General features: G+C 41.5%; 1 protein-coding gene and 1 long non-coding RNA gene across 2 annotated transcripts; one reads left to right on the forward strand and one right to left on the reverse strand.

Annotated features, from left to right (window-relative positions):
• The first annotated feature begins 29,947 nt into the window (after positions 1 to 29,947).
• LOC135488711 (uncharacterized) lies at positions 29,948 to 37,492 on the forward strand. Its single transcript, XR_010447018.1, has 3 exons — positions 29,948 to 30,111; positions 35,743 to 36,198; positions 36,418 to 37,492. It is a non-coding gene; the product is annotated as an uncharacterized LOC135488711 (long non-coding RNA).
• A 10,419-nt stretch (positions 37,493 to 47,911) lies between these two features.
• Positions 47,912 to 50,102, reverse strand: LOC135488570 (uncharacterized). The gene is made up of 3 exons (XM_064773210.1): positions 49,300 to 50,102; positions 48,354 to 49,218; positions 47,912 to 48,175 (listed from the first exon to the last, which is right to left on the reverse strand). Exons 1-3 carry the CDS (start codon positions 50,100 to 50,102, stop codon positions 47,912 to 47,914), a joined length of 1,932 nt encoding a protein of 643 aa, XP_064629280.1.
• Between the last annotated feature and the right edge of the window lie 21,987 nt (positions 50,103 to 72,089).

Genomic DNA, 72,089 nt, shown 5'->3' on the forward strand with positions numbered 1-72,089 from the left:
GCCGGTGATACTGCAAGGTAAAGCCATCTTAAAGGAGCTGTGCAGCCAGAAGTTGGACTGGGATGCTGATGTACCAGAGAATGTCAGGATGCGATGGGAACGTTGGAGAACGGATTTGATGTCCTTGTCTCAACTCAAGATACCACGGTGTTACAAGACCAGGGAATTGGGCCCTGACACCTCAGTGGAGTTGCATAGTTTCTCAGACGCGAGTGAATCTGGGTATGGTCAGTGTTCCTACTTGAAGTATACTGATGAAAGTGGTGGAATCGAAACCTCGCTGGTAATGGCCAAGTCCCGGGTGACCCCGCAAAAGGTTGTCACTATCCCCAGGCTAGAGTTAGTTGCCGCCCTCACGTCAGCGAAGATCGCCGCCTTCACCGAAAATCAACTTCAGATGGAGATTCTGGCCAAGGTTTTCTACACAGATAGCCAAGTGGTGCTCGGGTACATTTCGAACGAGGCGAAAAGATTCCACATCTTTGTCAGCAATCGGGTTCAGCAGATTCGAGACCTGACAGAAGTTAAGACTTGGAGACACGTGGTCACAGATGCTAATCCAGCGGACCTAGCCTCACGAGGGATGAGCGCCACAGATCTACTCGCCAGCAGCCTGTGGTGGAAAGGCCCAGAGTTTCTACGGGAGACGACCAACCTGCCTGCACCAGACATTGAAGCAGCCCAGCAGTTGTCCGAGGACGACCCTGAAGTAAAGAGAACTGCGGTCACCTTAGCAACGCGTGCTATTCCACAGCCCTATCCAAGCCTGTACGAGAGATTCGGATATTTCTCAAGCTGGTTTCGACTCAAGCATGCCACTGCTTTGTGTTTACGATACATGACGATTCTCCAGGAATGTGTCAGAAAGAAAAGAGCTGGAGATGGCACTAACGTCAACCCTGGGCCACAAGGAAGCCATAAGTCGGTTAGCGTTGAAGAGATGATGGCTGCAGAAGAGTTGATTGTCAGAGTCGCCCAAGAGAAGGAATACAGCCAGGAGTTTGGCCTTCTGAAGCAACAAAAACATGTAGGAAAAGGGAGCAGTTTGTTCACGCTGGATCCTTTTCTTGACAACAAAGGAATTTTGAGGGTTGGGGGGCGAATCAAACGCGCGAACCTACCGCCATCGGTAACGCAGCCCATATTGCTTCCACGGAAATGTCATATCACTGACTTAGTCATAGATCAATATCACAAAATGGAGGGACATGCTGGGCGCGGTATCACACTAAATAGCACTAGGCAGGGTGGATATTGGATTGTGGGGGGCCGCGCCGCCGTGACACACTTTCTCTTGTCTTGTGTTACTTGTCTCATGTTGCGTGGTACACCCTGTAAACAAAAGATGGCCGACTTGCCAATAGATAGACTGGAGCAAGTTGCTCCCTTCACATACTCCGCGGTGGATTTTTTGGACACTTCTTAATCAAAGAAAAGAGATCTGAGTTGAAGCGCTGGGGGGTGTTATTCACTTGTCTGTCTTCGTGTGCCGTACACCTTGAAGTAGCGAACAGCTTAGACACCGATTCCTTCCTGAACGCATATCGCCGCTTCGTGTGCTGCAGAGGCTTAGTTCGGACTCTACGAAGTGACCAAGGGAGCAATTTCTTTGGGGGAAAAAATGTCCTAGAAAAGGCGCTCGCAGAAATGGATGACAAGAAAATTTCCACTGAACTACTCAGGGATGGTTGTGACTGGATAAACTTCAAAATGAACCCACCTCACGCCAGTCATTTTGGAGGAGCCTGGGAAAGAATGATCGGAAGTGCTAGAAATGTTCTCAACGCTCTCCTCGTGCAGCATGGCAGCCAGTTGGACGATGAGCTCCTGAGGACCCTGATGAAGGAGGTGGAGTACATTCTCAATAGTCGCCCTCTCACGTTCATCGATACCAAGTCGCCAGATGCGCTGCAGCCATTGACACCCAACCAGATACTCACCCTGAAGACGAAAACGGTCAAACCTCTCCCTGGGAAGTTCGTGAAAGAGGATTTATTCTGCCGTAGAAGATGGCGACGGGTACAATACCTAGCCAACCAATTCTGGTCACGGTGGAGAGACGAAGTCTTGCCCACTCTTCAGGAGAGAAAAAAATGGACCAAGGAACAGCCAAACATTGAGCCAGATGATATCGTCCTTCTCATGGACGAATCCCTGCCAAGGTGTCAATGGCCTCGCGCCCGCATGTTAGAAGCTCCCAAGAGCGAAGACGGTTTGGTTAGGAAGTTAAAATTGAGGGTGGGCAAAGGTCTTCTAGAAAGACCAATCCACAAGGTCATTCTGTTGGCAAATATGCCAAAGGGCAATGAATAAGCCTGTTATCAGAGACAATGAATATCTAGGCTTGCATAGTAGAGACGTTATAGATTTGATTGATATTTCGGGTTTTGGTGCCAGTTGGTCCTCTGCCTCAGTTGAGTCAATGCCATTCAGGTTTTAAAGGTTCATAAACTGTTGCATTTTGTGTTTTGGTGATTTCTCACTCTGCCAACTCCTGTAGTCTTTTCAAAGCCGTCTCCAGGGGTGTGTTGGTTGAGGCTCATCTAGTTGCTCACGGAATCTTTTGAGCCTCTTGATGAGGGTATCGCCTCCATACATTGTATTTCTTTGCCACAAGTTTTGGCATAAAGGTTTTCTTTGGTATTGAGTCTGTCTCAAATTATGGAGAGCCATAAAATGATACCAAGAAGAAAAAAAATAAAAAATAAAAATGTTAACTTAGATTCTGGAGATGAAAGCAGCTAAGGCCAGGTTTCGGCCTCTTTTCACATGTTTCATTGGTTCTGAATCTAATATTTGTAAAGAAAGTAATTGGAGAAGTTTGTGCAAAAGAAAATCAGTTATTGTTTAAACTGAGAGTATTTAAGGGTCAGGTGTAGTAGTTGAAATTAAGAGCCTTAAGGGGCAAGTACAGTTTTGATTTCAAAAGCGTTAAGGGTCAAGTGAAGTGGAAGTTGAAGTCCACTTGTATTTGAAATTTTGAGTATTTGTTTAGTTTGAGAGTTTTAGAGTTGGTAAATTGGCACAAGCAATTTAGGAGAGCCATGTGACTACCGTCGGTTAGAATTTAATCAGTAATGCATGTTTTAGTGCGTTTTTGCAGTTTGCGCTCTATTTTGCGCTCTTTTGGTGTTTGGCGGGTAATTTGAATTTGGCGCCTCCATTTTCGTGCTCCTTTTTGGCTAGTGCGTCATTCCGGTTCCGCCCAGCGTCGCTTTGAACCCAAACATTTCGGTCATTACGACCTATTTAGAATTTGTGCCAGTAAAGGGTACTTTTTCGGGAACCTTAGTTAGACCCGATGCCGGAATAAAGGTAATCAACTAAAATAACATGTATAGAAACCCTACAGTACAAGCCCAGTTCATGACAGAGCCGGTAAAGGCCAGTTTTGATGTGTTTAATTCGTGGAAACCCACGCTTGTTTTGCTCCCGCTATAGTTCCATAGTTAACACCAGGTGACGCCCTGGTGCATGTCCTTAGAATGCACTGAAATGTTTATAGAATGCTGAGATGCATATTTCTAGTAAGGATCTAGGCAGGTAAATGCCATTTAATACATGATTCTATGTTAAAGATTCGGTGTAATGTTCACATAGAATGCTGGAGTAAATCTGCAAGGTTGATACTGTATGGTTGTGCAAGAAACGTCATGAATGTGTATGTCTTGTCTGTCCTCCTGGATGTGACAAATTTTTATGTTTGTTCCTCCTCTACTCATCCTTTCTTCTTACAGTCACTGGTTCTTCCTTTCTTGTCCCCTGTTCATTATGTGAGCAAGTCTTTATGTATGTTCATTCGTTTTGTCTTTGTAGATTTACGTGATCTGTGGGATCTATGGAAATAAAAGAAGTCATGGAAAACCGAACTTCACTTCGTCCTTGACATATTATTTAGATTTGATCAAAGCCGCCACAAGTAAATATCGGCTTTATACTACTGTTTGAAGGTCAAGAGAACACGTTATACCACTAAAATTTCCAATGCAGAGCTGCCAGGTGGATGAAATATGATTGAACTAATCAGCCATGGTATGTAAATATTACAGGAGGCAACGGAAGATATCCCTAGTTCAGCATGTTGTATCAGTAGCTTTATAGAAAAAAAGTGTCAGAGAGGATGAGACTTCTCCATGGACAACTGTGGTATGTCCAGGCTGGGTTGTACAGCACAAGGATACAAAATGATGTCTGTAATTGAGAGGTATCATGATTTAACAGAGGTCAAAATTAATAGAAATTACCAGTTTGGGACTAGCACCACAGACAGGTTCAAATTGGCTATATCTTGAATAGATCGAATTGCGATGAAAATCTAATGCAATAAAGGAGCAATATCGAAGAGACAAATTAATCAAACCAATTGTCCACAGACTCGGACCCTGAAATGGCACGATGTATGCGTGCATATAAAAGTATATCAATTGGTCCCATAGAGATGATGAGGCAATGTCAATATGCCTTGTTCCTTAGTCAGCAATATGCCCCTTTTCCTACATGAAGCAATGTCTCAGCCAAAAAGGCAAAGTTAGCAGCTCCTTGGTAAGGCCATGTCAGGTTCCGCGCGCCTCTTCAGATACATCAAGTATTGAAAGCTGTGGTGAGCTGAGCACATAAAAGACTATGGTCACCTTAATTTGAAAATCCCTTCATAATCAAGGGCTACCTCTGACTAAAACAGCACAATAGACCACCAATTTGATCCAGCTCCTAACTGCGGGAAAACCCAAGTCCAGCAACCAAAAGTACCAAAAATACATTTTTGTTTACATTTGAACTGCACACATGCGTTTATTTACAATTTCATTTCCCGCGAAATCTCGAAAATCAGGTGACCTGCAATCGTGGATTAAAAAATAACATTAACCTCGGTTCAGCAGGTCAGCAGGTATACCGGCTGTTCCAATCATCCCCCTACAGCCAGCCGTTCAAAAGGTAATGTTATTCACCCCACATGGAGTGCAAGTAATTGATTAAGCCCCTGCATAACTTAACAGCAATGGCTTGGCTTCTGTGAGTGGTGAGGAGAATTGACAGTTTTTTTATGGGAGTAACATTATTGTGTTGCTTAAAACGTCTACTTTTTACTCATGTAAGAATCGTAGTACTAATAATAACTTCAACTTATTTTCCAGTTGTGATAACACAACACGCATCTTCATGATCATGATCTTTCTCAAACTAACTGAATGACCTAATCGCCTTGGACGCACAACCTAACCACATATCAATCCGCCCCGACGATCGACACATCCATTAGATTCGATAACCCTCGATAAAGTTTGATAAATAAACTAGAACTGAGATTTCACAGGAGCACCTGTGAATTCATGACTCCAGGGTTGTTTTGAGGGCGATATTGTAAGAGTTGGTCTTGAGTATGGGGACGTGAAGGTCCGTGTGAGGCACCTGGGGAGAGAAGACTAGTTGAACGATGTGATCATGGAGGTATAAATAATTATTTATACCTCCATGATGGGATCTGACACGGACACTACTATTGATCTCATTATATGAATACCATTTAATTACAAAAAAGTGAAAACAGATCATATCATATTCCTTGGCATAAATTAAAATAGGAGTGCGGGAACAAGGTTTTTTAGCAGGAGGAAAGCGAGAACATTTTGCGCCGTCGTATTCCGATTTGGCTGGTTAGTGGTGAAATCTGCTTTTAATTTTGCAAATTAACATATTCGTTTTCTAGTACTAACGTTGTCTGTAAAGATGCTTTCCCAATGCTTGACTGGTCTGGCAAGAGACATTGCCAGGAAAACGTGACGTCATTTTGGCCATTCTTCTTACCGCACGCCCTCTCTCTCCGTAAATGTTCCTGACATAGTGTGAAGTGGGAGGGCGCACAATGGGAACCACACTGCCGCGATGTTAATAGTTTCTATTTATAGAATTCAGCGGCAGAGATTTTAGGCACGGAAAAAGTGGATTAACTCGGCTAATCTCAATGGATTTTACCCAGGAATGTTTTCAAGGCGAGAGAAACATCTGATTTAAGTACTGCGCTTATTAGATTTCATGTTCAGGCCGAAGATTGGCCTAAAACGTGGACGAAAAGAGTGCATTATCGAGTGTTGGAGAGGTCACGTGATTGGACGAGAAACCTGAACAAAGTTTTCGTGCTTTTAGCTGTCAACATCAATGGCTATAATATACTCCTGCAGAATAGTAGAACTAATAGAACTAATTTCCGAAGTTTCCAATAGTTTGAACACAAATCAGAACATCACCCATCAGCTGGACTCAGATCTGCATAAATTACGATAAATAATGAGGTCGTCGCTTCAATTTCGCAAAGAAAGTTGACTCCATTCGAAGGTTGTTTTGACCAAATTCTGTTGAACTCATCGTTATGAGGGCATTTGAACACATTCTCGTTGATCTTTTCTATAAACGTGTGAAGTTTCGTACCAAAATACGTTTCCGTAAAGGCCTAAAAAAGAAAATTCGTCACTTACAAAATCATCGCTCCGGTAGAAATAAAAATGTCACCGCCATTTTCTTGACGATAGTACTCCAGGTAGGCTTACTGGACTTTGCGCAACGAAACGAAACGAGCGAAATGGGGGAGCGAATATTATGTTTTCCACCGGTACGTCAAGTTCGATACATGGTGTCAGTCACCAGTGAGTGATGACCCACATCCACCCAGGCAGCTGAGACACATGTCTTGTTGGACATGCCTACCGATTTTTCCTAAATAAATGCATAACTTCACTTCACACTTTTCGGGGTTGAAAATGTACTCGCGTAAATCACCAAAATTACATGCCAAATTTGCACATGACATGTTATTTCTCAAAGCTTGGAAGCTCAAATGTGTGAATGTAATATATGCGCGTAATGTATACTCTCAGCAAGCGAATAGTTTTGATCGTCGGTTTTTGATACGAATCATTTCCTGTATGGCCGTTACAAGCCGTTGTCTGAATATGATGTGAACCTGTTTACCGTTCAATGCTGCCCCCTGTGACGCTGTACCCGCAAATGTTCAATGAACAAAATGCTGATAATGACTTACACGGCTTGTTCGCATCGTAAACATAGTGGTACCCGGGTTAACTGTATTTGCGTTTGGCCTGATTTTACAACGATTACTCCCCATGTAACCACGATCTAGGATGGACAGGCTGTGTATTATGAATAGGAAAAGTCACCTAGGGACCGTTGCGTAGAATACTTTTTTGGCGAAATATTGCGCAAAGTCCAGTAAGCCCTCCAGGTAACCTCGGCGGGAAATTTAAAGCGGGGTCATCCGGGGTCAAACAACAGTTTTGCTCACTACCGCCAACTGGTGATATAAATCGACACTAATCTATTTTATATCAAAACTTCTGTATCATGAAGACCTTTTCAACTTTATTTCAAGCTTTTATCTGCTGGAATAGAGCGTAAAAAAATTGTTTTTTCATTTACGCATTTTGCCCCCTGGGGAGCTGAATTTGAGTCGAATCGCCCAAATTTTTTTCCGTAAGCAACATTTTCTGCGGTGTTTATAAGCAAGACTAGATTTGAAGTGCCTCGGTTGTATGATTACAAAATGCCCAACTTTGTCTACAGATGGCATGATGGAAGGATGGCAGGATGGGTGGAAGGACGGACACCAATCGAATAGCTATTTGACTAGCTCCGCTGACTTTGTCAGCTGAGCTAAAAAGGCATTTTAGTAACTGAAGGAATGTTTACCAGTCAACAAAATGCACTGTCTTGGCATCACCCTGTACAAAAATACCACAACAAACTGGAATGTGGGTAAATGGGCGAGTTCATTTTGCTAACAGGTGGATAATATACCAAGAACTTTTCTATATTTGGCGAATTCTTAAGACTATATTTATCAATTACATCTGTAAAGATATTTTCAACATAAACTATGGTATATGCTAACTCATGGCTTGTTCATAAGCACGATCATGACTTATTATTGTACTATTACCCATGCTGTACCCCTTTCACCAAAATAGACCCGACCATCGAACTTCAAAACTCAACTATTTTTAGACATTTGTTTTTCAAATGCATTTTCTGCATGAATAGACAGCAAACTAACATAAAATAGATATATATTTTAAAAGTAAAGATTTAAATGAATACTGGAAGTAACTCGTTTTGCTAAATAACGATCAAGGGAATTCGATGTTGTACGATGAACTTGGCACCCCATCTCAATCTCCGTCTGCAAGTCGGCCATTTTGAATTTGAGCAGATCAAAGTTTGAGAAATTTCAGAATAAACGCACGATTCTGTACGAAACTGAAATGAGTTATGCAAAACAGCCGGGGTATTTATGATATATGATATTATGCCTACCCGGCTATCTAGTCTTGAAGAATTCCGAAATCTGTAACTTGTCGAAAAATCGATAAAAAACATGGAAATCGCCACTGTTTCGTTAATTTTGGTCCAAATTTCATGAAATTTTCAAGCCGGGTGAATGGTCATGTGACACAACTTATGAGCCAATGAAAACCATCGTATCTAATTCGAGCACGTGTACAGAAGCGCGCTGATGTTTGAACGATGCCAATGCATTAACCCTTTGGCTGAATGGGTATTGCGATAATGTGTGAGATGTGTATTGGCGACAATGTTTACATAGCGGTTAACAGGCTTTTCGCATGGACCAATCGTTGGGCAGCAGGCTAGTAGGCAGAATGGTTTATTTCGATGTCATGTTTAGGCTTAGCTGAAACAGCTGTGATCATTCAGTTGTAGGCAAAAATAGTTGATTCTCTCTCAGACCAACTTTCGTTGATCCAAGATGGCGGTACCACTGAAGCCCTGTTGAAAGGTTACTGTAAATCAGTCAGGAGCTATACTAGTCAGTTTCACTGAGACAAGTCATACTGTAAAACAGATCAGGATATGTTATTTCCTCCGATTAGGTGCCAATGTACATTCACTGATGCTATATCATTGTCACCATTTGTAACTAATGAATTATGGCCTATTTTTTTATCGTCATTCTTACATATCGGGTCATTCACTCGATACAATAGTCCGTACCGGTACTCTCTCATGCGCAAAGAGGAGTCTTGTTGTAGGCCCTGTTTGCAAAAGGATGTGGCCGAGTCAATATGAAACTTAGCCACTTTGTCATTACACTCCAGACACAATTGATTGGCCTTGTTTCTCTAATTCCGTATTCTCATAATTGCCTCTTAACCCTTTACACCTCTGTGTCGCCATATACGGGCCCTTACTCGGAACTGGACATTTTCTCAGTTCTACTTGGAATTCATCTTTGGAACTGGACCTTTTTCTCAGTTACCCTGTGAACATTGCCGTGTGAACTTTGCCCTTGTGAGCTGAAGGGACTGAACTGAACATTGCTTCATTTTGCTACACGAACTCTCATAACTAATAATGCTTTATTTCAGCAGCTGGCTATGTAAATATTGTACATAATTTTCTCTTATAATAAACTCTTTGTTATTTTGATACAGGTGTTCAGCTGTTTTTACAGAGAGGTACCAGTGCCTTGAAAGCCGCTACGTCACAAGGTTGTCCTCTGACAAGGACATAATGTACTGGATGAAGGGCTCCCTATTCAGGGTGTCTCAAAAGACAGTAGGTTGTCCTCCAACAAGGACATGATGTACTGGATGAAGAACTCCCTATTCAGGGTGTCTCAAAAGACAATAGGTTGTCCTCTGACAAAGACATGATGTACTGGATGAAGGACTCCCTATTCAGGCTGTCACAAAAGACAATAGGTTGTCCTCCGACAAGGACATGATGTACTGGATGAAGAACGCCCTATTCAGGGTGTCTCAAAAGATAATAGGTTGTCCTCTGACAAGGACATGATGTACTGGATGAAGAACTCCCTATTCAGGGTGTCTCAAAAGACAATAGGTTGTCCTCTGACAAAAACGCATTTTTGAAGAGGTTTCTGATCAGGAGTCTGAGGAAAGCCGCCATCTTGGATCCTCAGGACTTGCAAAATTCACCCGAGATCGCTTGCATCATCGGCATGTTTGAAAACCGGATTTCACAAATTCCACAAATATTTATCACATACCATATGTATCACCACAAAGGTAACTCTCTAGACTATTTGAAACCAAGTTCAGATACTTATTTTTCACTGGTAGAGATCGACGGAAACAAATTTCTCGCTCTAAAATGACATGAGACGAGCACCAACTTTCGCTAATTTGTGCACAAAATTTCCGCAATATTATAAAAAACTATTGATAAATCTGAATTATAAAGACTCTTTTCAGTACCTAAACAAATTTCAGGTACATGGTCATGTTGATTAAAAGAGTATCAACCGATTTCACTCACCTTCATTGAAGCAGCGACTACCGCCATTTTTAAAGGCTTACTGTATTTAGTGCAATCATTACGCTTAGTGCAATGAATGGGGGAAAACCCAAATGTGGTACCTATTTCTCAGCCTATTGAGAAACACGATGAAATGCATGTAATTGGACATAGGGCACGAGATCATCTACTTCCGCTTAGGGAGTGTTCATTATTTGGTTTAATACATTTACCCACACATGATGATTTACCATGGATAAACGTTCGAGGACGGACCTGTAGCTCCGATATTTTCGATGTATACTAACACTACTAATCCAATAACACAAAACTGAAGTACGGGTACTTTTAGGTTGACGACTTTCGCGAGTGTGAGTTTGTGTTTACCTTGGTTCCATAATCGTCGTAAGATGGCAAGGTGGTAGGTAGACTTAGTTCCCCGACCAGCAAACCGGCACCCGTCCCGAACTGTACAGTACACAGGGTGGTATATCGTACGTTAACGTAATAGTGTTGATTTTTGTCTGCATTCAGTGGTGTAAGTAGATTTTGACCTGATAAACCTGATATGTGTCATCCCCGGAATGATTGGATAGGTTTGATAGGCGATTTTCTTCCGTGAAAGACACACTTTCGTGCTCTGTTCAATCAATGTCAATGAGTTCAGTCACTCGCATGGCAGCATGTCATGCATGTCGGCGTGTGTTCCAGCCCGGCGGTACAGAGGTGCTAATTTGGCCATCTTCAGGTGACTTTTGCACAGTGAGGGCGCTGGGCCATGTCCGATTCAGCACTAAATATATTCCTTACATAAGCGTGAGATGTGAGAGAACCCTTTTGGCGACTTTGTGTAACTTTATCTTGCTGCCTATATTGTCTCTTTAAGGTAATCTTTATTATCCCAAAGCAAAACAGACATGATATTCAAGCTTATAGGTCACTGCCACCACACCATGTACTACTACTAGTATATAATAGTAGATCAATAGGCGCGCCATTTATGAGATGATACGATAACTGACATCTACCCTTGTTCCATTGTATTTTTTAGTGTCAGAAAATAATGATTGCTCCCGAGGCGTAATATTGCGCTAAATACAGTAAGACATTTTTAAATGGTGCATTGGTGGCATCTCTTCTATCATCGGCCAATCAGCGGCACTGCTTGCAAAAAAGTTGAGCCACCGCCAAATTTGAAATCACCATAATTCAGTCAATGTGCCTGCAGCGCCTACTGGCGGGGAAAACTATATCAATTCTATTAAAAGTAAAAATGAAAAAATATTTTAAAATATTCAGCCACATTTGAAAACAATATTTGCTCTGTGGACCGAGGTAAAAAGGGAAAGAAATCTAAACGCGAAATGACCTCATTCTCTTAATACAGGTCGGATCGCACTGATTTTTCATTTCTGAGTTCACCTTGGGCAACTCCTAATTTAGCACTGTCAACGAAGTGCCTAGGTTGGCACATTGCGTTACATAATGGTTATCTTGTCTAATGAGCATTATTGGTTACCTCAAATTGTTTGTTGGGTACTTCAACTGGCACCCTTGGAAGCTTCTGAAATTTTGAAAACCACCATTGTAACAAACTGGACACACAATATCCATCCTGAACCCAGGCCAACATGCGGCAATAACGACCGGGATTATATGTAACGTGTGCGAGGGGAGGAGGATATGACTTACTCTGGATTTTCGAGGATGCACAAATATCAGACCTTGGTAATAATCTACCATATGGTACAAGCACATGTCGTGATGACTATTTAGCTTCCTCACAACTTCATCGATTATCAACACACTGAGAGCAAAACATGCCTCCAAGGCATTATCAATGGGCTAGATGTACAAAGGCTTTTGACATGCCAATCTACTGGCGTTGTGCATCGGTATTCCCGAAGACAAAGACTTTGGGTTTGTTGCACACCACCGATAAGTCGGGATGGATTTGGAAGACTTATTCACAGACAGATCTTATATGAACATCAAAGGGTACCCATCTTGATCAAAGTGACACCTATTCACCTATTCGCATTGCCAATAAAGATTTAAGCAAATCACATGTACATGATATAGTTGTTCTAACCAGAAGTTACAACAAAGTTCAGGTACAAAGGAAATACAACACAACAACATGGTCCAGAAGGAATCACTGTAAAAACCACACACTGCTTGAGGACAACCACACCAATGCACTTCAGAATCAACCACCGACCACAACTCTCCTCTAGCAGTGGTTGTGCTCAGCCGCATTTTACTTCCCATACAATATGCTGGCGAACACAACCACTACAATTGGAGTGGACCGACTACAAGCATTGTTGTGGATGGAGGGGGGGGGTTGTGAGGGATTGACCACATCGTGAGGCATGAGTGCTTCATCAGGGTAGAGGGCCATGATGTTGGGGAAGGGCACAGTCAGCTTTTCTTTTCTGTGACAAAATTGGGGAGGGGGTATTGTCACTTGTCCCCCCTCCTACGATCAGTGGGTCTTTTGACTAAATCCAAAGTAGTGTTGGTCCAGCTGTACATCGTCCTTTAACATGGAAGTCGATGCTGCAGCTGGACAGCCGGCCGAGCTGACTCGATAATAGTCAGCGCGGTACTGCCTAACGGGAGGAAGTTGTGTCGTGAACAACTTCCCCCGTTTAAACCAAGCTTCCGGTCCGGCTGCCGGAAGGACAGGGATGGAAGTACGTTGGTGGGCGTCTTGGGAGTCTCTGATTGTACGCTCCAATAGTTCAGAGACTGCTACCACCGACGGGGAGGGAGGAAGGAATTCAAGGGCCCGAGTGGAGCCCTGACTGATAGACCTGTGGATTGGGATCCACTTCCTGTCCCCAAAGTGAAAAGGTCGGTGCCGATAAGGCTGGCAGTTCCGGCAGGGTAGGGCACAGATCCTGCGGGAGGTACGCTCCGATCAAGAATCGGAGTGTCCTCATATCCGACAGGATACTGGCCTCCTCTGGTGACAGCTCCTCCTGATTGGGGGAGCGGTAGCCTGGCTGAGAACTCTCGTTCTCAGAAAATTCCTCTAAAATAGAGGAGTCGGATGGTGGGTATCCGATGGGATCAGGCGCACCAGAGGAACCGGAACCCTGCTCCAGATGGCTGAGTCTATCAGTAAGACCCACTACCATCTGGATGAGCTGGGACAGTTGCTGTCCCGACTCGGGTTCCGGACCCGACGTGCGGCTTCTCTCAACGACGGGCGGTTGAGGAGAGGTGGGCGCATAGGCGAACCCTCGAAGCCGTATGTACGGGCGAATGGGTCTTCCGGAAGCGGAAGATGCCCATATTCTGAACAAGAGTTCAGATGTCCCCTCTGCGTAGCTCATTCCATGGGAACGACGCCTCTGCTACGAGGAGGGGGTGGCTCCACCTAAGAGGTTGGCCAACGTAGGGAAGTGCCTGCATTTCCGGCAGGACAAAGTCCGAAACCGGAAATGCCCGTAACTCCTTCGCCGGTATGGAGCTACCGGTTGCCCTTTTAGGAGGAGGTAGGGGGGGCGGAAACGCTGTTACCGAAGACGCATGGCGTTTCGGAGGTGGCGTTTTAAAGTCCGTCCCTACTCTACTGTGTCCGTGAGGACTGGGGTTATTTCGCAGTAAAGACTGAGAAAAACCCCCAGTAGGGTCTTCGGTTACTGATATGCGGGAACCCGCGTCAGCAACCGGAACTGCAATCGGCGGACCGGAAGCAGGGTGCTCCCGCGGGTACAAAGGGCTTGTACTCGGGGGAGCGGACGACAGAGGAACCGGAAGGTTCCCTGAGGTCCGGGGTATATCAAACCCTTGGAGACTTTTTTTTTTATATATATATCTTTATTCAGACAAATAGAAAAATACAAATACATTTTTGGAAAAGGGGACATAAAAAAGCAAAACAATGCTTAAATCCTATGCCCCCTACAACTACAATTTTACAGTTTTAAATGTCGGCATAAAGAACATAGCGTAAAGAGGAAAAATTTCTGTGGAACCTTAAGAACACCTTAAGAAAAATCAAATTCGTGAAAAGCGTTTAGTTTTTACAATAAACTTCTGTACTTTTTTGAATATAAAATTATTGTCAGACAGAGACAGTGTCTCTCTACCAAAGAGGAAATCTTGAAGTGTAAATATGAAGGGGGGTGGGAATCGAAGATGTAGTTCATGAAACAATTCATATCGCTGTTGAATAAAGCGAGTACAGTCGAAGAAATAATGAAAAGAATCTTCAATCCCATTTAGCAGACAAAATTGACAACTTGGATTTTCAATCACATGATTAACATATAAATGATGGTTTAAACCACTGCAGCCGTTCCGTAAACGACTATGGAAAATACTACCCTCTCTCGTACTGCTACAATAAAACCATAAGGGTGGCTTAGTGGTAAACAAAATGTCTTGAAGTAATTTCTTAAAAACACCTACAGATTGAGCATTTCTTACATACAAAGGTAGTTCATTCCATTCTCTTGTAGTTGCAGGGAAAAATGAGTGATAATATGATTCAGTGTGACACAAGTAGGGTACAAAATCATTCTGGTTTCTGAGGTTATACCGATTATTTTCACCAACTCGCTGAGGAAGCAGATCTGACAGATACGTCGGGGTTTCCCCATGAACCATTTTATAAAACATAACATGCCTATGTAGTTTACGTCTAATTGCGAGAGGTGTATACCCTGATTCTAAATACAACTTTTGATTTGAACAGCTAACAGTGAGACCTGTAATAATTCAAAGAGCATCTATCTGAATCTTTTCTAATCTATCAACTGCAATATGGTATCGGATATACGTTCTGTTATGACATCAACCGTTAAAACATCATCAAATAATATTTCAAGTCGACTGTTAACAATTTCAGCACGAAAACGTCCCCAATCAGCCCTTTGAAACAGCCAGACATTACGTTTTGACTTAAAAACTCTCATCCGGGTCTGTATAGTGGCAATGACAGGACAATGATCACTACAGAACTGTGACAAAACTTGACAACTTGATACACGTTGATCTATGTCATTACCACAAATAAAGGGATCAAGTAAAGTTTGAGAAGTTTCTGTGATTCTTGTCGGCTCTGTGACTAATTGGACCAAACCAAAATTGAATATAATATTATTTAATTGCCTTAGATTAGGATTTAAAAGATCCTCATTCAGGTCTCCTACGAGGATTAGGTTACTTGAACCATACATTTCCACAACACTGTTTATATTATCACTTAACCTTTTCCAATACTCCACTAGATTGTCCGGATTTCTATAGATTGTCCCAAGGATACAAAACCAGTCCTTGTAACTTATTTTTACCCATAACACTTCAAGGTCGTTTGATTCAAACTGATCAAGACCTGGGTTGATCTCAATATCACCGCTAAGTTTTAACACAATAAAACAGTAGTACAGGTTAACAATGACACATGGAGGCATAGCCCCTGGTAAACAGGAGAGAAAGGTAAATACATATGCACATACTGTTGAGATAACAGACAAATACTCCTTTCCCAACCCCTTCAAGACACATCCGAAAATAACACATAGCATAAGAAATCTTGCAATTCTATAATTGTTACAGACAGAAAAATAATAGTTAACTTCTAAACTCCAAAGCAAACCAAGAAATACATACTCAGACTGACTCAAATCTGATGCGTTATGTACGCCACCACACCCTCTGTGTGCATCAATTCTACTAGTGCACACAAAAAGTAACAAAAAATAGAGTGAAAAAACTACTCTAAACACTGAAAAATGGTATCCACTACCTCTTGCACATTTAGATTTTATCTTTGCCATTAAAGATAAAAAAGGAAACAAAACATTGACCCTGACCTTGGAGACTTACTGGATGTAAGTCTCCCTTGGGACCACAGACATTGATAATGTCTGATCCCGCATCCTTCGCAGCCCCGGCCAGAACCGGAACTCGGCTGACGGAAGGGGTGGTGGCGGAAGGTCTGGTAGACCTCCGGGTTATCTGCCCGGAAATGGAACCGGAAGAGGGTTTAGGCGTCTTCGCGGCCTGTTTCCCGCCACCAGACGAAGTCCTTTGTGGTGAGACAAAGGACGCCGTCGGAGGGGTTCGCCATATAAAAAATGGTACCAATGCCAATAAAATCACTGGGAACCCCAAGTAGGCCAGAAAGGATGCAATTATTAATGGAAAAGAAAACATGCCTACTTGAATTAATCACTATTGCCATGGATCTGAGTCTTGTTCATTACAATAGAGAGGAGAATAGCCTACGTAAATCTACCCTACCAAGATCAAAATAATGGAGCCGGGTCGACTAAGCTAGCTAAGAAAGGTCTATAATTAAATAGACTGGACAATATTAATGCCAAGAATAGTTTGGCGGTCTACTCCGTAGGTGAATGAACCCAAAGATCGTCTAGACTTCGCTGGTTGAATTTGGCAAATCGAATTCACGGCAGCTTTGAAAAAACGATGTGCTTCGTAGGAGCACAAGAGTAAAGACTGAATATGGCGGCATGAGATCGGCGTGATCTAGCGGGATTGGTCAGGGCCCCGCCTGGCGGCCGAGCTGTTAACTCAGTTCTCCCTTTATAAAATTAAAGGGATACTCTTGTGTTTGAGCCCAAATGGAGTAACATGCAAAAGTGTTCCATAGGTAAGTTTGAATGACACAAAATGACAGAAGTCCAGAGGGAAACCTTGAAGGAAAATTCTGTTATTTACTTTGTTTACAATGGGAAAAATAAAAACCAACATCATGAAATCTCATTTGTACAATAAATCTAAAAATTCTTAAAATTAAAATAACATTTCAAAAACTTAAAATCCAGCGGAGCTAGCGCTCCAGAAAAATTTTTAACAACTTAAAATCTCTAAACTTAAAAAAACTTAAAATCCCAAAAAAGAAAAAAAAACTTAAAATCTCTCAACTTAAAAAAACATAACACCTCGAAAGTTTTTTTAAAAACTTAAAATCTCTAAACTTAAAAAAAACTTAAAATCCTGTAAATAGAAAATAGAAATTCCTGAAAATAGGAAATCGGAATTCTTGAAAATAGAAAATCTAAATTCCTGAAAATAGATTTCTAAAATCCTGAAAATAGAAATCGAAAATTCCGAAAAATAAAAAAAAATAAAAATATCTTCACTTAAAATCCTGAAAATAGAAAATGGAAATTCCTGAGAATAGAAATGGAAAATCTTGAAAATAGAAAAAAAAATTCCTGAAAATAGAAAATCGAAATTCCTGAAAATAGAAAATACAAATTCCTGAAAATCTACTTTCTTTTTTTACGTTTGAGTGAAATTTCAAGAAATAATAATTGAAAGAAATAATAAAATTAAAATCTTTATTATTTTTTTTTGTTTTGTTTTTTTTTGTGATGAAATAAATCACAAGGGATTATAGATTTTATTTTTTTTTAATTTTCACAATGAATAATAATAAGTAAAATTTAATAAATCCTATTTCTGAAATTAAAATACTTATTTTCGGTATTTTTTTATTTCTGGAATGAAAAATAAGAATTAAATTAAAATCCCGAAAATAAAAATAAAATAAAAATCCCGAAAATAAAATTAAAATTAAATCCAGAAAAATTAAATTAAATCAAAATACAGAAAAAATTAAAAATTAAAATCCTGAAAATAAAAAAATAAAATAAAAATCTTAAAATTTTAAAAATCAAAATCCCGAAAGTTGAAAAACTTAAAACTTACTTAAATAAATGCATGAAAAAATAGTTATGATTGAGTCAAAGTGGTTAGGTGGTCAAAATTGAAATGATCTTACAATTCATTTGGATGAGATGTTGTCTTATAGTACCCAACAAAAATTCTAGCATTTCACATCTTTAAAATTATATTAAATAAATGAGTGAGAGTAACGAAAATATAATTTATCCTAATTTGCCCGAATAAGCCTCTGTAAAATATGCCCCTCTAGATAGACCACAAGAATTTAGACTCCAACAGATTTGTGAAGTCAAGAAGTATTTGGAAAAAATCACAGTAAATTATGTTTACAATTATTATTCACCAGTAATACCTTCAGTAATTCCGAGCGCACCCCCCTACTTCGCTTAACTAAATGATGTACTATCCGCTGGCACAGGAGCGACAGCCCGGTAGGAAGGCCATTGATTATGACTTTTTTAATTTTGCTCTTTATGTTAGTGATGATCCCTTTTTTCAAAATAAAAGAAAGTAACATAACTCCGGGATTTTTAAGTTTGAAAAATAGATCAGATTGTTTACGATTGGAAAAAAACCTACTGTCGTTTTACCAGAATCAATTTAACATGGCAGTGTGGTTTGCAACAACCGGCTGTGGGGTTTTGGTAAACCAACACCTGAACCACAAAATTCCAATGATTATATCGTTTTATAGATTCCACACATATTACCAGATTTGTAAAATTATGAAAAACTTACAGATCCCTAGTCCGGGTGAAATAAATTTTAACGAAACGAATAATGGCATTTACCGGGGAAAGCTGGGAGAGTTGCTGAGCCAGTTTGGTTTAAAAGACGAGTATGATTTTTCGGTTTTTGACGGGTGGACTTCCTGGAGTGTTCCAGACTATGATCCCAACATCACAGATCCAGGTTACTACCGTATTTTCCGGATTATCCCCCGCACTGCCCTATGACCCGCACCCCCTTTGACCATTACCTTAAGCCACGCAAGACCCGCACCTGATTATGACCCGCACTGCTCCAAGACCCGCATTCTCCAAAAATAGTAAGCCAATCATTGATGTTGACATCCTAGAACCGCCATGTTTTTTTTAATTGTTAACCAAAGTGGATCAATTCCAGCATGGCCGTAACTATTTTCCCTAGCGGAGACATCACAAACTATGCGATCATGGCGGAAATATTGGTTGAAAACAATGCGAAAACGATGGACATAAATCCTTATCAAGTAACCAGTTTGGTCCCCTTTTTTTTCTTTGGGGTTGGGGCTTATCCCTCTCAGAATCCACGCAAGACCCGCACCTTTGTATTACCCGCACCCCCACTTTTTGGGCCTGTTTGAGGGCAAAAAGCCGCGGGTCATACGCCGGAAAATACGGTACATTAATGACTCAAAAACAATTTTTTTCCTGATGCAGGTTCACGAAAATAAAATGCCTCCAATGTTTACTGCAGATTGGGATGCTGGAATGGCTACCTTCAAATATCCAGATACTTTCATCAAGTGGCATGTTAATCAACATAAAACTGTTTTTGATGTTATCAAACAATGTTCTAATTGTCAGATATATCAACAATTCATGATTTTTAAGTCATCTGGTTTCTCAAACCCCGGTATAGAGAGACTGAACGATTCTGTCCGAACATATGTTTACTGCATACTAGGGGCCCAAACACTCACCAGAACCCTGATTACAGGAGCAAAAGTAACAGAATTTGATGCCCAGAAAGAATTAACCAAACTTTTAAAAGACTCAATCAACAAACATGCCGACATTCCTACCTCAATTCAAAGGTATCAAAACTCAATTGCCGAATCCCACACCAGATTGGATTATGTAATCGCTCCGGGTTTATACATCATCGGTTCCAACATGGTCTTAAAAATTGGGAACATCATGAATTACAACAATATTATTTTGATAGCGCCACAAAAAATGAGTATTGGGAAAAATGACATCAACCACAAAAAGAATACTGCACCTCATTTAATGAAAGGTCCGACCGTAAAGACATACAAATTGAAAGCTGGGGATAAAAGGATCCCTGAGGAAACTTCTGAAAAAACATTAAGTGGGGGAATAAAAAAAGATAGTTTTTCCACTGATGGTTTTAAGTTCATGATTCATCCGATCATGAAAACATTAAATTTATTTTAGCCGCTGCAGCTGGTGGAGCTGTCAGTTTAATTTGATATTTTAACTAATCTAAATGGCTGATGGCGGAGATGACCCTCCCGAAGATGATCCACCTGTTAACTATGACCCCCCAGTGAATTCTGATCCCCTGCAGATTATATAATGTTGACCCTAATGATATGGATACATCTTACAACTCACCAACTAGTTCTGATAGTCATTTATCTGATGATACCACAAATTTTGATTATAATAATCCGAATGTTGACTGGTCAAAAGGAATCGAAAGTATATCTAAAAAAATACAAAATCAATGGTGGTTTGTTCTGGATGTGGAGGATCAAGAAAAAATAAAAAGGAAAATTCTAAATTCCAGTGGTTTCAAAAAACTTTAGGTTTACAAAAGGACGTTTAAAGGAATTGGAAAAACTCGTTTTTACGGGATATGAAATTAGTGAGATTAAGAAACATGATTTAAAAATAAACCCCTCCTTATATTGGCCTTATATTTTTGAAGATGATCTATTCATGGTTGGTCGGAGCAATGAAGGAGATCTAGTTTGGGTTGCGATAACAGATTTTAAAGGAAATCTGCTAAAGTAATCTAAAATTAATAAGTCTATTGGTGGAAAGTCAGTCGTGGATAAATTAAATGAAATGAGCCATTATTTAGACCCCACAAAAGATCTTTCTATTGTTGGAACAAAACCAGAGAGAAAAGAGTTGGTTCTGACAGAACAAATTCAAACGCATACGACTGTTCATGAGTTACGACTTTCGTCTCCGAAACGAACTCCAATCAGCAGACCATCAGAACAGAGATCCAATGTAGTAAATAAATTCAAAGATATAATTAAAAGTGACTATAGAAATTATGATTCGGTAAATAACATTGAAAAATTTATGACGAGAATATCTATTTCATCTGATGAAGAAGTAGAAGAAGTGAAGGATTATCTGAAATGAAACGGCCAGGGGCCATTGTGCTCATCATATAGATATTTGGTGCTTTGGAATTCATCCAGGTTAAGAAACATTGTACATGTATAGTATATAGGTCAAACCAAAGTCGGTATGACATGTGATGTATCGTTGCTTGGAGTAAGTACCATAAGAATATCATCAAAAACAAGTCACCAATAAACGAGATATTGCACTTTTTACATATTTTAGTTTTGGCCTCCTGGTGGCCAAGTTGAGTACCAGATCAGATCGAAATTCAGTGTCCAAGGTTACATGATGTAGGGAGTCATGTGTACCAAATTTCAAGTTCATAGCTTTAGTGGTTAAGGAACATGCCATAGTTACAATCAAACGACCAATTTACGCCATTTGACCTCTGTGACCTTGAAAAGCAGGTCAGATCAAAAACTCATATGATATGTGATGTATCCTTGCTAGGAGAACCTACCATAAAAAGGTTATTGAAAACGAACCACTAATAAGCGAGATATCACACTTTCTAGGTTTTCACTTTTGGCCCCCTGGTGGCCAAGTCGAGAATCAGTCCGGACTGAAATTCAGGGTCAGAGGTCAGCTGACCTAGGAGGTCCTTTGTACAAAGTCTCAAGTTCATAGCCTTAGGGGTTAACAAACGTTCCACAGTTACGCTCAAATGGCCAATTTACGCCATTTGACCTCTGTGACCTTGACAAGTACGTCAAATCAAAAACCCGTATCATATGTGATGTATCCTTGCTAAGAGTATCTACCATAAAATTTTTACCAAAAACTAATCAGTAATAAGCGAGATATGGCACTATTCAATGTTTTGGTTTTGCCCCCTGGTGGCCAAGTTAAGAATCAGACCTGACCAAAAATCAGTGTCACAGGTCATCTGACCTAGGGCGTCATGTGTACTAAGTTTAAAGTTCATAGCTTTAGTGGTTAAGAAACGTGCCATATTTACACACAAACGGCCCATTCACACCATTTGACCTTAGTGACCTTGAAAAGTACGCCACATCGACTTGATTTTTGGTCAACATGTAGAGCTACGTAACAGGTGTCTACATACCAAATTTAAAGACGACAGGACGAATAAAGACAAAACGTGCGACTATCGGTGAAATTGGTGAGTTTGACCTCTGTGACCTTGACAAGTAGGTCAAATCAAAAACCCGTATGATATGTGATGTATCCTTGCTAGGGGTACCCACCATAAAAATTTTAGTAAAAACAAATCAGTGATAAACGATTTATCGCACTTTTTAAGTTTTTGGTTTTAGCCCCCTGATGGCCAGGTGAAGAATCAGACCGGACTGAAATTCGCTGCCAGAGGTCATGTGACCTAGGTCATAATGTGTACAAAGTTCCAAGTTCATAGCACAAGTGGTTAAGAAACGTGTCACACAGGATACGGACGACGACGGACGACGGACGACGACGGACACAGGGCTATCGTATAGACTCCCCTAACAGTGAGCTAAAAACCAGATTCAAAGATCCCTCTGAAAGATAGATGACATTTCTCTTCAAATTTGAAGGTTTTAAACTTGGTACTTTAGTAACAGCACTCATTATGATACTAACCACTTTATGATTGGCTATTAGTAATTCCATTAGTTTGACAACTAGGCCTAATCCGAACCCTCCAAAACCAGAACCAAGCATTACAAATAGAGTAAAGGAAGGACTCAAGAAACTTGCTAGGTGGCTTAAAGAATTGGCTAAGAAGTCAATTGTAGCTCTTCCAGGTATTATTGGTTCTATTGTTTCACTAATCCTGAAATCAGTAGGTGCTGTTGTTGGTTTTCTGGCTGAAAATGTTATCATCCTAGTGATGATTGTTGTTAGTTCAATAATGGTGTAATTGAAGGAGTAAAGGATAAAGGGGGAATTAAAAAAGTAAAATTTAACCCTTTAGTGTATTTTGATTAATCTAAATGGCTGATGGCAGACGAGAAGAACTTGAAATGGAAGATATGAGTGACCTTAACATTCTTAATCCTGAACCTAATCCTGAAACTAATCCTGAAAACCCTGATGATGATCCAGATGAACAATATGATCAAGAAAATGATCCTGTGGAGAAGCAGATAATAAAGGAGGAATTAGATCAAAAAAGAGAAATTTGAAATACCTTAATGATGAATCTGAATCACAAAATGAAAGATGGAAGAGAATTTGGAGAGAGTACATTAAAAAACCAGACTCAAAAATACCTCTGAAAGATATATTAAAATTGCTCTTCAAATTGGAAGACCTAACTATTGGAGCAGTTGTAACTGCGATAATAGTGTTTTTCACAACCTGAGGTCTTTCTATTAGTAATTCCTTGAGATCAACAAAAAAACATCCTAATCCCCCTGGACCAACTCTTCCATAACCAGATATCCCAGATCAGGTAAAAATTGGATTAAAGAAATTCGCTTATTGGTTAAAAAAATAGGCTTAGAAATGGCTGCAGCTTTGCCAGGAGTAATAGATTCGATCGTGTCATTCATTCTGAAATCAGTTGTTGGGTTTCTGGCAGAGCATCTGATAATTTTATTGCTCGTTGTTGTAAGTTCCATTGTTTATGGTTTAATCGAAGGAGTAAAAACGTTTAGAGGGAAGAATAAATCTTACTAAATAAATGGCAACTGAAAAGTGTTAAACCCCCAAAGAAGCAATCGCGTTCCACTAGGTTTGAAAGCTGAACGTCATCATCACGTTATCACTAATAATCCATCATCGGCAAAACCAAAGGAAACTCTGTATGTGAGGATTCCAAAGTTAAATAATAATACTTTCTTCGTACCTGGTAGTGTTTATCTGTTGGCGGATGTTGTTATCTAAGGAAACAGCAAAAACTGCTGTAGTAAATAATTTGGGGAGAAATCTTATTTCAAAACTGACTGTTAAGTGGGGAACTGAAAACCTTCTTGAAATCGATAACTATAATTTGTACGCCACCTACAAAGACCACTGGTTGTCCAATGAAAAAAGAGAGAAAATAGAGTATTTCAGGAAATCCAAAGCAGTAACCTCAGACAGCTTAGATCCGGGGTAGCTTTGATTGACATCACTGGGGAAACCAGCAACGAGAAGACTTTGAAAGCCGTTTTTGACAAAAATCCCAACTGACCTTGACTTGCTCTCAACCCATGCTCCGTTTTACAAATTTCCAATTCAGGAGGACGTTATATTTAGCATGATCTTGGCACCAATGAATTATGAATTGAAAAATATATTTATGGAATATGACACTGTAACAGATGAAAGAGTCGCGGGGCAATTACAAAATACTTATAATTCTGGATTTTCGGTATTTTACGATTGGGTAGATCATTTTAAGATAATAAACGTTGAGACAAAAGAAACAATAATTAACGAAAATATCAATTTTCCAAAAAGATCAGTCAAAGGAATTTTGTTACTATTTGTAACCTAATATAACGACGGCGAAAGAGACAGTGAAAAATTCGAAAATCCGGGAATTTCAAGTTTGAAAGTTACGATCGAGGGAATGGCTATTAAACTATACCTCGAAGGAATGAGATTGTTAGATCAATGGGAAGAAGCGAAAAAAAAATTTCATGTCCGAAGATAAAAGAAAACACACGACTGTAATTTAAATCTTGAAAAGTATTATGGTGATGAGAACTATTTTGGGTTGTGGATTGATCTCAGAACCACTGGCAGTGGAATAGCTTTGCAAAACACAAAAGATGGAATTCAGTTGGCTATCACAAAAGATGGGACAAAAGGCCCGTACAAAATGCACAAATTTATTGTTTCAGACGCTCATTTAAATGTTCAAAATTCTCTAATCGTGAGCGTAATGAATTAGGTGAAGCATGAAGCGTGAACTTATTAGATTAATTTTGTGGTTTATAAATGGAGACAATTGACAAGAAAGATATTGTGAACACACTTTACAGAAGTTTTTTTTATCGGGAATTATGGTAGGTTATAGCATTTTGATGAGAAGATTTTCAAAAATGAAAATTGGAGATCCCAGCCAGGCCGATATCAATGAGTTTCTAAAACTTGGTCTGGTAGTTACTCTTGGTAATTTATCTGCAGAATAACTATACGATAATGGTCTCATACCACGAAACCCAATGAAATAAACCCCCTGGATAAATCCCTTGGATAAATCTACTGGATAAATGACATTATATACTGCTAACTCCAGCGGAAGTTCCAGAGGGAGCTCCTCATTGTTTATTTACAAACCTTTTAATGCTATTATTTCTGGCTGCACAAATTGTGGAACTTCATCTTAAATTTCTTGGAGACTTACTACAAAGGAAATTTTGAAAACATCATTCTGTTTTGCCTAACCTTGGAACACAATGAAACATACAACCGAGAGTGGATTTTCAAAGATAAAAATCTCATCATTATTGATCCCAATATTGTTAAGAATAATCTGAATAGATCATTACTTGCTGCCATGGAAGTTGACAAAGGTTCAAACACACTTTTCATTATTGAAGACTGTGCCAATTTGCATGACAGTAAGAGAAAATCAACCGAGCTTTGTAACTTGGCATTCTCGGGAAGGCATTATGGAATAACTACTTGGGTTTTAGTTCAAAAATACAACTCTATTGTGAAGGATTTTAGGGAAAACATTCGTATGCTGATACTGTTTTTGAACAAAGACGAAGATTCAATGAAGGTAGCATTACAGGAAAACGACATAATTCCCAAATGTGAAAGGGATGACATTTTAGATCTCGTAAGAAAAAACAGGTCATCAAAATTGATTTTATGTTTGGAATTTCCAAGAGAATTTTTAGTTCTTTAATGAGCAGAGAAACGCATAGCAGAGAAATCAATTCCAGTGAAGATTTGATAGATGCCATAGTGTCTTCAATACCTGCTTCGCAGCATTCTTCGTTGCCAACTAGCAGTCAGACTTGCAGACAGACTAACTATCAACTAAAGATGAATAAAAATCAATTAAATCAGACTAGGCAACAAACTAGTCAAAACCCAGTCAACCCCAGGCAAGTCTTGTCCGAACAAGGTACACACACAAAGGGGGATCTAGAGCTTTTAGTTGCCACTGGAAAGATATAAGAATTCACTGGGAAGCAATTCACTTTTAACGACCTTGACTATATGTCAGAAAAAGAAATTTCAAAATATCACAGGATTTATCAGAGCAGCTTATCCTCCAGAGTTAGTGACACATTTAGCAAAACAGCCATCAAAGCTTATTCCTCCTTAGCTAGGTGGATTTGTACGAGACAATCTGTACGAGAATCTTAGAAATGATTACATCGTGATGAATGAGTTGGAGAGGTGGACTGATTTTCTCAGTTTGAAGATGGGAGGTCTTATGGCCGTGGCCACAACTAGTTTACTCACTCTTAGCAATTGTAGTATACGAAGTAGCGAGAAGTACGGACAAAGTAGCGAGAAAATCGTTTCACATAAAACTCCAACAGATAATCAATCATTAAATTTTCGGGAAATAAATTCAGAGTGGAACCCCACTGGATACGGCGAACAACTCACAAGGGAAAGATGTAACAGCCTCTGAATCTAATCTACCCGCTTCGATGCCTAAAAAACAAAGATCGCCTGAACAGATTGCTTGGTCTCGTGAATTAGGAAAGCGTTCCAGTGAGCTAAAGAAAAATAGAGGCCTGGCGGCCTGAATAGCTACACTGGTGGAATTGAATAGCAAGGAATGAGATGAATGACAAGAAAATATAGCAAGTACAGCAGAACCTCCCATAGCAGACACCTCTCTCAGGCGGACACCTCTATATTACGGACACGTCCGGCCAGTCCCGATTTTTTCTAAGTCATTTCCAATAACAAAAACCTCTGTACGGCGGACACTTCTCTACTCCGAATTGCGGACAGGGCGATTGCCAATTTTTGGTCCAATTCCTCCCAATTACAGACAGTAGGCAAAAACAATGGTTTCCCACGTGCGCTTGGAGAGTCAAGTAGGCCCGACAGGTGTGATATTTGCGTAATTAATCAACGTAATTACCCCATGGCATTGTGTTTTTGCATACTGATTAAGCCACAGCATTTGTTTACTCATCTTTTCAACAAATCACATAGGCCTATTGTGTCAACAGACACTCATAACTCCACGCGGTTTTGTCAGTGTTGCGGCAAATATGCGTTAATTAATTATTAATCAAAGGTGGCTGATGGACAGAAATTATGGTGTTTTTTCACACATTATGACATGTCGAGGAGATTTTGCATTAAAAGGGGCACCTTTTACTAGAGAGGTTATTCACTCCCTCAGTTCAAAAGTAGCTCACGTCATTCAACGCAACATCACAAGCAAATACCGATCAGCCAACAGGTTTAAAGTTTCTACATTAGATGTCGACACAGAGAAAACCAAGACCTGCAAGGCGGGAACTTCAAATCCACCTATCGGACGATTTGGCATAACCTCTCTATTGCGGACACCTCTCTATTGCAGACACCTGGGCCCAGTCCCATGAGTGTTCGCAATAGAGAGGTTGTACTGTAGTATATGCGAGTACCAAAATGTAGGTTTATGGTAGATAGGGAGATGTGGACAGACTAGATGGAATCAAGCTTAGACAAATGGGGCCAAATTCATGAAGGGCGTTCAGCTTAACACAGCGTTTAATTACTGAATAGACAGATTCAGGTCCTTCATGTAAATCTTCATAGAATATGAATAGGCCCTATAACTAATCAGGGAGAAGTTACACACGTCTAATTCTAGTCTAGTTCAGTACATTACAGAGACAGGTTGGATCGAGGCCGTTTTGCCTCTTTTGACCAGACGACAATTTCCAGCTTAAAATTTGCCAATTACCACCAATTACGGGGCGTTTAGTCTTTCTGCTGTGAATACCTATTATCCTATCGAAACAAGAGTTCAAAATATTGGTATCCTGGCACATTTTCTGGCCCAGCTACAGCAAATTCGGATGAAAAGGCAACTATTTACTTCTGAAAGTATAACCCAGGGAGATGTAGAAGATAAATCGGAGTCTCAGTCTTCCTTTAGCAAAATTTTTAGTGGTTTGCTATATCTTTTACATTCATTGCTGGAATATTTTTATGAAAACAAAGGCTTGGTCAAATTAAAAAGCAGACAGTAGTTTTGAAGGGGTCAGTGGTTTCAGTGGAGCGCCAGCTTCCGCTGGAAAACAAAACATTGAATAAAGCCCCATATATACTCCTCATGGAATGAAATAACAATAGTGTTGATGAAAGGACGTTATAGATCTCGTAAATCCCTTTCCAACGATATCTCACTTGATAATATTGGGCAAAAAATAGCAAAGTTATTTCATGTTACATGAATTGCATTCGTTAAATTAATCAATCATATTCAGTAAATTACTCTACCATACCTTTCAGAGATCATGTGTACAAGAATTAAAGGATTGGTTGTGTTATTACTCATGATAGGTGTTCCATACTTCACTTCCGGTATATACAGCCTTTTCCCTAGTTACGTTACTTCGATTGGTTGCTAGGCTGTTAATGAACCGATCAATTATTCCTAGTCCCGATTCAAATCAAAAATAATTTTTTCTCAAAATTTCTCGCGCAGGATTGACGCATCAAAATTTCTTTTTCAATTCTTCTGCGCATTAGTAGATTCATTAAATGGGACGCCAGGCTCCACTGGAGCGTCAACTCCGCTGGATAAATATTTAATCAGTTAGAGTAATTGCAGTAGGATGATTAATGAGTAAAGGTTAGGCCATTCAAAATAAATTACTTGTTTATCATCACTCCACCTCACGATATTTGGAGGGGAGGCCCTTTGATATTGATATTTGATATTTTGTTTGGCGCCAATGTTTGATGGGGAGGGCCTTTGATATTTGGTATTTGATATTTTTCGGTCATGAACTTGGCAATGTATTCCATTGGGAGGGGCTTTGATATTCGATATTTGATAATTTTTGGACTGACATATTACAAATGTATGTATAAGCCATGTCAAGTTATAATCAGTACAACAGATGTGTCAGGGAGGCCTAAAAATGTATACAGTGATCAAATTCCAAAATGGATAGATAAAATAAGGACAGGAGAATACAAATTAAAGTTTAATTACAAAACTTGTATGGACATCAACAGCTGTTTCTTTTTTATATCCTGGTCACCATGATCTGCTGATGATTTATTCCCCTGACATTTTACATGTATGTACCGTACAAATCCATGTATATCTGACACAAGCATGCAAAGTGACAGCAAGCAGCATGGCCCCAAGTCTCGCCCATTGAAAACATTCTCCTCATACACCACATAGTGTGTAAGCTTTGGTCAAACATTCATGCGTTGAGCAAGAAATAAAAACACATGCGTTTATTCATCTCGATTCCAGGCTCATCGGCAATATAAAAATAACTGGTAGGCCTATACGCATTTGCTCACGCAGGTATGAGGTTGAGAAAGTATTGGTTCCAAAATCTCCCCGAGTGTAGTCTCACTGAGTCAATAATTCTTTTGTGTGCTGACAATTCACTTTGAATGAAAATAATTCATTGCCGTTGAGCGAGACTGGTGTCACCTGTACTGAGGTATTGAGACATTTTTTCAGCATCGGCTGGCTGCATGCTGCGTCTCTGGATTTGTTTAGTCGTAACTAATACCACACGTGTGATGGCCAGAACGGGGAAATGGATATCAATTATCAACAGGCCACCGGGTCAGGTAAAATTAGGCCGGTAGGTTGTTTGAATCTGAGTTGGAAGTTGAGGGCACAACTTGGAGCGGACGGTACCTTGATATTTGATATATCGAATATCAAAATAATCGGCACGGGACCTAAATGTCGGGGCGGGCGGTGATGATAAACAAGTAATTTATGTTGAATGGCCTTACATGTAGTGAGACCTGCGGTATTGAGCTTTTAATGTGGGATATAATATGTAGTAGCTGTTTAACAGTGTCGGTGGTGTGATCGGAGCAGGATTTTTAGTGAAATATCTGATGTGAGGGGGGTGTGTTTTTTAATTTTTCGATTTATTTGGATGTGTTCGTAACGTGGAAATGTTAGAAATGTAGGATATCGTTTGGAGTTCTCTTGGGATTAACGTTTTTGGTGAGTAGTTGATTTTAACCCTTTATTTGTTAGGTTTTTAGAAATTTAGTGTGAAGGGATTTTTCTGTTGTTTTTTTTTCGGGTGTAGAGTAAATGTATTTAGCGGTGGGGTGCCCAAATCAACCGTTTTAGTGTTGGAAACGGGGTACGGAGAGCTTGGGAAGGTATAAAATTTAAATATTAGAATTTGGAGCAGCCGATTTTGCCCCTTTTTCACTCGCTAAGTCTCTTCAGAGGGGAGAGTTCAACGCTAAATACATTTACTCTTTTCACAACATCGGTTTTCCAGTCATTTCTAATGCCAATCCGCATTATTTAACTGCTCAGAGGGTTCCCGGCATTCTGGGGAATACCTTTTCTATTCATGCCAACTTTATAGCAATTCTTGCAAAGCTGATATTTTGCTTTCAAAAACTTTCGATTTTGGATGAAAAAACTTTTAAAATATCCAGTCCGGAAAAACATATTCAGTCCTGAAAGGGTTAAGGTCATGTAATCAGAACTCTTGACAACCTTTTCACATTTGGGACTCCATAAAGATGGGACACCTAGGAAAAAAAACAAAATCCTTGGCAACTGCGTCACCATTGAGGGAAAAATCCCTGGGATTCTGAAGAGTTGCATTTGAAACAGATGTAAACATCACAAAGACAGCGAAGCTGGAACTCAATGAAGTCACAGCACGTGGCTATACCACCACCCAGCATATTGTTCATAAATTGTCATATGTTATGTCGGACATGGCATCAAATGAGAAACTCACAAACCGCCAAATTACTGAATTGAAAGAGAACTTGATGGTTAATTTTCCTGAGGAATCTGCTACAGTGCATTCCTTTTACAGTATGATACACGTGTTACTGGGGTTTCACTCATATCGTGATATTCAGCCAATGTACAAGCGTATTTGTGAGTGGATGGTTAAGGGCCGTCTCCAAATTGATTGCGTTTCAAACGCGTATCTAAGATCGTTTGAAATTCGTTTGAAATGTGAACAATAAAAACGCACCCAAACGATCTTGAAACGTTTGTAAAACGATTGTCAAACGCTGGCCCTACCGTTTATTTCCCGTTTCATATAGCGTTTGAAAGCGAACGCAATTTTGTTTCACCCTAAACGAACTTCGTTTGAAGAGTGTTTGAAATTCGTTTGAAGAACGTTTAGAAAAGCGTTTCGTTTTCGTTTCGTCAAAAACGGCATTGCGCCATTTGTCAGCAAACGCGTTCCAAACGCTTTTCGTTTTCTTTCAAATAGTTTCCGTGAAAAAGAAAAATTCCTGCTGTTTGTGTTCAAACGAATTCCAAACGGCTGGAGTTAACGTAAAAATCATGAAAATAGCGACCTGTGCAAAACGAACGGTGATTTTTTCTGCTTCAATTCTAAAATATGTAGACAATAGTGCTCTGGGATGCCCATTCAGTGACCACATTACGTTTGTCGATGATCTATCATGCCCATCTGACTGTTTGAATGATTAATGAGCGTGTTATTTTGAGAAAGGAGCGAGCGAATATGTCTAGAAATAGATCATTCGCGAAACGGTATAGCGAATAGACAGGGAGATCACTACACTACTTCCTTTTGCAATGTTGGGCAGATTCGTAAAATCGCCATACCCACGTGTGAATGGCTGTGGAGCAACTCGTCATCCCCTGGTGATGGACACAAATTTGCTGAAAGCAAATTTCACAGTTCTAGTTCAATACTTTAGTAATGCAGTGAAGACATGATGCTTTTTCTACCTTCCCAAAAGCAAAATAATGTCACAACCTGCCCTACGCATGGGGTCATGTTCGATCAAACACTGTCTATGTGTTCACATGTGAACCGGGTGGTTCAGTGTGCAACATTTCAACTCAGAAATATTGGGCGCATGGGAAGGTTTCTGACAGAGGCTACCACTAAACTTCTTGTTCACTCAACAGTAATATCCAGGTTGGACTACTGCAATAGTCTGCTTGTTGGCATTGACGATAATGTGTTGAATAAGTTGCAAAAAGTGCAAAATCTTGCTGCACGCATAGTCACAAGGTCACGTAAATCTGACCACATCACCCCAGTCCTTAGGTCTCTCCACTGGCTACCTGTTCACCAGAGAATCCAATTCAAGGTTCTTCTACTAGTCTTTAAATCTTTTAAGGGACTTTCACCCACTTACATCTCAGAACTCCTGCCATTGTATGTGCCTGGACGATCGTTGAGGTCTGAAGACAAATGTCTTCTCAGGATCCCCAGGTTTCGCCTTCGGACATATGGTGGCAGGAGCTTCACAGTCCAAGCATGCAGGCTGTGGAATAGCCTCAGTCCCGATCTGCAGAATGCAGTTAGTGAGCAAATCTTCAGACGGGGTCTTAAAACGCACCTTTTTCGAACTTGTTTTGGACCGCATTAGAGCAATTCTAAATTGGATTTTGCGGGTATAAATGTAAATTTATTATTATTATTATTATTACGCATTTCCAACAAAACAATACAACCCAGCTATAATAAACATACTAACCAACTCAAAATCGACAATATGTTCAGATTTTGGATTCATTACGATTCACCACTGATCAATTCACAATTAAAACCCTCAAATCTTACAATATATAAAGACTCTTCACCATTGCAAAAAGATTTTAGGTCTACAATTAAAATAACAACCATCATAATCACCACAAACACATAAAAACACCCAAGTCTAGTTTTCACTTGTACCAAAACTGCTGACAATTTCCAGAACCGTGTCCAGCTGGCTGCACACCTGGCAGAACAAATATGGATAACGAACAACCACATCTTCAACTTTAGATGTACGAGCCCCCAGTAGCTTGAGAGTAATCTTCACAAGCTGCGTCAACACCTTACTTCCTTCCAAAGCTGGGTGCAATCCATCATTGCGGCTCACCAAATCTGCTTTTGCTGGCCTTTCATCCTGGCTGCTATCTTTCTGCCCACGGCCTCTACAGAAAAAACGCTGAAGCGCAGTCCCCTTTAAGTGACACTGACAGAGGACGATGCGTGCCTATCAATCAATGGGCGGGCTGAAAAGCCTGAGTATCATAGTGTGGTATTTATTATAGTTCTATTTTATATGCTAATATCGGTGATTTGACGTACCCGCATAGACGTTTGTGTCAAAATAAGGATAACATACTGACATAATAGTGAACCAAAATATCAAAGTGTAAATAGGTGTGTGCATGCTACGTTCCAGCATTTCTTTCCCGTTAATACATTTTTTAATATATTTGAAAAAAACATTCAGAATTATGAAATATCAATGCACAACCAGAAGCCTACAGAAGCCTTAAGACCTCACGAAGGTGACCAGATAAATGTGCAAATTCATTTCATTATTCTAAATATAATTGTTAAATTGAAGCAGCTTGTTTAGAAAGTGGCAGCTCAGTTTCCCTTTAAGTAACACTGACAGAGGCCCATGCGTGCCTATCAATCAAGGGGTGGGTTGACAAGACTGAGAATAGTGTTGTACCGGTATTGATTATAATTCCATTTTTATGCCAATATCGATGATTTGACGTAGACTTTGTGTCAAAATATTCAAAATAAGGATCACATAGTGAACCAAAATAACAAAGTGTAAATGTTGTGTGCTGCAATCCAGCCTTCCGTTCGAGTTAATACATTTTTTTTCAAATATCAATTTCAAAAGAATGAGCATTCAGAAAATGAAATCTTTGTGCACTACCAGAAGCCTACAGAAGCCATAAGACCTCACGAAGCTGACCAGATAAATGTGCACATTAATTTCATTATTCTAAACATAGCCTTCTCTTGATTGGATAACGAAAACATGAAAACAGCTTGAATTTCTGGTAGGCATCTTCATTGGTGGCAGAAGGATGTGTGAACACAATTTATGAAACCAAGTATAAATACAGTACGGTAGATGGTTGGTATATCAAAGTTCGAAGAGAGCATTTTAGTATAGCAATTAGCATTACATTATAAAATCAAACCTACCTTTTTCTGCACCTGGTAGGCCTATGTCTTTGACATCACCGGGATCCATCATGCTGAACACAAACCTGAAATAATTGGTGGTGGACATGTACGATCATTTAAATCTTAAATGCATTGGAGAATACCGGGGAGAATACAGTCACCAAAAAAATAATCTGGGGGTATCGGTATCACCCAGTATCACAACGTCCTCAAAATATTTCTCTTGTTGTTGTTGGTTGGATTACAATTCTAACATTTATACGCATGTAGTTACTCTACCAAACGCTACTTCAGTCTGTTAACGTCATAAAGTAGGCCTAGGTCATTTGGTTGGTAATAAAGAGTGGGTAAGTTCGAAACTTTCATAGTCATATACCAAGGCAATACGGCCACCGCGCTGACAATGTTTATTTATTTTTTTTGCAGCGTGGGATTGGCAGGACTCATTCAAATGGGAGAGCCAAGAGTACCAATATAGGGAATGGCTAGGATAGGCTATAGTGACTACTAGTATAGCCTACATGTGCAGTTACACAACGGCAAGTCTTGGAGGCAGGCATGATTCTGCCTATACATACATGTCATGTCTGGGCCGACCGCAAGATCGATGTGCGCGAATCGGTACTAATTTAATTCTAGTCATAGACCTAGGCCTACTTGATACAAGCCTAACTACTTGAAATGAGAATTTAGGATTGATATTCAACACATGCGATCGGCCCTGATGTCGCAGGACTGTGAAAAGATAGGCCTATAAAAGCGCATTTATAGGCCGAGTACTAAAAACAGTGATACGGTAGCAATTAGAAGCAAATTTCTCTAGATGCAACTGTTGAATCTCAATTAGACTTACTGATAAAGATCGAAAATAACAAAGATAAATGGGCGAAATACACGTCGTCTCTCAAGATAATCAGTGAAAGAATGAAACATAGCATCGCATGCGCATTTCATGCACATTTCGTTTGAAACGAAGTACGTTTCAAGTTCGTTTGATAGTGCGTTTTCCGTTCGTTTGAAACGAAGTACGTTTCCAGTTCGTTAGAAATGAAGTGGGTTCGACAATCGTTTCGTTTGAAACGAAGTGCGTTTGACAATCGTTTGACGTGCGTTTGAGATCCGTTTAGTGCGATCGTTTGGAAATCGTTTGGCAAGCGTTCTGATCGGGCGTGTTCGTTTGGAAGCGTTTCGAAATTTTCGTCTGGGGTGTGCATTTGTTTTCAAACGCTTTTCAAACAGCTGATAAACGGCAGATAAACGGATGATTTTCGTTTGAATTTCGTTTTAGAATAAACGCTTTTGGCCCGTTTCAAACGCGTTTGAAACGAAATCAATTTGGAGACAGCCCCTTACTCCATTAACAATCCGTATGACGTCCCAGTATTTGAAGAGTTCCCAATGAAGTGCACATCTGCCATGTACCAAGCTGCAATGCAACATCAAGCTCCTGACCAAGAAGAATTTTTCAAAAAAGTTGCTATCGAAATACTTCAGGGCATGAAGGACTGCTGTGAGAACCACTTCACTGATTTCCTAACTGGGTATCTTAGTCATCCAATAGCCAATATTAATCAACAGCAGGTCTCATGTGCCCCACTGCACAACATTGCGAGATTCTACTGTATTATATTCATCACTAGCATGAAATTAGGACTCAACAAATCTTTTTTTCTTTGCAGGTACCACTTCATCAACTTGATGATGTCTAGGAAAAAGAAAGAGCCTCTGAACTTCCTTGGTCTGTATGCGGTACCCCTGATCCCAGCCAACAGCGAAGAAGAAATGCAACCCTCCACTGTCATACCAGCGTCCAACTCCTCAAGTCGAACTGTACCACTTTCTCGCAATGGTTCGATAGGAAGTGGGTAGGAGGAAATTTTTTCAGAGGGCAAGGAAAGAAGGAAAGAACCTACGTCAAAAGCATCAGGCCTTTGAAGCTGAAACTGACCAACTGGCAAGGAAGACCATGAAGAAATGGAACCGGAATTCGTCATGTCATTGCCAGAACAGTCAACATTCCAGGATGTACACAGCCAAATGGTCCTCCCAGCCCTGTCTTATGAACGAGCTGTCAAATATTTTGATATTGATGACAAGAGTTTTGATGAAAAGTTCTAGGAATTGTACAAGCAAAGGTGAGTTTACTATTGAAATGAAATTCAGCTAAAATAGCAAGTGTTCAGTCACTACATGTTCCCATCAGTCATGGACTACCTATACCAGTAGGCCCCCTTTACCTAGTAAATATAGATAATGAGCTTCCAATACCGTAATAGCAACATTTTCATTATAAAAGTCAACTCAGTTCGCTGTGCAGTGGACTGTTGATTGTAATAATGTCTCATTTTTTGCAGGTTTATCAGATACCTAAGTATCATTGGATCAAGATCTCACCTACTTCACAGGATGTGTTAGGGCGGAAATGAAGAGATCGGTATCGTACACTGTTGACTTCAGTTTGGATAAGACTGGTGTTATCCAAGATTCTCAATATAAATGTGGTGCAGGCCAGGGCCCTACTGCACATTGCAAACATGTTGGCTGTCTCATGTATGGTGTCTATACCTTTTCTAAATCTGGAGAAACCATCACAGAACAAACATGCACTCAAATAAGTACTATCTGCATTTAAAAAATACATATTAAATGACAATGACTTGTTGCAGTCTACAAAAATGCTTGTTTTAAATTGGTTTACTTACTAATAAGGTTTATTTGTTCATTTCAACCTTCAATACATTACCATAGTATTTACCATAATTTTTCAGGTTCTACAAATATTTCATCGTGCAAAGCCACACAGGGTTCACAACTAACATCAACTGGTCTGCAGGCAACGAGAAAGCATCAACTCGAGTACGATCCAAAGCCAACTAAATTTAGGAAAGATCCTGATTATCCAGCCAATTTTTGCAATGGTATTCTGAATTTTCAGCTTAGACTATGTTATGCACCGGTTTCATCACTTGTCAAATAAAAGTCTGATTTTCAGTCTTCATCTCTGTTCTAACTGTCTGAAGATCTGGTGATGGTGACTTTCATCATATGCATTTGTGTTGTAAATACAGTGTCATTTAAGAAATTTAAGAACGTGATTTCAGTGTTTATATCCAATTCCAAGCTCAGCACATTGATGAGGGGAAAATGGCAATGCTTCAACTCTACCAACCAGCAAATCCCTACGGCACCAGTTTGGACCATGACTATGGTAAATCGGACGAAGAGCACTTCCTAAAGTATGCTCACGTAACAAAGCACAAAATGTTTTTAGTACTACTACTGCTACTATTACTACTACAATAAACTCTGAAATTCGAGGAAAAATTTGGTGAAACTAGAGAATGTGGGTTGTTTGTCTCTCTCTCACATCCTTGCATGTGCGCTTCACCTGACAGACTATGCAAGGACTGCTGACCGGGGCACAGTGAATCACGGGGCACAGTCAATCAGAGGATTTTCTGTCAAAATTGACAGGGGGAATTCTGATATGAAATCATCACTTTTTGTGTTTGGGTAATCCCCACTCATGAAAGTTAAAAACATGGCTTGAAAAAATCTGTGGATAAAAAATAGCACGGTAAAGTTTGTTTTTAGGCATCAAAAGTAAATTTTCCTGATTCATGTTTGTGTGCGATATCTTGTAGATCACCCAGAAGTACAAAATTAAATAATATGCACAAGCTGTATTTGTCACATTACTGAACATGTGTTTCTTTCAAGAAAAAGCAGCATGGTGACATTGGGAGGCAGATTAGGTCATTAAGTGCACATGGGGCACAGTGAATCGGGACACAGTTAATCATTGCATACGTGATTCACTGTGCCCTGACCAAGTGAGTCACTGTGCCCAGGTGGTTTATGTAACAGAACTGTTAGTAATGCTCCTTCTGAATGCAGGAAAAATGAGAATTTGCTAATATTGTTATGAATCAGTCATGGACTACCTATACCAGTAGGCCCCCTTTACCTAGTAAATATAGATAATGAGCTTCCAATACTAGCAACATTTTCATTAAAATGATACGACACAGAAAGAGTAATGAGAGGAAAATTGGCAAGACAGATGAACAAATGATGAAGTAAGCTGTGCAAAACGTGGTTGTCGATGGAATGAGTATCTGAACAGCTGCAAAGGCTTTTGATATAAAGAACTCGACGTTGCGTTGCTATGTGGATAAGTTTTAAAAGACTGCATATGAAATGATGGTTTATGCACCGCATTACAGCTGCAGGAAGGTGTTTAGTGCCGATGAGGAAATGGTTTTCAAGGACTTTCTTGTTAGAGCTGCAGAAATTCAATATGGGCTGACTTGCAGACAAGTCAGGGAGTTGGCCTATCAGCTTGCCGTTTGGAACAAAAATAACTATCCTCAGTCTTGGGATGAAAACAAGTGTAATGGTGAGGACTGGTTTACCGGTTATATGAAACGATGTCCTGATTTAACATAACGCCGCCCTGAAGCAACCAGTCTTTCCCGAGCGACCAGCTTCAATAAAACGAATGTTGGAGTGTTCTTCACCAACTTGGAGAAGATCCTGTAGAAGTACAGATATCCACAATGCTGATGAGACGGGGTGTTCCACTGTTCCAGAGATACTGGGAACAGAGTGGTTGCACTGAAGAAGATGAAACAAGTGGGAAAGATCACATCGGGGGAGAGGGGCACTTTGGTCACTGCATTGTGCACCATCAATGCAGCAGGGAACTCTATCCCAACATTATTTATGATTTTCCCATGAGTGCACTTCAAGGAACGAATGTTGAGTGGTGCTTCTCAAGGAACCGCTGGAGCTGCTCTTCAATGTGATGGATGACAGACGAGAACTTTGTTTTGCACATGTGGTTTTTCATCTGGTTCACGAAGAGTTCGAAGGGCAACAACACCAAGCGTATCTGAAGAGCAACAACATTGGGTGTCCATTAGCCAACTGTTGCATTGACATCGTCCAACGATGTCAAAGAAGTTGGCCGCCTAAGCCCACTATTCATCCCAGTGCGACCAGAGGATATCAGCCCATTTCCCAAAGCAGGACCACATAAAAGAAAGAGAGGGAGGAAGAAAGGGAAATCGCTCATCCTTACTGATACCCCGGTAAAGGAGCAGATGCGAGAAGCTGAAGAAGCTAGGAAGCAAAAGGGCAAGGCAAAAAAAGACTTGCATAAAGCCAAAAAGACTGAAACTGAATTTTAAAGATGGAAAAAAAAATACCGGAGGTGGTGACAGCGAAACGGAAGAAGAGGAATAGGTAGCACCTGATCATGATGATGCTACAGACATTAACATTCGTGTTCCCCACAGTCGATGACATAGCAGATGTCCTTTATAATCATCGGGAAACTGCCTAAGCCGATTGTACATGGTGGTACTGCTAGGTTTGCTAGACACCCGATATTTCCAGTGGACCTTGATTGTTAGTAAAATGTTACCCAAAGGCTATCTGTCACGAAAAATTTGTCGTGATTTGACCTACTTTCTGCGACCGAGGGTCCATGAACGATTTTAGCTTATCTCGGGCAAGGAGCATCATATGTTTTTGAAGTATGCAGTATAGTACAGATTTTTTTTTCATAATCAATTTCCTATAAAACGAGTTAAAATTATTCTCACTAGGGCGCACTATCTCTCTTTGAAATTTTTTCATCGATTTAAATTGCCGCCTGATGACATCACTCACCAATGAGTCTCCACTTCGAAAATTCACTGGTCATTACTTGAACGAACATGGTAAAATTGATACAAAGAATACCACATAAATGATGTTGGCGTGGCAATTTGGTGTCCACTGCACCTGCCTGACCGCAAATGAATGAAGAGATCATTCAGGGACTAGAGTAGATCTTGGTCAGTCCATCCAGGCAGTATGGCCTGCTGAAGGGCGGTCTGAGCCAAGCAGTTGGCAAAAAGTGGGTCTAGATGGTTAAAAGTTTAACCTGTGTGCCTAAAGAAGACACGTGAAACCGGAGAGGTTGAAACAGCTGGACAGTAAAGGAAATAAGTATACGGAGGGAAATAGTATCTAAATGACGTGGCAATGTACGTATACCACATAAGTATGTTTTAAACATTCTTCTTCTCTAGAAGCATATAAATTCTTCTAGAGAAGAAGAATGTTTAAAACATACTTATGTGGTATTCTTTGTATCAATTTTACCATGTTCGTTCAAGTAATGACCAGCGAATTTTCGAAGTGGAGACTCATTGGTGAGTGATGTCATCAGGCGGCAATTTAAATCGATGAAAAAATTTCAAAGAGAGATAGTGCGCCCTAGTGAGAATAATTTTAACTCGTTTTATAGGAAATTGATTATGAAAAAAAAATCTGTACTATACTGCATACTTCAAAAACATATGATGCTCCTTGCCCGAGATAAGCTAAAATCGTTCATGGACCCTCGGTCGCAGAAAGTAGGTCAAATCACGACAAATTTTTCGTGACAGATAGCCTTTGGGTAATACTTAATTTACATGCTGAATTGAGGTTAATAAGGCTTACGGTTACGGAATGTGCCCCTGTGGACAGATGGACGGACGGACAGACAGACGCCACTTGAATAGCTATTCTACTAGCTCGCTGACTTTGTCACCGGAGCTAAAAATAATTAGTTGTTAGAGACAACGGAAGGCAAAAGAGGAAAATGACTCAGAATTTTGAAAGTGACCTAATATTTCTGAATGCCACAGTAAGAACCTATGATGTTTATGCATCAGTTGGAACTACACATGTTCTGTAATTACATAGAGTAAGTATAACCTTAATTATATGAGTTGATAGTGAGGATTCCACCGGTGTCATTGGTTCAACAAGCATTTTTTAGGTCTTCCATAAGCCCATCCACCTTTCAATATGTACTCTTTTGCTTATAATCTTTCTGTTCTTGGCAATAGACTTACAAGACATTCTGTTATTTTTCTTAAAGAAAGAAGGCATGTTAATGTCAACTTGATAAGAGATGAAAATATCATCAATATTAAAGCCCTTATCCACCATCAGCTCATCACCAGGATCACACATATTGACTACATCTGATCTCTCCATGATCTGGCGATCGCTGGTCGACCCACCGTATGCCCGACGTACATACAAGAACAAACCTCCAGGAGTTCCACCTACAACTGTTTTGACCGTGTTAGTGTGCTTATGTGTAGAAAACGTTGCTTGTTGTGCAACTGCTGAAGCTGGCTTCTGCATAGGACACTCAGCACTATAAAGAATTACCCTCGTTTTAGGAACTTTCGCTTTAAAATCCGAAGGGGTGTAGTAGCGCACAATTTCTCGAACTGACCAGAAGTCCAACTCGCCCCATTGGCAATTCATCCATGTAATGAAAATGTTTGTCACTTGTTTTTCACCAATGTTAAATATAAAGGCCAATTCCATGTGGGGCGTATGGCTCCTCAGTTTCATCAATGTTACAAGAAGCTGGTCTTGCAGTGTTATGGATTGTTGCACTCTGTAATAATACTCCAGGCAAGTCACAGCTGGTCCAAGTGAAGTGAAAACTGCTTTGAATTTGTCATAGGTCTCCAATCGTGTAGAAAAGGAGAATTCTGCCAGCACCAAGACTCAGGGCACTAAACTCGTCCTTGAGGCCACTTTGAAGACCACTTTCTCTTCTGGTGACCTTTTGTAGGTGGACACTGGTTTCTTCACTGTGTGGAGTAGCAAGTAAGGTTTCCTCATTGTGTGAAGCTAAACAAAAAACAGAGGTTAGGAGATGACAACATTCTTTTGTTCAACCTGGAGTGAATGCACGAGTGTCATTTCTACTTCATAACCCTGGGGCGCAGTCTTTATAGAATTTATTACAGACTCCTGAGTGGTTAAAACAATACATGAATTATCAGACTGGTCGGTGAGTATTACTATTAGACGTACCTGCTTCATTTTATGAAACACCTACTTCCTGCACTCCAACATTCATGCACGCTCTCTTCCACTCTAACTCCAGCTCCCTTTCACATTTTGCTCGTTCGGATTCGTCCTCTTCCTTCCGCTTGGATCTTGCACTGCTGTACTCTGAATATGGTGTTAGTAGTTTCTGACGTTTTTGATGCCATCAGTTAAAAACACTGGGAACTGCACCATCCATGAGGAAATTCCTTACGGTGGAATACGGATTGGTACTACTGTCTCAAAATGTTTAGCCTATGCCGATGACATTACTTTGCTGAGTCTGACATCCACTGGCCTACAATATCTTATTGATCTTTGTGACTCGTATGCCAAAGAATGGCGATTTTCCTTCGGGATCAAAAAGTCAAAGTGTACGGTGATCGGTAAATCAATACTTAAGAAAGACCCTGAATGGGCTATTTCTGGATGTGTGATGGAGAACTCGGACTCCTTGGACATAATAGGCGTGGCTTTCGAGAAAGTCGCCAGTGGACACAGACATGTTGAAAACCGCGCGCGATCTTGTAGAAATGCCTACTTTAATTTAAGTGGCTGTGGTATGTGTTATCCAGGTCTCTGGACTGGTGCGAAAGTGAAACTTTGGGAGAGCGTGTGCTCTCCGTCACTATTTTATGGTATGCACACAATTGATCTGAGTCGGGGCAATTTTCGGTAACTGGAAAAGTTGCAGGGTTCCCTGATCAAACGATGCTTTGGTTTATCGAAATTTTGTCATCATAGCCCTCTATTAGAGGCATTAGATATTGACAACCCGCGGAAAGTAATCGAACAGAAGCAAATTGGGCTTTTAAGAATGATTCTCTCCATCGATTGTAAAGCACAAGACGTCGTCATTGGAACGAGAAAAATTAAGGGTACCCTGTGTAACCGAGTGTTTAGTTCGTCGGGCCTCTCTGCCGCCAATGTCCTGTTTGTACACTCATCAAAGAAAGTTAAGGACCACTTTTTACTTTTAACATATTTTTTTTACAGCACATATTAAGGACCAGAAAATGCCTAAATATGAATGTCCTGTATGACCTCCAAGACACAGTTATCAATTTCGCATGTGGTTTGTTCCAGTTGTTGCATAATTTCTTTCTAAACTTGTCACAACCTGAAAATGGGTGTTTTGGTGGGTCAACTTTTTCACAATTTTAGCCTAACTGTCTTGTCATCAATGTCAGCATGGTCAGTAGCGAGTATGGCCTCCCCCTGCTGCAATAACAGCCTGACACCGCTGTCTCATTGAGTTTATCAGGCGATTAACATCCCTGACATCAATTGCATCCCATGCAGCCTCCAAGGCCACACCAAGCTGCTGCAACCCATTTGGCTGTACCTCAAGCGCTCCAATACTCCTTCCCATCATGTCCCAAACATGTTCTATCGGATTCAAGTCCGGGGATTTCGCTGGCCAGTCCATACGCTCAATTCCATGATCCGCCAGGTACAGTGTCACCACCCTCGATGTGTGGGGACGGGCGTTATCGTCCATGAAAATGAAATTTTCCCCAGCGTTTTCTGCGAACGGAACCACAAAAGGTTCCACGATTTCATCTCTGTACCTCACACCTGTAATTGCTCCCCCCGGGACCACATAGAGGGGAGTGCGTTGACCGTAGCTGATTTCGCCCCACACCATGATGCTGCCTCCACCATGGCGGTCATGTTCAGCGATGCAGGCATCTGCAAATCTCTCTCCCTGTTGTCTCCAGGCTCTAAAACGCCATCATTGTGGTCCAGGCTGAATCTGCTCTCATCTGAGAACAGAACACGGCGCCATTGCTGGTGGGTCCATCCCACATGACACGAGCCCAATTGAGACGGATTCTTCTGTGAGCAGGGGTTAATGGGATGCATTGCAGTGGCCTCCTGGTATGGATGTCGGCTCTGTGAAGTCGGTTACGGATGGTTTGATTTGAAACAGTCACCCCAGTTGCAGCAGTGAATTGGTTATTGAGTCTGCGAGCACTACTGAAGCGGTTGCGACGACAAAGAGTCACTAAGTAGCGGTCATCCCTCGCAGTTGTTGCTGATGGGCGGCCAGTACGGGGTCTCTCTGAGTATCGCCCTGTCTCCCGGTGTCGTTGGTTAGCACGACTGATGACACTGTGAGACACACCCATCATCTCAGCTACTCGTCGCTGACTGAAGCCAGCTTCCAGCATCCCTATGGCTCGTGCAACCTCTACTTCACTCAAGTGGCATCTAGGCATCTCTTTTGTCAGAATGCTGCCTGAGCTTGGTGGGAAATGTAGGGAAAAGCACTTGCATGGACTTTTGTACCACTTTATGTGGTCAACTGACACACTAAAAACACCCATTTTCAGGTTGTGACAAGTTTAGAAAGAAGTTATGCAACAACTGGAACAAACGACATGTGAAATTGATTACTGAGTCTTGGAGGTCATACAGGACATTCATATTTTGGCATTTTCTGGTCCTTAATATGTGCTGTAAAAAAAATATGTTAAAAATAAAAAGTGGTCCTTAACTTTCTTTGATGAGTGTAAATCCAACATGTAGGCCTAGACGTATCACCAGGGAGGAGAATGGAATTGTCGATTCGGTAAAAACCTTAAGTGCCAATCTGAACCGGAAAAACCATAAACTATTGAAGCTTTTACTTTCACCCTTTTGATCGCTTTTTTGGATTCGTTCTCTGTGTATGATTTTTATTGCATATTTGTGTTGTCTGCTCCTTATTTGGAGGTTTTTTACAATAAATTATTATATTATTATTATTATGGGCTCATCAACTGTTGCGGATGCACATTGACAAATCCTTACTTCATAGAAATCGAAGACAACGTTTAAATTTCGATTAATGAGCAATTTAATTGTTTTTCAATTGTGCTTGAATCCCACATCATTCCGGGTGCGTATAAAACAGAAACTCGTGCACGAAACACAAACAACGGAATATCTAAAAGGCGGTCCGGAAATCTGCGGCACATCGTGACATCCCAGGGGACATCCAACCAACAGGGATGTTGGGAAAGATAAACTGTCCAATACGTATCTACCCAGACACTTAATATCAAGTTATCAAACTCTCAACGTCTCACAACCTAGAATCACTTAACATGACGATTGCCCACTGATAATGAAACGTAAAACGTAAAGTTCTGTGAAAGAGGCATTGAAATGTCCTTGAATTCACAATACCTAAGTTGGCCTCAGCGAAAACACAATATTCAATAGTTCAGAAAGAATGAATGGAATTAAACTAAGAGCGACAGGCCTAGCTAGGCTCATATCAAACATTATTGAGAAACAAGATAGGGAATGTATTACGAAAAAAGAAGGGACCGAAAAAGAGGGGTTGCTGTTGTTATTTCTTTTATGATGCACAGAGTACATCATTATTGAGAAGGACCCCCGCGGTAATGAGGGTCCTTTAAATGATCATCTGCCATGGACATTGAACATGCCCATCCTGAGATGCCCAGTTGTGTCGATGATGGGGACAATGAAGCACAGAAGGGTGACAACCATGAAGATGAAACTTCCATGACTCAGGCAGTTCAAAATGGGCCAAGTAGTGTGGCTCAGATCCAGAGTGTGAAATTATTTCCTGATGAAATTCATGGCCATGACCAACAACAGTATTAATTGTGTTAGAGGGCCACATCATTGTATAATGATCGAGGCGACCTTCAAACTGACTGACATACGACATATACAATATTATGATAGCCGGATTTTCGTTTGCGAACGTGCTTGGCAGGCATGATGTGGTAAACACCATAAAAACATGCTCCAAAGTCCGAATTTCCAAGGTCGATTAGTAAATACCTATCATTGTTGAGGACGGACTTATGATTATTATGTATCTAAAAAGTGCCAAGGTTGAGTTGGAAGAGGTTTCGTTTTGGTAAAATTTGATGACTTTCTTAGTTGTGTTCGAATCTGATACCCAACATAGTACATAACGTATAAGCTCTGTAGACGTGCAGTAAAACAGTGCGCAAACCTTGTTGCTGAATGTCGGAGAACTGCGCAGTTCACATGGGGGACACCCGGTCATGACAATCTTCGAGCTGGTTATCTGATCTCAGAGACACTAATAGCAAGGGAGGATCTGCTATTGGGCTGGCGGCATTTAGGTTCAGTTGTAGTCGTGTATGATAAACTCTCACCAATATCCGGATGAGCCGTTATTCTCACTTTCCGACTAGTATTCGAGTAGTTCCGGACAGTTCCGAACGAGAAAGGTGGCGGCGGCAGTGACGTCATCATACTTGTATTTACAGATAATTACCTAGTTGTAATTAAGGAATGATCCTAATTGACTGAAAATTGTAGGGTATTGATAGTTTCAAAGGGCCTTTCTAATGAAAGGGTCGCTGTAATATTTGATGGCAACATTTCTAAATTCCAATCGGAGGTTTTCAAGCAAAGCTGGCGGACTATATGTCCAAGAAACTTTAAAGACTCCCCGCGCTGAAATACTATGAAATACGCAAATGCAAAGACACAGCATGTTCTAACAACAGTCAATAGCAGTACTAATAGTATACTACGGTAAGTATACAGAAATCACTTTCCCAAATCCATCCTCTCGGTTCTCTTCATCAAGAGCACAAGTTTGGTGATCGGACGCTTGAGAGTGTTTCCATCGGCACACCTGACATCAACGATACGAACAAAGTTATCATCACCAGTGTATGTCGCAACTATTTCGGCCATTCTCCAAGACCCTCTCTTCGTGTTGACGGCATTCTCTTCGATGACAAGGACGACATCACAAATCTGGACGTTTTCTTCTTCCTTTGACCATTTCTGACGTGGTGACAACTTGCGAATGCCAGCCATCCACCGGTGCCAAAATCCATCCACCATCTTGTTACAAAACTCCCACCGTTTGCGTGCATTTCCGATATATTCTTCACACGGCACTTGAGCAGCGGGAAGGGAGCCTCTACCAATATGGAAATGATTCGATGTGATCGGCGGCTCATCCAGGGGTGACGAAGATACAGCAGCGATAGGATGACTGTTGAGTAGGCCTGCAATCATCGAGAAGACAGTCTCCCATTCAACGAAAGTCAGCTTGTCGGCCTTTACCATGTGCTTCATAGATCCTTTGACCTCTTGGACCATACGTTCAACAAGGCCTTGGTGGTACGGTCCCGCAGGCGGTCCGAACTTCCATTCTACTTTGTACTTCTGCGTTTTAGCTTGGAGTTGTCTCTGGTCTAGGCGTAACTGCAGTTCACGGATCTCGTTGTCGGCCCCTCGAAAGTAGGTGGCGTTGTCACTGACGACGAGTCCCGATGCTACACGTATGCTGACAAATCTTTCGAATGCTTGAAGGAAGGCTGACGTAGACAAGTCTTGGACGCAGGTCAGATGCACAGCTCGAAGTTCAGTGCAGGCGAACACTGCACAGTAACCCTTGGTGGTCGTATTTCTGTTCAGCTTCACGAGGACAGGTCCCAGGTAGTCTACTACGGTGGTCTTGAACGGTGGGCTGAATGGCATGGCTCTAAAGGCTGGTAGGTCTGCCATTCGTTGCTTTAGCAGCTTTCCTCGATGACGTCTGCAACACACTCGTAGTCAACACGTCTGGCTAGTTTGACATCTCCGATGATCCAGTACTTCCTTTGGATTTCTATGGCAGTCTTCAGATGCCCCCATGCAGAGCATATCTGTGGCTGACTCTAGCAATGAGTAGGCTGATGTGATTGTTCTTAGGCAGAAGATACGGATGACGGATATCAAGTGGGACCTTGTCAATTCTCCCTCCAACTCTGTAGACTTGCTCCTTTTCATCAAGGAAGGGGCTGAGCTTTCCCGTGTGGGTATCTTCAAAGTTGACATCTTTCTGTGCTTGGCGGATCCAATACAACTCGGCTTGCTTCAACCAATGGAGTGACGGCCGCTCAGCAACCTTAGTGAGTAGCTGCTTCAACCATTGGTCTTTTGGAAGTTCTCTCAGTGACATCACACGTGCAGTGACCACCAACAGGCGCGCGGCCAGCTGGAGAATTCTGTAGGATCGATGACAGGTTCATCCTTGTCTAACTTCACAGCAAGGACCTTGGCATTTCGAACATGGAATTTCTTCAGCTCGGTATCATCTCGGTTAACATTCTTCTGTGTCTCAGGCCAGGACGACGGGGTTTTCTTCATGAAAGATGGTCCATCGATGACTTCTTTCATACCAGTGGCGTTGACTCCTCGGGAGACGAGATCAATGGTGTTCTGCTGAGATGGTATGTAGGAAATATCATCATGTGGATCAAACTGCGGTTACCTCTCCTACCCGGCAAGCTACGTAGGAGCGGAATGACTTGGACTGCCCCCTCAACCAGCTAATTGTTGTCATGCTGTCAGTCCACATCCTCCTGTAGGCTATCTGGATACGTAGGGCATTCATCACTACCAACATCAGGCGAGACAGGAGCAGGATGGCTTGTAGTTCTTTGCGTGGTATACTGACTTGCTTCAGAGATGCTAAGCAGGCTCTTGCGCAAACGAACGTCAATTCAGCTTCATCATCTTCTTTTTCAGACCATCGCAACCAGATACCCATTACCATGACATCATCGGAGACGTTGCTGAAACCATGGAGTGAGACTCTCGGCAACGGTGATTTACCCTGGTACCGCTGGGGAATAAGGCAACGGTTGACCTTGATGGTGTCAAGTTCTCGCAGATCAAGTTTGACGGCTTCAATCATGCGGTAGATGTCACGCTCAGGGCTGATAGGCGTGTCCCAACCAATGTCGAATTTCCACAGCTTCTGCAGGATTATCTTCGGTCGAACCAGGACTCCGGACAGGATACCAAAGACATCGTAGTAGGAGGCTGTTTTCTTTAAGAGGTTGCGTTTCGTAGCAATGGTATCAGCATCGTTGACCTTCTTCACTTGTAGCGTATCTTCTGACAGGTTCCATTTGGTCCCTAGTACAGTCGTTGCTTCATCAGGAGGATAGGACTGTTTATCGCAGATCTCCTTCTTGTTAGACAACCAATCCCTGATAACAAATTGGCCCTTGTTCAACGCGGTGGTAAGCTTATGTTTTATCTTACCGACTTCTTCGACATCTCTCTGTGACTCTGTCAAATCATCGACATAGAAGTGCTCTTCGACTACGTGTCGAATCTCGGGATCATCGGGGGCGTTCTCTGTGGCGACATGACGTAGGGCTATGGTGGCTGCCGTCGGTGACGGCTTGTCCTCGAAGGTCACTGTTGTCAACTCGTAGACTTTGATTGGATCTTTTGGACTCTCTCTCAAGACATATCTATGGAATCAGTCATCTTCTGGGGCTACTTTCACGGCTTGGAACATCTTGGACACATCGGCGATGATGCCAACTTCATACTCTCGGTAGCGCAGGGCAACTTCAAAGAGGTTTGTGTTGAGATTCTCTCCTTTTGCAAGGTAATCGTTTAAGGCATGACCCTGATATCTCGCTTTCCCATCGTAGACGACTCGAACTGACGTTGTCTTAGAATCTTTCATGACACCAAAGTGCAGCAAGAACCACATCTTCTTCTCGTTGAGGAAGTCGTCCTCCATTTCAGTGGCTGGGACTAGACGTGCGACACCTTGTTCGACTTGATCTCTCATCTGACGACAGTAGACTTCCCACTCTCTTGCCTTTTTCTTGAATTGCGCTTCTAAGTTCAACAGGCGTTTGACGGCATACGCATAGTTGTTTGGAGGATTCTCCGATGACTTCACCCACGGTAGACCAATCTGATATTTTCCATTTTCAAACCTGGTGACGCTTTTCTCCATGGATTCAGTGGCTAACTTATCTTGGTCCTCAGCACGGCATTTACATCTTCTAGGCTCGAGACCGGAACAGTCAACACCCAGGAAATCTTCAAGTTCGCCTACGGCAGACACCAGAGAGAAATTGACAACAGCATTGGCTAAGGACTCGTTTGAAATTCGGCCACCTTGGACGTACCACCCCAAAGGACATCTGGCTGCAATCGGGTCGTTGGCATCATTGCTTGACATACGTTCTTCTGTGGCAAGTATGTCTGAGTTCTCAACATCAAGAAGAATGTCTATCGTTTCATTAGGAGCTTCTACTATGGAGACATTCTGAAGATGAGGGTACTTCTGAGTCTGCTGGTTAGTGATAACTGGTGCATCACAACATGGCGTTTCCATCTCGGTTCGACGTACCTCACGGACGAATGTACCATCTAGGTTTTCAAGGCTGCAGTCTACCACTTGGAGATTGCGACGGATGGTGTCTCCCCAACTCTGGTCAGAGGATAATCTTGCATGCGACAATCAGTGGACTTGGTGATGATTCCTTCCCGGACAAGCGACACTTGGCTCCCACTGTCGAGCAGAATACGGACCGATGTTTTCTTGGATCCAGGGCGTAGATAACCCATGACGGTTGGGAGGACGCTTGAAATTGTTGCATTATTCTCACTGGAAGTGGCTGAATTCAAACCGGAGGTTTGAGGCTTAAACTCATTGGCGGCTGGATTTATGTCTTTCTGACCGAGTTTTGTCTCAAAGTGCCTGTAACCATCGTAACCATAGACTCTAGGGCAGATTGAGGCGAAGTGGGTATCCACACCACAGGTAGAGACTTGGCATGGTGCGTAGAATTGGCATCTCTGATGATCAAATGGATATATCCCAGCGATAGAGTTGTTGTGACCAGCGGTGGCATATCCAATTGGCATTCATAACGTTGAACTTCTCGGACTGTGGCAGTAAACGAAACTTATGACACCCTTTAATGAAGTGGCTTGAGTTCTGTGGGTGGAGTGGACACTTCGGTGGAGTTGGCGTATTGTTGTTTTCTTTAGGTGTACTACTAGTACTCTGATGCTGGTTCTCAGCGTTCCTCACATAAGGCTGTGTCTGGTTAGCATGATGACTCGGATGGCCAGTCCCAGGGGACATCGCAGAATGACTTGCAAGACCATGTGCTTTGGATTGGTGTGACTGTTGATCAGGACTGACCGGACTTGCTTTGGCTTTTTGGAGCAGCACTAATAGCGAATGTAACCATTTTATGAGACCAGGCATGGAGTCGGTGGCTTTCCCATCTTCAACGCATTGTAGGAATTGGATGTGGTGTTCTTCTGGTAGTTTACGTCTGACTAAGGTTAGTAACATCCTACCATTGAGATCGTGCTTCATGCGTAACCCTTCGACTTCGGTAGTGAAGTTCTGGAGACCTTCGACAAATCTTTCCATGGCCTTGAGGTCGACTTTTCCCCGATTTTCCAGACAATTCGTACGGGTTCATGCATTCAAGGTCATTGATCAACAGCTCCGAGAGTCTATCTTTGTCCCCATAGGCTTCCATCCATGATTCTCCAGGCATCGGATAACTTCGTGCAGGCCTTGATTTTCTTCTTTTTATCTCGTCTCTCCATTGACTGTACCAACTGATACAAAATCTCAGTTTCAGGTCAACTTTTCCGATTTTCCAGACAATTCGTACGGGTTCATGCATTCAAGGTCATTGATCAACAGCTCCGAGAGTCTATCTTTGTCCCGATAGGCTTCATCCATGATTCTCCAGGCATCGGATAACTTCGTGCAGGCCTTGATTTTCTTCTTTTCATTTCGTCTCTCCATTGACTGTACCAACTGATACAAAATCTCAGTTTTAGTAAGGTGACGCGAAAAGAGTTCGAATAATTCTTTAAAGCGTTTGTAGTCTTGCATGTCGCCAGAAAATGTTGGGAACTTAAGCTTCTCCATGCAACTACGGGCTGTTGCTGCGGCTTTACTGACAGTCGGATCTGGTCCAGCAGGTTTTGGCTCTGGTGGACGACATTCCTCGGCTTTCTTGATCAATTGGTGAACGGTTGGATTCATCGATCATCTGACTGACATAGTTCTCTTCTGTTTCAGCGATCTTCTCCTCGGCAGCTTCGATTGCCGCATCATCCATTCCACTAGTATTAAGCTCTTTACACTTGAATCTAATGACATAATCATTATCTATTTGGACCAGGTCTAACTGATGATGTAGTTCATCGGCTAATTTCGAAAACTCATGATGAGGAATCCCATCACTGGAATCTAAGGGTGATTTAGCTTGCTTCAGCAGGCTGTTAACTTTCCTTTTCTTGATTGCCCTCAAAGACTTGGCCTCCTTGGCGGTTTCAGGTACGGCAGACATCCTCGGAGTGACGTTTCACAGGTCTGAGTTCATAATCAAATCAGGTATTAATTATCGATAATCAACGTTGAAATGCAGTAAAGTCCTATTTCTTGTCTCTAAACAGCTGATCCGTACGGAGGCGCCATCTGTGAACAGATGAACGAACTAACGATGGAAAATTCGAGCGTGGATTCCTGTAGCTTCCTTTGACAAATAAACATAAATGGGGCTCACAGGAGTATCGTAGATTACGTATAGAGGACTGTCCTATCGTTTGAAATCACATAATAGCAGGTGCAGTTCCTAGAAAGTTCATGTAGGGACGGAAGGTCTACATGTTCATGTGTTTTCGAGCGATGTGAGCGGCATGCATTGCAGTGCTGATGACCCGGGGCTTGTTGTTTACGTTCGCTTTCCGTCAGTATTTTGGCGTTATTTCATCGATTGACGTGGGGTTACTCACTTGGTTAATTGAAAAAACTGTTGCGGATGCACATTGACAAATCCTTACTTCATAGAAATCGAAGACAATATGTAAATTTCGATTAATGAGCAATTTAATTATTTTTCAATTGTGCTTGAATCCCACATCATTCCGGGTGCGTATAAAACAGAAACTCGTGCACGCGACACAAACAGCGGAATATCTAAAAGGCGGACCGGAAATCTGCGGCACATCGTGACATCAACTAATAATAGAAAATAAAGATAAGACTACGAATAAGAATGAATGGTGGTGGGGGGGGGGGGGCGTCTGCTTAAAGGTCATATATCAAGGTTTTTTGCCATTTTCTGCTGTAAGACGATTTCAAAAGTGTACCTAACACTTTATACAATACAGAAAACCAAATGCAATTAGCTCCATCCATTTTGAAGATATAGCCAATTATGTGTTTGACAACTTGATTACCTGATCAGGCTAGCAACTGGCTTGTTAGAGCCAGGCGGCGGGTTCAGCAAAAGTTGTGATGTAGATCAGGTCATCTGTACATGTCATGCAATCATAAAAGCAGGAGGGCCTTAATTAATTATGCACACCTGGAAGTAATGTGTTTCATTCACTATGGTGTATTGTGTGGCTCCGAATTGTGTCAAGGCTAGCACAAAGAACAATCGAATGACGGATGGGACCCATTTTCATGAATTTCCAAAGCCTGTTGAACGAGAGAGGAGGAAGCTGTGGATTCGGAAGTGCAAACGTTTGGAGTGTTGGAAGCCTGGGCCTTCGGCCAAACTTTGCAGTGATCACTTTATCGATACGGATTATCACATGAAGCCGGATATCTGCATCCAACTGAATATTAAATGCCACTTGTTAAAAACAGCTGTTCCAACCATGTCAATTGCATTTAATGCCCGAGGCTGCTGAGGTCGGTTGTTATACATAATGTGTAGGCCCCATTGGGGCCTGTGATACCGCATAGTGTCTTCTTGTGTTCCAGCCATAGCAAGGTGACAGCGACACAGGTCAGTGTCATTGACAGCCACTGTCAATGACAGATTATTGTCATCTGACATCTAGGCCTATCTAACGTTGCACGGCATAATATCGTCACGTCAAGATGATTGTGCATAATACCGTCACTTTTCAATAGTAGTTCAGCGTCATGACATAACTGGCGATACAACACTGACGAGGCGAAACAATATTGTGCAACATTAGTCTGTTCAAAAATCATACATGTTATGCATCTGCAACCGTCTATCAATGTCTTCTTTGCTATATCGGCAGGTCTGCCATGCAAATTGATTAACCACAAATTCTAATCACTTTCATCCGAATGATCACTCTCATTATGATCTAGTGATATTAATGGCTCGAACATGTACAGCTCAACGTTTAAATATCCTTCTGTATCGACCAAAACATCCTCAAATTCACTGCTCTCACACTCTGAACTGTATGCGGAAGCCATCTTGCTTTGTTCAGACTGACCTGATCTACGTCATCAAAAAATCCCTAGCGGCCACATGTGGAACTAATCTAAAGTTGTGTGTGGTGGGAAATTCAAATAGTTTAAAATTGAAAATTGAAATAACTAAATAATGACTTTATTATTAGAATTTTTTTAATGTCTGGGATCTTGTTTTTTTAACCCTCAACATATTTCATGAGTATCAAGCATGTTTTCAAACCTTGATATATGGCCTTTAAAGACTTTGACCAGGGCCTATGACATCTGGGCAGGTAAGTAGCAGGCCTAGATCTAAGGGGTAAAATAAGGGAGGGCCCTCCCCCTCGGTAACTTTCCTGGCGCCTCTCGCTGCCATTGACCATGACTACGCCTACGGCATAGGGCCAACCCCCTTTCCAACCATGCTTGTATGCATGCAAATGTCGCATGGATGTATTGTATTGTGGGGGGGGGGGGGGTTGTACATGCATGCTATGAGTGTATGTATTGTAGTGTAGCCCCAGGTCTACAAGCTAGCCCTGCAAGCCATCTAGCCCTAGCGGTGACAACGATGGCTGCCACGGTATCGTACAAGCTCCCCAGAGGTGAGCTAAAAATGCTGTGGTGTCAGAAGCTCTCCACAGCAATTTTGTCTTCAACTAGAGCAATTTATTTTTTTCACTTTTATGAATATGTCTTGGTTATTCCTGCTAATGCATCGTTGACATTACAAAATGCATGAAATGACAGTTCTAGTACACATGCTGCAGGTTGCCTGCCTGCCGAAGGTTTGCGACTACAGCGATCTTGATTGGTTGTTTGAGACTTGGAAACATAAGCCTAACTATGATTGGCTGAATGATTCGGTACCTTCCGCCAAAAACCTTCGGAATGCATACCATAATACTAACAACCTCAAACCTGCGTGCCAAATTTGTGTAGATCCTCATGGATAGATACGATGTATTTCATTACTGGAGTCAGGTTCACCTAGAATTCCAGTTTGTGTTTGGTCTGCTATCAGCTGATCGGGTGTAAATATTTCAAGAACAGTTGAATCTCCGACAGGAAGGTAAATAAATAAAGGAAGTGAACACAATTTTACGACTGCAAAAGTGTGCCCTGGTTTATTGGTACCATCTGTGGTAAATTAGTTGATTACGGCAGCAAATGCCACGAGTGCCGTCGTATATTGCTAGCCCGGATAGTATATATATTTCAAATCAAAGCCGGTATGGCATGTGATGAATCCTTGCTTGGAGTATCTGCCATAAAAATATTATTGAAAACAATTCACTAATAAACGAGATAATATGTAAAGTCACAGACTTAGTGCACCCCCTTTATGTCGGGGGTGCTCCCCGAACCCCCCTACGAGCATATGTTAAGTGCAAGCTCTAATAACTACAGCTGTTACAATGGGGGGGACACCCCCCAAACCCCCCTCCGTCGACATAGGTTTTAACCAGTGCGTTTGGGGGGGGGGGGGCGATGGATGTCATCTGTACTTGTGATAGTTGTGCAAATAAAGAATTTGAATTTGAATTTGATATTATCCAGTGCAATGGGGGAAGCCCCCCAAACCCCCCATTGCCATTGGACAGTCAATTAACCCTTCCGTGTACCCACACACTGGGTGATTTTGAGCCTATAGGCATGCCATTATGACATCAAAATAAATTGGTTTAAATTGTCTTTGGACTTGGTTGTGACTGCCAAGTCAAGTGCCAGTGCCACAAAATGCCAAAAATAATTATTGCGAAAGGCCGTGTTATGGAAAAAGTATGTATGTTCTGAATGGTAATAATGATCAATTGAATTGGTTTACTGCTGTTAAAATTACTAAATATTGCAAGAAATTCGGGAAATTTGAAAGGAAGAATCGAAATCGTGTCTTCATTCGTGTCCGGACGCCACTGAAGCAGACGGCCGAAAGTAGTTTGTTCTCTGTAAGCTAGGGTGCAGAATCTAGATGGTGTATATTGAGAGTTCGGCCAATTTGCCAACTGAGACTTGTTTCATGAATCTGCGCGAGTTTTGATCGAATTCCGCAAATAAACAGCATTGTATTGTTGATTAAGTGTGATTTCGAGAAAACACTGAAGAAACACGTCTTGGCAACAGTTACCAGGTGAGCGCGTGCGTGTGTGGAATATACTACATGTTTTGTGACCTCAGTAAGAAACAAAATGTCGGCATTTTTGTGAGTAATGCGTGATTTAGGCGGCAGTTTTTCTGATTAGAATACAAATAAATGTTTCCTGATTTTTTTAGGCATGTGTCTGGGGGAAAGGCCCCCCGAACCCCCCTAAAATTGAAATGAATTCTTGAAAATTGAAAATCAGCCAATGGGGCGCAACCTACCGATGCGCTGGAGCGACGCACAGACACATGAAACTACCCCGCATATTTATCAGCGCCATTTTAGACCAAAAATTTTTGTTTCAAGCTATACAGAGAATTTCTGATCGAAATGCACTTATTCCTTCACGCATGTATAGCTTACGCACCCCTACCTAAAGGGGGGTGTATTACACTTTATACCTTTTTAGTTTTTGCCGCCGGGTGGCCAAAATGAAAATAAGATCAAGCCGAATTTCAGCGTCATAGGGGAAAAAGTGTACCAAGTTTCAAGCTCCGAGCTTAATGGTAAAGAAACGTGCCATAGTTACACTCAAACGGCCAATTTATGCCAATTGTATGACCTCTTTGACCTTGAAAAGTAGGTCAAATCAAAAACCTGCAGGCGGCATTGGGTATGTAGTGTATCCTTGCTTTGAGTACCTACCATAAAAATATCATCGAAAAACTAGAGCAATGGCCATCGCAAATTTTGAAATGCAGTAATATTGAGTTGGATAATAAAGGTGTTTGATGTTGAGAATGTACACCGGTATGTGGTGATGAAAGGAAGCATCGCTATATTGTACAAAGCTAATAATAACAGTGTATTGTACAATGATGATGCTAAGAATGAAACAGCCAGGGGCCATTGTGCTCACATAAAGATATTTGGTTAAAAAACGTGGTGCAGTATAATAGCAAATGGAGATTTTAAGCCATTTAACCTCTGTGGCCCAGAAAAGTAAGTCAAATGAATGCTATCAGGTTGGTGGCAATCGGCAAATGGACAAGCAATAATCACATTTTTAAGGTTTTTCAATTTGGCACCCTAGTGGCCAAGTCGTGAATTAGATCAAACCAAGTCCATGAGATCACCTGACTATATAGGGTACAAGTGTACCAAATGTGAGACCAATGATCGCTGCCGTTAAGAAACATGCCCTAGTGAAAGCCTCGCAACCAATTTACACCATTTGACATCTGTGACCTTGAAAACTATGTCAAAAGAAAAATCTGTATGACATGTGATGTATCCTTGCTTGAAGAACCCACCAGAAGTATATCATCAAAAACAAGTCAATAATAAGCCAGATATTGCACTTTTTACATTTTCAGGGGTGGGGGGGGTGCCCACACAAGAATAAGATCGACCAATATCCGGTGTCAGAGGGAACATGACCTAGGGGGTTGTGTGTAGCAAGTTTAAAGTTCATAGCTTTAGCGGTTAGGAAACATGCCATAATTACACTGTAATGCTGCAGTCAATCAGAACACTGAAATCCTGAGGCAAAACATTTTTGAATCCTAACCCTCCCAAATCTTTCTGAGCATCGAATTGGTGTCGAATGCAACGAATCACTAATAATCGAGATATCACACTTTTGTTTGTGCCCACATATCACCCCTGGTGGCAAGAGATGGAGTTGGATCGAAATTTCAAGGGTGTTGTGCACATTTGGGGAGGAGTACCAAACATGTACCAAAGTTTCAAGTTGCTATGTTGAACGGTTTAGGGGGAGATATCACTTTTGGACATACTGACAACACCCAATTTGACCTCTGTGACCTTGAAAATTAGGTCAAATCAGAAACCCGTAGGATATGTAATGTAGCCTTCCTTGGAGTACCTACCTTGAAAATATCATCAAAAACAAGTCACCAACTAGAACTATGAATTTGCTTGGCAGCAAATTGAATGGTCCCCACTAATTAGGGTTGAGGGAGGTGTGAAGATGTACAATGGAAGTTGTGAGGTAGGGAGGCACCTGGGTAGAAGAGCAAAGAAGGTAGTTGCTTTGTGGGATTAAATCAAGTACTTCTGTATTTTGGAGTTGTCCATAGGACTAACATAGTAGCAGCATCTGGTTTTCCTCAGAATTGGCTAGTGGTGGTGGTTTTCATGGCAGGCACAGCTGCTTTGGTCCATTTAGGAATAATTGAGTTGTCATTTGAAAAGGTATGCCGTGTCATGAAAATTGAAGATACAGTCAACCTTGCCAAAGTTGAACTTGCATATGCCGAGATCTGATTAAGTTGAAGCAAATTTCATGCTTTTCTTTTGAATAATCATCACCTAAGTAGACTTTGTGTAAGTCGAAGAAAAATCTATGGTCCCAATAGGTTCGACTAAGGTGAGGTCTACTGTACTACGTTTTGTTTTGAGATGACAATTCAATTAAATCTTTTTTATACTTTTGATAGAATATGAATAACTAAGATACAAGAGATTACTAGAAATTTGAAATTTGCTTGTCAGCAAATTTGATAGCCCCCACAGGCCGGCACACAGTACACGTATGGAGGAGTGAAGTCTATTCCATTTCGCGGATGATCTATTTCCGGACAAACACGCTCGCGCTTTCTCAAAATCACACGCTCGGTAACATTAAAACAGCACCCTAACCTTTTCAGATGGGCAGGATGGATCATCGATAAGCATTTAAGGCTATTCCTTTATTTTATTCCTTCATTCAACCATGTCAACCGTCGTTCTTTGCTCAAAATACTCGACAGCTCGCCACTTCGGCAAAGAGATACCGCCGCCATGATGCATGAGGATATGACGTCACCATTACGGGGCGGAGCTTATGCTAATACATGTAATATACGTGTGATTGACAGAATCGTGCCGGAGATTTGAAAGCAAATCAGAAAAATCGGCGCATAAAAACGCTTCAAAGTCATCAAAATTAACCAAATTTCGAAAAGTCTTTGGTGACGTTGAATGGTTGGGGTTATGTTTGGTGGTATACGGAAGAAAGATTTTTGGTTTATTTAGGTGTTTTAGAGAACACTCACAATGATGTTTGTGGGTGAAGAAATAGATAGATAGATAGAAGAATGTAGAACTTCCAGCAATCTCAATATGGTCCCCAGACTGTTGGTCTGGGGCCCATAATTAGAAACTGACATATAAGTCGATTTGAAGAGAGCGCCCTCAGTGTATTAGGAATAGGATGATGAGGAAGAAGATGAAAGGTCCATGCGTTCAGCCCGTCACCATGGTCAAACCAAAGTGAGGCAGTGCCATGGTGATGAACACTAATAAAACCAAGAGAAAAAGACGATATATCACTTGGTGTGCCTTCAAACATGTATATATATGTAGTTCAAGCCAATAAGGTTTGCTTCCATCTTAACCATATTTTACTGACATTTTGGTGCAATGAAGGAGGTTTTGCCTACCTTGAAAATTCACAATTAACATGTGAAAGTCCCACTGTAGCTCTTACATAAGTAATTTTCCCTCCCACAACAATCAATGACACAGCCAATTTGGCGGAGGCAAGCAGTTCAGTAAAAGGAATTGCACATGGCATCAATTGGGGCCAGATGGATGTTGCCAATACACTGCTCAATGGAGATGTTGCCAATCTCCTCACGGGGAAAATACAACAAAGAAATAAATCTTATTCATTCTTTACCGAGGTCATCAGGAATCTCATAATTTCTACCTCTCTTACATATCTACAATTAGTGGCGTTTTTGAGGTGATATATGGCTTATTTCTCAAGTTATCGTGCTGGCAAGACAGATTAGTTCATTCTCTTCCACTCTTTACCTCTGTTACTACACTTGCGAATCAGCCATTTCTGATAATTTACGCCATTTGACCTCTGTAACCTTGAAAATTAGGTCAAATCAAAAACCCATTGGAAATGTGTTGCATCCTTGCTAGGAGAACCTACAATAAAAATGTACATCACACTTTTTAGGTTTCCATTTTTGGCGCCTAGTGGCCAAGTCAAGAACCAGATCAGACCGAAATTCAGTGTCAGAGGTCACCTGACATGGGGGGTCCTGCATACAAAGTTCAAAAAATTTATAGCTCTAGCGGTTAAGAAATGAGCCACTGTTTTTGAAACAGGATACAGACAACGACGAGGACGACGGACACAGCGGTATTGTATCGACTCCCCTATGGTGAGCCAACTAGAAATAGGATAGTTTTTTAACCAGAATGGAAACTTACACTATATACTGTATCTTGGAACATGATATTCTCCAGTACTTCATCAACAAAGTTCATGATTTCTTCAATGATTTCTCCTGTGACTGTCTTGAGTGACAACATGCTCACCAATGCGCACATCAACTGAATCAAATGTAGTACATCCTTTATGGCAACAGGAAAACCTATTTGACCGGTGAGAAAATGTCTGACATTCTTTAAGCAGCTCATTATGCTGTCTCCTGTCACAGTGTCAAGTCTTCCCTCGCACGAGTCTGTTATATTGATGATTCTCTTTAGTCTTGAAACGCTTGATAAAAAGTTTGCGTGTTGTTTGAGAGTAATGTCGATGAAATTTCCTTCCTCTGATGAGCATGGTTGGGTCGGATAGACAGCATTTTCCTCAGATCCTTCTGCTCTTGCAACAAAAAACATACTTATTGATATATGAAGTAATTTCATAATGCAGCTGTTAATCTCATCCAATACTTATCAGACAATTCACGTTAATGAATACTCGAGCCGATATTAAAACAATAAAAAGTGCTTGACTCATATTCTCCTATCTTGTGTCATGTATTCTTTATTCAGATGCAACCAAGTAAATTATTCCAAATTGTCTGCCATGGACCACAGACACTGTGCTACTCACTGCACTAGTGAACAAAAGAGTCTCAAGACTCGGTACAATACAACAATCGGATAAGCCAATACATACCTGAAACACACTGATCACTAATGCCAGCTTCAATTAAATCTTGCATGAGTGTTAACACTTGATCCTCCAGTTTTTCCAGTTTAGTCTTCCATTCAGCATTAGTTTGTTGAGCAAGGAGTTGCAGATACATAGTGTGTTCCTCTCCGCTGAGATTCTTGGCCTTGCCTTGAATAATTGTAACAGCAGCAGCAATGCGCATGACCTTCACATAGTTCCCTATGGAATAAAAATATATTTCTCAACATGAGTTAAAATATGGAGTTAAGAGCTGAGCACCAACGAGGACATCATAAGCTATATAACTGTATTGAGCTACTTAAGTCACGAAGGAGAAAATAGGAAAGCCCAAGTAAAACCTATGATGTCAGAGTCACTAGCACATAAAGACTATCCAGGAGACGAACCCACTTGCTCTGACAGCCCTCTCATTTTAAGTGGGATTTTTTTATTTCATTCAAGCCCTTTTTTACTGTGATAATTGTGATAAGATGTGCAGCCAAACCCGGCAGGAGTGGACCTAGTGTCATGACTGTCCACAGTAAGGATGTCATGATTTAACAAATGTAGCTAGCAGCATTCATTTGGTATAGGTGAAAGTAGTTTCTTGCATGGTACCCCTGCTTAAGCCGAGCATAAGTCGAAAATTGCCAAAAGGCATTATAACATCTTAACTCCAAACAAAGATGAAAAGCCTAGTATCAGTAGTGTAATCAAAACCTCAGGTATCAATTGATGTAGTCTCATGAGAAGTTTCCACAGTAAATATTTCATGATTTTAGTGTTAGATACACAAAGTAAACAATGTTCTTGGTGTTACACTCAAGTAAGATTACAAAATATCGCATTCTTGGGACGACTTGTTTTCAATTTTGAGACTGAGGCATGTCCGGATTTTGGCATGATGGGCCTTTTCAACTACGATGCACATGTTAAGGGATTTCGGACTGACTCAACTAACTCAATAGAAACTAACCAAATCAACTTGATAATACAAACCTTACAGAACACATATCCATACATGCAGAGCCAATATACTATAATGATGACACACACAAAGTTGGATCTTAAAATCCTGCACTATTACATCTGAAGCTATAACAAAATGTCTCAGATAGGATGTAACAATTAGAAGTAGTCTTCAAAACCTAAAGTGATTACACAAATAAGTGTTACTTAAAGCCAGACTTTTTTATTGTTTTGCTCACTGATCAGCTGAGGACAAAACTCCACATTTGGAGAAGAATTTTTTTGTTCAGTCTCGGATCCGCCAACGTAAATTATCTTAAAAAGCAACAACAACATTTTCTATTTCTTTCCTCGCCTCCGGCACTTACAAAGTGAATTATTATTTCTTTAAATTTTTTGAAAAGTACAATGTACAGGCCTCGTTCAAATTAGATTCGGACAATAAGAAATGTACTCGAAATAAATCCCCCTAAATAAATGTGCTGGCACTTTATTCCTCCATGAATGATCCCTTAGTACAAATTGAAGAGGATGGGTCTACCATGTTGGTTGAAGTTTAGTCGACGCCACGGCAGAAGTTCTCCTTGGGTTTTTGAAGAAACTACTTCATCACGAGTCCTGACAGCATCTTTGCTACACAAGGTCAATCTTCCACGTTGACTGTTGCAATCTTGGGCTGTCTCCAAGGAGGAGAGAATTTAGTGTCTTGTTAGGTCCATGGCTGCCAGGCGCAAACGCGCATGCCCAGTCCAAAATTAGTTAAACATAATAAAGTAAGATGGCATGTGTAACGCAAAGGTACTGTCAAGTAGATATGAAATAGTCCAGGGAACATGTGCTCACCTGTGTCAAAGGTCCTTGAAAATAGGTAAAAAAACTGCAGGCGATATATGATGTATCATTGCTAGTAGTACCTACCATACTTTTCGTACCAGTAAAAATGGCATATTTACACTTTTGACGTTTGGCCCCCTGGTGCCAAACCGTGAATCATAGGACGCCACGATTTGGTCTCTGAGTAGGGGTCACCCAGGGGGTACATTTGTACCAAATTTGAGATTTCTGGCTAAAGCGGTTACAAAACATGCCACCGTTCTCTAACGGCAGTGCCGCCAGACGACCTTGATCCTGTGGCCTTGAAAAGTAGGTAGGAAAAATAACGGTTGGATATATGATGCACCATTGCTAGAAGAACAACCATATATTTTTCAAATTTTTTGGACCAGTAATAAGGGAGCAATCGCATATTTTCACTTTTGACTTTTGGCCCCCTCGTGGGCAAACCGTGAATCAAGACGCCACGATTCGGTCCTAAGTAGCGGTCACCCAGGGGTACATTTGTACCAAATTTGAGATTTCTGGCTAAAGTGTTTACAAAATGTGCCGCCATTGTCTAACGGCAGTGCCGCGGACAGACATTGACCTCTGTGACATTGAAAGTAAGTCAAATCAAAAACCCCGAGGATATGTGATGTAGCATTGCTAGAAGTACCTACCATATTTTTTTTCAAATTTTTCAGACCAGTATTAAGGGAGAAAACGAATGTTTTCACTTTTGACGTTTGGCCCAACCGTGAATCATATGAGATCGCAATTCAGTCTCTGAGTAGCGGTCACCAAGGGGTACATGTGTACCAAGGTGGAGTTCAATAGCTTCAGCGGTAATGAAAAAGTGCCACGCATGTCTAACGACGGACGACGAGAACAGACACTGCGTCATTGTAAAGGCTCAGAGGTGAGCCAAAAAGGACAAAACCTTAACATGGTCGTCCTCCCTGACAGAGTCATAAGGCAAAGTCTTAAGCGAAATCTTCCAAGTTTAACCCAATAAGTGTGATAACGGTAAACCAAATAGAACCTAACTAACTTGGAAGTGTCCAATAAGTAAACTGAACGGTAGAACGGAACTTTAAGACTAAACCGCTTATAGATAATTCCATAGAAATGAGTTTGAGGCCAAAATTCGCATTAACCCCCGACAGTCCAAAAATGTGAAGATAAAGCTCAAATTAACCCTTGTCTATCTATAGCATGAAGGTCGACTGAAAATCAAGCACAGAAGCAAATTAACACTTAAGGCCCATATTCATAAAGGATGTTTATACACTGATTAGCTTAGACATGTCTATCTTCTAAACAGTGTTTAAAACAGGCTTGTCCATGACTGCATAAATACACCTGTTTATCGCATTTCATGAGGGGCGATGATCGGCCGATAATACGTCCGTGTCTAACTCAATGATTAGGCCCTGTTTTTCTCAATCTGGTAAACGAAGGATCATGTAATCTGAACACGTAACAGGTCGAACAATAGACCAGCATGGCCAGTGCGGACCGGAGTGGCATAAGGCTTTCAAGATTCTACACTCGTCACTCATTTCCAAAATGTCGAAGAAACGAGCAGACAATTTTTCGCTTGAGCAACGTTCGGGATTAATTGAATGTATCAAAAAGAGGATGAAAGTGATAGAAGACAAACGAACCGATACGACTGCCAACCAAAAGAAGCAGACCACTTGGGAGGCTATCGCGAAGGAGATGGCGGCTCTTTTCCCTGAAAGGGCGAAAACACCGTCAAAGGATTTGTGGCGACGGATGAAAACCAAAGCCAAGAATACAGCTCGGGCCGTCAAGGTTGACATCATCGAAACAGGAGGAGGTGAAGCCGTGACAGGGGATCTTTCAGATGAGACGCAGGCAATTCTCAATATCATCATCGGGGAGTTGAAACAGATCCACAATGAGTGGGATGACGACGGTGTTCCTTTGGACGGGTCTGAACCAAACCAGCAAATTTCAGATGATTCGGAGGTCACTGAATACGATGTGAGCGAAACGTTCACCACAGGATGTTCATCAAGTGTTAGGACTACTGGTAGGAGCACTGAAACTCGCGATGCTAGGTAAGTCAAATACGTAACAGTGCAACTACGATTAGAAATCATGTACCATTGTCACAGAGGTCAACAAACATAACGAAGGCCTCTAAGAATGAAGAGGAAGAATGTGATACTGTTATATTGAAATTTTCATTTATTGAAAATCTGATGCTTTGCTTTACATATATCTTCTCTATTTGCAGGAAGGCACTGGTCTGGTCATTTCCTTTGACATCGAAAGAAACTAAGAAGGAACCTGTCATACCTGGTAGTACCAGTACTTCAATGAACATGGGAAAAGGCAAATGTACATCGAAGAGTGACAAACCTAAGACGTACGTACACATTTTCTTCCTGTGGGGTAATGTACATAGGCCTATAATAACAGTTAAAACAAAAGAAACTAGAATTCCGAAATTTGCTGGTAGCAAATTTGATAGTCCCCAGGTAGTCATCATGTCAACCGAGTAGAAACCGAGTAACAAATTGATTGTAGTCAAACTACGAAGAAGAACGTGTGCAAATACTCGAGTCGAACGCGTTCGAATTAACAGCCCGAGTGTAGTATTTCACCTTGACCCGATACTCTCGTCAAAATCGCAGCACAACTAAATATAGAACTGAGATTTCACAGGCAGCACCTGTGAATTCATGACTCCATGGTTGTTTTCAGGGCGAAAGAGTTGGTCTTGAGTATGGGAACCTGAAGGTCTGTGAGGCACCTGGGGAGAGAAGACTAGTTGAACGATGGGCATAAATTAAAATAGGAGTGCGGGAACAAGGTTTTTTTAGCAGGAGGAAAGCGAGAACATTTTGCGCCGTCATATTCCGATTTGACTGGTTAGTGGTGAAATCTGCTTTTACTTTTCGTTTTTCTAGTTCTAACGTTGTCTGAATTAAAGATGCTTTCCAAATGCTTGACTGGTCTGGCAAGAGGCATTGTCAGGAAAACGTGACGTCATTTTGGCCATTCTTCTCACCGCACGCCCTCCCTCTCCGTAAAACTTCCTGACATGGTGTGAAGTGGGAGGGCGCACAATGGGAACCACACTGCCGCGATGTTAATAGTTTCTATTTATAGAATTCAGGGGCAGAGATTTTAAGCACGAAAAAAGGAGATTAACTCGGCTAATCTCAATGGATTTTACCCAGGAATGTTTTCAAGGCGAGAGAAACATCTGATTTAAGTACTGCGCTTATTAGATTTCATGATCATGCCGAAGATTGGCCTAAAACGTGGACGAAAAGAGTGCATTATCGAGTGTTGGAGAGGTCACGTGATTGGACAAGAAACCTGAGTGAAAACAATACTGACTCGAGCTCCAAGAGGGAGGAGCTGGAGTCATAAAAACGCATCTAAAGCATCGAAATATTCTGAGTTTTGAAAAATCGTTTTGCGATAGTCCATGAATCGAATTGGGTTTCTTTATAATACCTCCATCGTCCCATCGCTCGACCAACTCCTGAGAATAATGAGGTCATTATGACAGGGCGGAGCTTATGCTAATGTATCAGCGTCTCGCCTCTGCGCATGTCACAGCGCATGTCAGATTGAATCGCGGCTTCAGCATGTTGGGAGAAGATGATCAGACGATATCTCAGCATAAAATGCTTCAAAAGTATCGAAATACTCAGGATTTTTAAAATACTTTTGCGATACTCCATAGATGGAATTGGGTTTGGTGGTGTAAGGGTGATTGATTTCTGGTTTATTTAGCCATTTTGCTGGACTACCGCAATAAATGTGTTGGTGGAAGAAAATACCAGTTTCGAGAATTCCAGTGATATCAATATAGTCCCCAGACGGGATCTGGGGCCTATAATTAAAACTTTCGACATCTCGATACCGGAACAGAAGATGCTACATGCAATCTCCTAGCGAGTGCATTAGAATCCCGACGAAACTCATCCGCATTCATCTTTCAGGCAATCGAAACCTTCACCTGTCTCGTCTGCTGACTCTCGCAGCACCTCACCGGTGCTATCCAAGGCCGACACTGCACTTGGCTAGCTGAAAGAGGAACACGAGGCAAAGATGATACTGATTTAATATGAACAAGAAGCTGCTATGGTAAAGAAGGAAGCTGCTGTGGAACAAAAGAAAGCCGCTATGTTAGAGCAGGTCACCGCGAAATCGAAGAAGACCGCATTTGATGCCAAGGCTGAATTTTACATAGAAAAACGTAAGAAGCTTTGTATCAACCTGTAGTCAGTGTAAAGATTTTTTTTGAGTAAATAAATCTTGATACCTACTGGAAGTGTTCTCTTATAAATCTGTCTCTGAAGAGATTGCCTCGCATATGTGCCTCAACGCTATGAGCCTCCAATTCTGGCTGTTCGTACCGTATTGGGCAGGGGTCGTCATCTTGCGGCGGGATGGCATCATTTCGTTGAATGGCAACGTTGTGAAGACAGGCCGTGGCTACAATAATAGCCATACTACCCTGCAGCTGAATAAAACGTGTATGATAAATATACTCCCGGAGTTTGTTAATGCCTGTGCTTAAAGGCTGGAGAGATCGACAATTTCAAAGTTAAAACATGATATTGAGATGTTCATAAACTTACCTGACATCGGAGGGAATTGCGGTCGCCAACAGAGTGGAATCGTTTCTTCAATATGCCATACGCTCTTTCTATCAGACCTCTTGTCCTCCTTTGTGCTGTGTTATATCTCGTCTCTGCGGGTGTTCTTGGATTACGAATCGGTGTCATCATATAGGGTCGGCAAGTATAGGCTGGATCCCCGAATAGGATTCCACGATTTGCCCCACTATCAAATTGCCTGAACAGACGAGACTCTTCAAAAATTCTCGAATCGTGAGCTGATCCGTACCATCGTGCAACCACATGTGTGAACATCATCAGGTTATTGCAAACAAACTGACAGTTCAAGCTGTAGTATTGTTCCTGTTGATAAATCGTATAGCATCGGCACCTCCTGGGCTCACGATTGCTACGTGGGTTCCGTCGATAGCGCCAATCACGCCTGGGAACTCGGCAATTTCAGAGAACCCTTGCATCACCACCCGTCTCTCCTCCGCTGTGGTGGGAAACCGGATGAAGCGTTCCTTCCATCCACAGATTGCTTCGGAAACACGACGCACCACACAACAACACGTAGCTTGCGAGACACCACTTGAATCCCCAGATTCGATTTGAAAACAACCAAAAGCATAAAACCGGAGCGCAACAGCAAGTTGCTCTATCGGAAGAAGGGCTCGATTCCTTCTCGTGGGAAGCTCTATCTGGGGTCCAATTAGGTCAAGAACATAACGGAATGAATCCTTTGATATTCTGTATCGCCTTATAAATGCCCAATCAGTGTACTCTTCCAGAGGGTTACTACGGTCCTTGAAGACACGTAAAATGCCACGCGGCACTTCCTGCCCAGCCTCTGCGGCTTCTTCCGTAGCAAATTCGACCATAACTAGCGCATCCATTGTACTCTCGACACTCGCCAGAAGAGAAATGACCGACTGATCAGCAGTTAAACAAGCCCCTTTCGACTTTTAAAATTTCTTTTGTCATCCTTAAACAGGCGATCTTGTTTAGCAACCGCCTAAACACGGGACAAGCTAATCACCCTTTATGAAATGCTGTCTAATTTGTGTGCCCGATTATCACCTGTTTAAACACTGTTTAAACAAGACAACGGTGTTTAACTGAAAAACATCGTTTATGAATATGGGCTTTAGTGTTTAAATGGCATATTAAGAGTCCAAATCGCGTAAATTAACTTAAGTGCAGGAATGTCTAAAGTAATTATATATAGATATATCAGCGAGTATTTTGCAAATCTGAGAGTTGATCACGATAAGAGTCAATATCGGGGTAGTGTCTATTATGTTCATAGTATTCGCATCTATGGAATTTCCACTGGATGAGGCCAAGGAACACATTCCTGAAGAGAGTGAATGGACGGAAATTTGTAAGAGAGTGAGATACGAAATTACCAATGCTTTGCTCTGAAATTGAGCACCTTTGGACAAAGTTTTTCTGGCAATTTACTTTCCGACTTTACACTTTCTTAAAGTGTAGTGGTAAAGGGCTTATATATTTTGTCACCGTAAATGTCGCAACTCTGAACTCGAACCCAAAGACTAAACCAACTAAGATATATATTTAGATTATTTATTATCCACGTCACTCTAACTTCTTATCTACAACCGACACTGAAACATTAAAAAATTATGTGCACAACAAAGCATCAACAAGAGTTGATATAAAATAATCTTACCATACTATAAGGCCATGGGTGAAATCAATTAATCGTGATCTAAAATGCTCTGGCACTTTTCAAGAGAACGTCTTGTTTATCTACAGAGAGAGAAAAGGATAGTTTTCTGGATCTGCCAGGACTTACTCAAAACCTCTAAACATCATCATTTATACGTAATTACACACACCCCTTATGGGTTAATAGCCTAGCCCAAATATCAGGCTCTGAGCCAACTAGCACTCAGTAAGAAACACTCAGTAAGAAACAACCAATCAGCATACAGCTGTATTAATACAAGATTACCAAACAGGGCCTAGGGCAGGGGCCTAGTAACCAGCTGCTAATCAGGAAGTTCGTAAAAGGGTTCAAACAGCTTAGGAGATAAAGATTATAAAACAATGGAAAGGAGCAATTAAGAAGGAAGGTGTTGAAACTTATAACGGTTAAAGATCCTGGGTGTTTGGGTTCACCAGGGCTAGAGAGAAACACAGAAATAATAATTATAGATATAGTAAGCAATTCCTAATATTTTCACAAAAGAATGCAGACCTTCGTAACAGGCCTGATATAGCAACTGTCTGCGGTCTTGACTTTCAATATAAGGATCACAACATCATCACCGGGGTATACCTCCAGGATTCTCGCCAGGTTCCAGGATCCTCTTGGCAGGTTGTCATCCACAACGGTTACCAAATCACCAACAGCAACGTTGCCACCATTTTGTCGCCATCTGGATCGAAGGGTCAGGTTTGGCAGGTATTCCTTTAACCATCTGTGGTTCACACAGTTAGCAACAATCTGGGCGCGTTTCCATCTCTGGTGACTATTGATCTCAGTATCATCTTCTTCGCAGGGTGGCAGCACATTAGAATGATCAAATAGGAAACTTTTGGGGTCAAAGCTTAGAGGTTGCTTACATCCTTGCTGACATAGGTCAGAGGTCAGTTGTTCACAATGACCTCGAACAGGACAGTTCTGGCCACCATCTCGCTGGCATGGATGTCAGCGAGGACTCTGATGAAGGCTCTCTTCAATGTACAAACCAGCCGCTCCAAAAGCACCTCCAAAATGTGGCAATGCCGGAGGGTTGAAATGCCATTCGATCATCAGAGTGCTGACAGCTGGGCGAATTTTCTCCTGGTCGAAAGCATCCAGTCAACTTCTTAGCTCCGCCTCGGCGCCAACAAAGCTGGTGCCTTTGTCACTGAAGATCTTTGCTGGTTGTCCCGTCGCCCAATAAAGCAGCGGAGACAGAGGATGAAATCATCAGTCGTCAAGCTGTCAGCTAGCTCCAGATGGACTGCCCTTATGCTCATATAAGTAAGGAGACATCCCCAGCATTTCACAGATGCTCTCCTTTGGGTGACTACCATGGGTCCAAAGTCGTCAACCCCCATGTAATGAAAGGCTACGGCAGTGGCGTCAAGTTGACATGTGGGCAGGTCAGCCAGCCTTGGTTGGACTGGTTTCAGACGACGTCTCCGACAAGGAATGCAGTCATTGATGACAGATCTGCAAAGGCTCTTACGGCGTACAGCCCAATACTTCTGTATGGCTTCAGCAAGAAGATGTTCCCCGCCACAGTGTCCTTGTGATACATGGATGTCCAGCAACAACAAGTTGGTAAGGTGATGATGCATCAGCAACTGGTGTTTTGCTTCCTTGTGGATATCTGCCTTCTTCAAGTGACCCCCCCCCCCCCCCCACCCTCAGGTGGGTTCCCTCATGGAACAGTTGGAGAGGTGACAGAGGGTGTTTCTGGCTAATCATTCCATCATTCATCAGTGCGTTCAAGGCATCTGGGAGTGACTCCTTCTGGGCTTGTCGGACGAAGATAAGCTCAGCTACTCGCCATTCCAATGCTATGATCTCCGGCTAAGTGATGGCCACTACAGTTAATCTTGGCAACTTGGAGGCAAAGTTCCTGATTGCCCTAATCACCCATCCTGTTCTATGAATGAGGCACAATGTTGAGAAGTAGTCAATCTTTATCAAGGCTGATACATCAAGGTTGCAGGTGAAGACGAATGATTTATCTTGTGTTGTGTCTCCTGTCAGCAAGACAGAAACTGCAGACTTGTCCTTCTTTATTTCTGGATCATTGCTGTCTAATTCCTTGGGCATCTCATCCCATCCATTCGGCCACTGCTTCTCATCCTGTGAGAGAAACTTGGGTCCAGCATACCATGCATGGCTGATATCAAGGTTCTCTGCTTTCATCCCCCGGGTACAGAAATCGGCTGGGTTAAGTGAGGTCAGTACATATCTCAACTCATCCATTTGAGTAGCCTCCTTGATTTCAGCAATCCGGTTGCTCACAAAAGGTTTAAACCTTTTGTTTTCATTTTATATGTACTGTAGTACAGTCGTAGAGTCTGTCCAGAACAGCCACGTCTCGAGCAGGACTGGCTGCAGTTCTTTTACCAGCATCCTGGCCAGCCTCACTGTCAATACAGCGGACTGGAGCTCGAGTCTTTGGATAGACAACTGTGGCTTTTATGGGTGCTATGCATGTCTTTGCCGCTAAGAGGAGCATGCGATCCTTCCCCCCTCCAGAGTGTAACGTAGGTAAGCTACCACACCAAAGGTTATCTCAGAGGCATCGCTAAAGGTTAGCAGCATCACGTCCTTTGCATGGCAGGAAAACTCTGGGTGATGGCGAGGAATCTTCTGCAACTTGAGTTTCGTGAGTTCAGCTGGCCGGCTGGTTCATTTAGCCAGTGGATCTTCAGATACCTCTTCATCTCACGTCGGGTTTCTTCACTATATCGCTTGTATCAGGCATTTAGCTCTTATGGTGTAGGGTGCCAGGTAGCCACATGGATGAAAGATGTCACTGACTGTACTAAGAACTTGTCTCTTCGTATTTCCTGTGAGTTCGACTTCAGCACTGAATGTAAAGCTCTTTGACATCCCATTTCACCAAGAGCTCTCTGAGTCTGTATCTGTTCAAACTTGATGGGGCCTGGCTTGACAGCTCTCTCAGACTCCGGGATATGCTGCAGTAATTCCTTGGAGTTCGACATAAATTGGTGGAGCC

Source organism: Lineus longissimus, chromosome 5 (genome assembly GCF_910592395.1).
Source record: "Lineus longissimus chromosome 5, tnLinLong1.2, whole genome shotgun sequence".
Lineage (NCBI taxonomy): Eukaryota > Metazoa > Nemertea > Pilidiophora > Heteronemertea > Lineidae > Lineus > Lineus longissimus.

What these genes read in the sequence shown, in the direction of transcription:
- LOC135488570 (XM_064773210.1), bottom strand. Translation starts at nt 50,102, where the DNA reads ATGGAAACGCCATGTTGTGATGCACCAGTTATCACTAACCAGCAGACT. An exon ending in GTTGCCCTGCGCTACCGAGA is followed by an intron (nt 49,219 to 49,299) that starts GTATGAAGTTGG and finishes CTGATTCCATAG; the next exon opens with ATATGTCTTGAGAGAGAGTC. An exon ending in TCCTGTCTCGCCTGATGTTG is followed by an intron (nt 48,176 to 48,353) that starts GTAGTGATGAAT and finishes ATACCATCTCAG; the next exon opens with CAGAACACCATTGATCTCGT.